Source organism: Toxotes jaculatrix, chromosome 16 (genome assembly GCF_017976425.1).
Source record: "Toxotes jaculatrix isolate fToxJac2 chromosome 16, fToxJac2.pri, whole genome shotgun sequence".
Taxonomy (NCBI): Eukaryota; Metazoa; Chordata; class Actinopteri; family Toxotidae; genus Toxotes; species Toxotes jaculatrix.
In genome coordinates this window covers 949,355-1,010,302 of record NC_054409.1, presented here as the reverse complement: position 1 = coordinate 1,010,302, position 60,948 = coordinate 949,355, and the positions used below count along the sequence as shown (strand labels likewise).

The 60,948-nt window shown below is 41.5% G+C and overlaps 1 protein-coding gene across 1 annotated transcript; it reads right to left on the bottom strand.

The window, feature by feature from the left end:
• Positions 1 to 303: 303 nt before the first annotated feature.
• On the bottom strand, positions 304 to 15,055 carry LOC121195752 (NACHT, LRR and PYD domains-containing protein 3-like; the record flags this gene model as incomplete). The annotated part of the gene is made up of 8 exons (XM_041059411.1): positions 304 to 308; positions 1,004 to 1,543; positions 1,672 to 1,718; positions 2,230 to 2,403; positions 2,561 to 2,734; positions 7,748 to 7,921; positions 12,966 to 13,096; positions 14,009 to 15,055. Coding segments are annotated over 8 exons (2,292 nt in total), but the record flags the coding sequence as incomplete, so codon positions are not given.
• Between the last annotated feature and the right edge of the window lie 45,893 nt (positions 15,056 to 60,948).

The following is a 60,948-nucleotide window of genomic DNA, read 5'->3' as shown; positions in this document are numbered from 1 at the left end:
GATGCACTGTAAAAATGTGACACTAAAAGAATCACTGTAAAATGATAAATAGGAGATGCACTGTAAAAAATTCCAACATGGATTATCAGGAAATACGCTGTAAAAGAATTTAATGGAGGCTGTGCACTGTGTAAAATGGCAACAAAGGTGACACAGGATATATCCAATAAAAATGATGGTCATAGATGAGCTCTGGACTAACTTATAACCAGGGGATGCACTGCAAAATATTACAACAGTGTGATGAACATGTAAGAAATGATGTGAAAAATAAAAAGCAGCAGATGTATTGTAAAGTGGAAGTTAGGCTGCACAACGACAAATGACAACATCAGCAGTAAAAGTACACAAGTATTATCAGCAGCCAGAGGATTCACTGTAAAACATGAAAAACAGGGTGAAAACCAGGTATATACTGTGAAAATGACAGATGAAGCTGAAAAACTCTTCAAACATTTTTCAAATAAACTTCACAGCTTCTTTTTTTAGTCAAATTTCAGCTGCTGGTTTTCACTCTCATCTTTTCTGAGTCTTTTTTTAAAGTTGACTTAGAATTGAGGCTCAAATTCTTTAATCAGGAGCTTTCTAACTCTGTGAACCTCTGACAGTTTTACAAGTTTCTATCTTTGTTTTTTCTCGGATCTTTCAGATAAACTGTGGCAGCATTTTAGTTTGAACTGAATCAGCGCAGTTGTCCGAGAGAAAGACAAAACACTGATGTTCACAATGATGCTTTTAATGTGAAAGGACAAGATCATGGTTAGAATCTTAAAAAAGTAAAAGTCTCTTTCTCCTGTAATAATCGTAGCTTCCATCTTTAAAGGACCGGAGGAGGAAGCAGTTTACAAGGAATCATTTAGAAGAGTTTAACAAATAAACTGCTTTAATACATGAATGTGAAAAGGTGTGTGTGAGTGAAAGAGACAGACATGTACAGACTGAACTATCTGTTCAACAGTGAGAGTGTTTCTCTAACAGGAGGAGACTCTCTGCTACACTCTACACAGAGACACTGAGGAACCAGACCAATAGAACCAGACTCCAAACCCAGGATACAGATGTTCAGTGAATGTGGTGTTGAAGGTGTAGAGGTGGATCAGTGAATCAGAGGAGACTCTGTAGAAGGACAGAGAGCCAGCAGGACAGTCCACATACACTGCTACTCTGTGAGAGACAGAGGAAGATGATGAAGAGGAGGAGGAGACAGGTGTCTCAATGTTATTGTGCAAAACAGAGTAACGACCATCAAAACAGTACAGACTCCAGGACTGATCGTTCCTTCCAAGCACACAGTTTTCTCTGCCTCTTTTCCTTCTGATTCCTCTGTAGCTCACTGATATATCAACCCTACCTGTCCACTCGACCTCCCAGTAACAGCGACCAGTCAGACCATTACTACACAGCAGCTGAGGACACTGGTCAAATTTGTCTGGATGATCAGGATATGACTGATCCTCCACCACATGTGTCACCTTCCTGTTGTTGTCAGACAGTTTGATCTTTCTGTTTACTGTGTTTGTGTCAATGGTGAGTTCACAGAAATCTGATGGAGAGAAGAAGACACAACATAGCTGTAGTTATTGATCTATCACCTGATCATTGATTGATACTTTGAAGATGGTTGAATGTGAGCTGCTTTGTTTTCAGGAATCAAATGAAAAGCACACTTACACTTCCTCAGACCTGGTCTCAACCATCGGACTCCACCAGGCTCCACCCTGAAAGGAGGAGGGGGATCAGACCAGCACGTTCTCTTTCAGCATGCAAACATGGACATTACATGGCTCTCATACACAGATGGTTTGATTATTCTGTTCATTCAGCAAAGAGACAAAGGACTTGGAGTCCTTGTCTTGGAATTATACGGAGCAGGGAGGTGATATGGAGGAAAGATTTCATCATTTGTCTTCTCCATTTGATATCACTTTCGGTGTCAGACACAACAAAAGATCTGTGTGACAAAATCAGGATCTCAGAGAGGTTCAGCTGATTACTGATCATGGATATTTTAGAAGACAGAGACATTATCACAGACCTGATTTCATTTGCTCCTTGGTTTGAGACACTGGCAGATGAATGTCTCTGAGCAGTGTAGATGCTCTTATTATTGTTGGGATGTTATTATTAGTGTGTCAGCACTGAACAGTCATCAGCTGTGACACACTAAATGTTTCCAGCTCTTCCTCCTCTATCACACACTGTCTGTGGCTGCAGCAGGCCTCTCCATACCTGAGGGTGTCCAGTCTCCAGTGTGGATCCTTCAGTCCAGCAGACAGCAGCTTCACTCCTGAGTCTCCTGGATGATTGTAGCTCAGGTCCAGCTCTCTCAGATGGGAGGGGTTGGAGCTCAGAGCTGAGGCCAGAGAAGCACAGCCTTCCTCTGTGATCAGACATCCTGACAGCCTGCAGACACACACAACATCACACAGGAACCCTCTGTCAACACCTGCTGGTCTGTTTTGTTGATCTTTGTGAAAATCATTAGATATGGGTCTCTCTAAAGTCAATATTATTGGTCTCAAAAAATATCTGCTGTCATTTTAAACAAACTGGAACTGACCTGAGAGCCTCCAGGGCACAGTGTGGACTCTTCAGTCCAGCAGACAGAAGTTTCACCCCTGAATCCTGCAGGTCATTGTTACTCAGGTCCAGGTCTCTCAGACTAGAGGACTGGGAGCTGAGAACTGAGGACAGAGCTTCACAGCTTCTCTCTGAGAGGTTACAGCTGCTCAGTCTGAAGAGGAAACAATGAAGAAAAAGTCAAATAACATTTGTGTTAAAAGGATAATCAAAGGAACAAAACTCTCAGTTTGCTCTGCAGCTCACAGCAAACTAATAGACCTGCATTTGAAAACTGGGCCAAACATCAAACACAGATTTGTTCGGTGAAGCAGAAATATCAGCTCTTTATCCACCTGCTAACCAATGAGGAGTTTCTACATTGATGATCATCTTTCACTGGCTCTGATTCAAATCCTTTCTGTTTTATTCTCAACAAGTTGGAGACATGACAGTTAAATATGACACTATGAGTAATAAATAGATATGTTCCGACAAGGCCGTAGTATTTGGGCATTGGACATGTTTTGTTCTTCGGGCTCTCAGCACATTCACTTTCAAACATAATAATGGATACTACAGTCAATGTCTGCAAAGGATATATAAATATTAAATCTGATGAGTTTGTTTCACTTCATGTGTATTTGTCCAGTTACTTTTGAACCACTAAAAGGGCTGAATCTCCCACACAGTTCTTTCTATACTGATGTCAACCTGTTCAAATTAAAGCTGAGACTTGGCTCTTTAATGTAGGATCCATTATTTTAATTCAGATTCAATGTGATGAAGCTCTGAAGAACAATAACTGTCCAAATACTTCAGGTCTTGACTGTAACTGTGTTAATGTTGGTACTTGATTTGATTTAGTTTAAATCCTCTGATAAAACTGTTTATTATTTGTAAGTACAGGGCAGCTGTGTCTCAGCCGGTGGAGAGGTTTGTCCGTTAATCACAGTTCTCCTCCTGTCAACATCAAATGTCCTTAGGCTAAAAACCTCAACTTCAAACCAGCCCTGATGGCCAGACCAGCACCTTGTATGGTAGCTGGCTGCCATCAGTGTATGTGAATGGGTGAATGAGAGGCAGTATATAAAGAGCTGTGGGTAAAAGTTCTATATAAACGCAGCCATTTCCCAGTTTTTAGGTTTTGTGAAATTTGAATCATGATTTTTGACTCAGAGCATTCTTACACTCAGGCTGTCTCCATCATCTTTGAGTGCACTTGCCATAGTTTCAGTTGATCAATTATGTCTCATTTGAAAGCCTTGTTCTTAGGTTTTCTCATCCAACCTGGAAAACATTACAACAGAGGTCTACAACAGTCCGTGATCCTTAGTGGGGGTACTGCAAGGGGGTCGTGAAAATTTTTGGTTGATTTGGCAAGTTTTTATATATGTATTTTTTATTTTTCCTTCATTTTTTTACCCACAAATTTAAATGTCTTTTAAACACATTAACATGAATACTGTCATCTGTCACCCCGATGCCCCTGCTAACGCATCAAAAAGACTCTTAAACATCAGACAGGGTTCCCGGAGCATGGCCGACTACGCCATTGATTTCAGAACACTGGCAGCGGAAGCTGGCTGGAATGAAGCAGCTCTTCGTGCAGGATTCATCAACGGTTTGCGTGAGGAACTTAAGGATGAGCTCGCGGCTAGAGATGAACCGAATTCTTTGAATGAACTAATATCCCTTATGATCCGTCTAGACTCCCGGAGGAGAGAAAGGAGACGCGAGCACGCAGTCCAGCTCTCTCCACCTTCCCGCCGGATCCCCGAACGATGCCTGTCGGACAGGGGGGTTTCGCCTACCTGCGTCGTGACACCTGCTCAGACTCCAGCCACGAGTTCAGAGGAACCCATGCAACTAGGCCGAGCCCGACTCTCGCCAGAGGAGCGCAGCCGCGGACTGAGAGCGGGTGAGTGCCTGTACTGTGGCAAAACCGGTCACTTGATCAATTCCTGTCCCTCACGCCCAAACTCGGCGGCCCACCAGTACAAATAGGGAGTCTGGTGGGCAACAATCCCCCTACATCAAATCTCCCTAGACTTCAGATCCAACCTTCTCTCCAACTCGAAGAACCTCTCTTCCTCTCCGCTCTCATCGACTCGGGGGCTGAGCAGAACTTTCTGGTTTCTGAATTGGTTAAACAAGCGGGAATCAAGGTACGTCCTCTCACTGGGTCAATCCCTGTCTGTGCCCTGATCGGCAAACACCTGGCTAAGGTAACTCACCTGACCGAACCTCTTCACCTCATCCTCTCTGGAAATCACCATGAACACATTTCCTTTTTGATTTTTTCTGCTCCCAAAACACCCCTGGTACTTGGATTCCCCTGGCTTAAGATCCACAACCCCCACATTGATTGGGCCTCTGGTAAAATAATAAACTGGTCGATTCAGTGCCATCAATCCTGCTTACTTTCTGCTCTGCCTCCCTCAGGGAAGAATCCTGAACCGGATTCCATGCTCCAGACTCCAGACTTATCCTCAATCCCCACCGAATACCATGACCTGGGAGAGGTTTTCAGTAAGAGTAAAGCCTTGTCTCTCCCACCACATAGGCCTTATGACTGCGCCATAGACTTGCTACCTGGTTCCCCTCTCCCCACTGGTCGTCTTTATAACATGTCCAAGCCAGAAAGGGAGGCCATGGAAACATACATTAATGACGCTCTGAAATCAGGAATCATCCGTCCTTCCTCCTCTCCTCTTGGGGCAGGTTTTTTTTTCGTGGAAAAGAAAGATAAGACCCTCCGGCCCTGTATAGACTATAAGGAACTAAATAACATCACGGTCAAAAACAAATACCCACTTTCCCTCATCTCCACAGCCCTAGATTCACTCCATGGTTCCACCATTTTCACAAAGTTGGACCTCAGAAATGCCTACCACCTGGTAAGAATCAGAGAGGGGGACAAATGGAAAACTGCGTTCAACACCCCTCTCGTCACTTTGAGTATTTGGTAATGCCATTCGGTCTAACTAACGCCCCTGCTGTTTTCCAGGCCATGGTCAATGATGTGCTCAGAGACCTTTTGAACCGCATTGTATTCGTGTACCTGGATGACATTCTGATCTTTTCCCAGGACCCACATCAGCACCGGCAGCATGTTCGCCTTGTACTCCAGAGGTTATTGGAAAACAGATTGTATGTCAAGGCGGAGAAGTGCGAGTTTCATTCTGACACGGTCTCGTTCCTCGGCTTCATCATCAAGCAGGGCCAGGTACAGGCTGACCTGAGCAAAATTCAATAAGTGGTAAATTGGCCCTCTCCCTCAACCAGGAAACAGCTGCAGAGGTTCTTGGGGTTTGCTAACTTTTACAGACGGTTCGTCCGTAATTTTAGTACCATCGCAGCACCACTCACTCGTTTAACTTTCACCTCTGCACCAGTCCTGACCGAACCGGATCCAGCTCGGCAGTTTGTGGTCGAGGTGGACGCCTCAGACGTGGGCGTGGGGGCCGTCCTTTCACAACGCTCCCAGGCTGATCAAAAACTCCACCCCTGTGCTTACTTCTCCAGACGTCTCTCCCCAGCAGAACGCAACTATGATGTTGGAAACAGAGAACTCCTGGCAGTGAAGTTGGCATTAGAGGAGTGGAGACACTGGTTGGAAGGTGCCGAGCAGCCATTTGTGGTGTGGACCGACCATAAGAATTTGGCGTACCTTCAGTCTGTAAAGAGATTAAATTCTTGTCAGGTTCGCTGGGCGCTCTTTTTTGGTCGGTTCAAGTTTACCGGCCAGGGTCCAAAAACATCAAACCCGACGCTCTCTGATGCTCTTTCGACTCTGAGCCCTCTCCTCCCACCCTCGACACCATCTTGCCAACTTCCTGCGTGATAGGAGCCCTGACCTGGCCTTTCATGACTGAGTTGCGTGCTGCCCTGCTGGAGGAGCCTGACCCTGGTTCCGGTCCCCCGGATAAGCACTATGTTCCTCAGGCAGTTCGCTCCACTGTCCTCCAGTGGGCCCATGGTTCCAAAATCTCCTGTCACCCTGGAATTAAAAGGACTCTCTCCCTTCTCCAAACCTATTTTTGGTGGCCATCCCTGGACTCAGACACCCGCTCCTACATTGCAGCCTGCTTGACCTGCTCCCGTAACAAATCCTCTCATCGGTCCCCGGCTGGAGAGCTTCTTCCCCTGCCCATTCCACACCGTCCCTGGTCCCACATAGCCATAGACTTTGTTACTGGTTTACCCCCCTCCAACGGACACACCACCATACTCACTGTCGTTGACCGATTCTCCAAAACTGCTCATTTCATCCCTTTACCAAAACTACCATTTGCTCGAGAGACAGCCGACGCCCTAGTTTCACAGGTTTTCCGGCTCCATGGCATTCCCTCAGATATTGTTTCCGACAGAGGCCCACAGTTCACGTCACAGGTGTGGAAAGCCTTTTGCAGCTCTCTCGGTGCTACAGTCAGCCTTTCCTCCGGGTTTCATCCCCAGTCCAACGGACAGACAGAACGCACTAACCAAGACCTTGAGGCAACACTCCGCTGTCTCTCCTCCCATAATCCCTCATCCTGGTCATCTCACCTTCCTTGGATTGAATGTGCCCACAATTCACTAGTCTCCTCCGCAACCGGTCTCTCCCCCTTTGAGTGCTCGCTGGGCTATCAGCCGCCCCTCTTCCCCGAGGATGAACAAGATCTAGCTGTTCCCTCAGTCCAGGCCCACATTACCCGCTGCAAATGGGTCTGGACTGAGGCCCGTAGGGCCCTCCTCAAAACCACCTCCACCTACAAAAGACAGGCTGATCGTCACCGAAACCCTGCCCCTGTATACACCCCAGGCCAAAAGGTTTGGCTCTCCACCAAGGCCATTCCCCTCAAGACCGAATCCAAAAAGCTCTCTCCCAAGTTCATAGGCCCCTTCGAGGTAGAGAAAATCGTTAACCCTGTGTCTTTACGCCTGAAGCTTCCCCGCTCCCTTCGTATCCACCCAACTTTCCACGTCTCTCTGCTCAAGCCTGTTTCCTCCAGCCCTGAAATATGAAGCTGAAAAAAAAACCCTCCCAAAATAGGCCGAACCCCCCCCCCCCCCCCCCCAAAAAAAAATTTTATAAAAAGATTTTATAAACTATGAAAATTTCATTTTCACCTCTTTAAAGTCAGCATTGATGGACTCAAGAAATATCTACAGTCATTTCAAACAAACTGGAATTTGATCTGACCTGAGAGTCTCCAGGGTACAGTGTGGACTCTCCAGTCCAGCAGACAGAAGCTTCACCCATGAATCCTGCAGGTCATTGTTACTCAGGTCCAGGTGTCTCACACTAGAAGACTGGGAGCTGAGAACTGAGGACAGAGCTTCACAGCTTCTCTCTGAGAGGTTACGGCTGCTCAGTCTGAAGAGGAAACAATGAAGAAAAAGTCAAATAACATTTGTGTTGAAAGGACAATCAAAGGCACAAAACTCTCAGTTTACTCTGCAGCTCACAGCAAACTAACAGACCTGCATTTGAAAACTGGGCCAAACATCAAACACAGATTTGTTGAGTGAAGCAGAAATATCAGCTCTTTATCCACCTGTTAGTGGATGCTGTGTGCTCAGCAGATTACAGTTATGATATGAAACAGAGCACAGAAACAAGAAGCTGTCATGATTGGTAATTATTTACATTCCAACTGGCACAGAATATTAATCCAAAATGTATCTGTAGCAGAGTGGAACATTAAACATAGTAATGTGTTAGAAATGGGTAATTGTAGATAATAAATAGTGGCAGGTCGGTGGAGCCAGGACCACAGACAGAGAACATGCAGCTCCGGAGCTAGAGATACCTGCAGAAAGGTACAGAGAAAAAGAGACCAGAGAGAAGCAAGCACAGGACTACGGGAGAGAGAGGACACAGAGTTAATGACATGGAATAAAGGTTAATACATGTGAGAGTGGGGCTGAATAGAGAAAGAGAAAAGAGATCTCTCTTGCTAATTCCAGTCAGTATTCTGGCTGCAGCATTTTGGATCAGATCTAGAAGTAACAAATGCACGGACTAATTTTTCAGCATCACACTGCGACAGAATGTTCCTAATCTTACTGATATTACGCAGGTGAAAGAAGGCGGTCCTAGAGACCTGTTTTATATGTGAGTTAAAGGACAAATCCTGATCAAAAATAACTCCAAGGTTCCTCACAGTAGTACTGGAGTCTAAATTAATGCCATCCAGAGTAACTATATGGTTAGATAATGTGTTTCTGAGGTGTTTAGGACCAAACAAAATAACCTCAGTTTTGTCAGAATTTAGAAGAAAATTACAGGTCATCCAGGCCTTGATGTCTTTAAGACATGCCTGAAGTATGGCTAACTGATCTGTTTCGTCAGGCTTCATAGATAAATTTAGCTGGATCTGCATAGCAATGGAAATGTATAAGGTGAACAATATCGGTCCAAGCACAGAACCCTGTGGAACTTCATGACTAACTGAAGTTCCACAGGGTCTAAATGGAGGAATCATCATTGACATGAACAAACTGGTATGTATCTGATAGATATGATTTAAACCAAACTAGTGCTGTTCCTTTAATCCCATTGATGTGTTCCAATATTTCCAATAGGATACTATGATCAATAGTGTCAAATGCAGCGCTAAGATCTGGTAGAAAAACAAGTAAAGAGACGAGTCCATTGTCTGATGCTATGAGAAGGTCGTTGATAACTTTTACCAGTGCTGTTTCTGTGCTATAATGTACTCTAAATTCTGACAGAAGAACTGTCAGAATTTAAATTGTACCGATGTAGATGGTCACACAACTGAGTTGCAACAGCCTTTTAAAAGAATTTTAGAAGTAAAGGGGAGATTGGATATAGGTCTGTAGTTTGCTAAAGTGCCAGGGTCAAGAGAAGGCTTTTTAGGAAGAGGTTTGATAACTGCAACCTTAAAAGCCTGTGGAACATATCCTGTTACCAAAGAGAGATTTATCTGATTTAATATGTTAGTGCCAATCAAAGGCAAAACATCTTTGAGAAGTCTGGTTGGGATAGGATCCAAAAGACATGTTGATGGTTTAGATTTAGTACCTATTGAAGTCACCTCAGCGAGGTCTATGGGAGAGAAACAGTCTAATGACAAATCAGGACTTGCAGACATTTCCAAAGTTGCTGTTCGTGACACACATCATTAATAGTTGTTGGAAGGATGAATGGATTCTACCTCTAATATCTACTATTTTATTGGTAAAGAAACTCATAAAGTCATCACTAGTGAGAGCAAGGGGAATGCATGGTTCAACAGAGCAATGGCTCTTTGTTAGCCTGGCTACAGTGCTGAAAAGAAACCTAGGGTTGTTCTTGTTTTCCTCTATTAATGATGAATAATAGGCAGTTCTTGCCTTACAAATGGCTTTTTATATGTTATGAAGCTGTCTTTCCAGGCTAGGTGTAATTCCTCTAGATTAGTAGAAAGCCACTTCCAGCTTTCGTGATATCTGCTTTAAAGTACGAATTTGTGAATCGTACCATGGAGCTAGCTTCCTCTGATTAATGACCTTCTTTTTCAGAGGGGCAACAGAGTCAAGGGTTGTATGTAATGAAGCAGCAGTACTATCAACAAGATTAGTTTATATCTGCTGGAGTAAAGTTTAGGTCATTTCCCTCTGAAAAACTGGTACATGGCATCGGAGTTAATAAAGATGGAATAACTTCCTTATATTTGGTAACAGCATTATCAGACAAATATCTACAGTAGTTAATTTTTTTCCCAGATGCTGTGCAGTTCATTATCGTAAATTTAAATGTTACTAAAGAATGATCAGATAAAACAGGGTTCTGAGGGAATACTGTCAAATATTCAGCTTCTATGTCATAAGTCAGTACAAGATCAAGGGTGTGATTAAAACAGTGAGCTGGTTTGTTAACATTTTGAAAGAAGCCAAGAAGCCAATTGAATGCAGTCTTAAGGCTGTCATTGTTGGTATCTACATGAATATTAAAGTCACCCACTATAATTGCTTTATCTGTACTAAGGACTAAATCAGATCAAAATTCTGTGAATTCAGACAAAAACTCTGAGTAAGCAGCAGGTGGATGATACACCACAGCAAACAGGACTGGTTTTTCTGTCTTCCAGTTTGGATGTAAGAGGCTGAGGATAAGGCTTTCAAATGTGTTATAACTAGGCTTAGGTCTGGGATTAATTAATAAACTTGAGTGGTAGATTGCTGGCACTCCTCCTCCAAGTGGTGGTTTTTGGCACGGGCGAACCGGGCAGCCACCCAGAGCGGCATCATATGGGAGGAGCGGCACAACCACGTGAAAAAAAAAATCATCTGCACGGCTAAGCGGTTTTCTATTATCTATCAAATTACTGTGTGGGGAATGAGCAAATTGGTGCCCCCTGCAGCTGCAGGCGCCCCTGCTTGCTGAGAAAGTGCCGTGTTCAGAAGCTGTGTGATGAGGGGAAAGGGGGGTGGGGGGCAGTTCACCTCTGGGTCTGTCCCAGATGGAACGGACAAGACGAGGGGGCATCCACTGTATAGAGGAGCTTTTCAAAGCTAAAGTTGATCAAGTCGTATCTGAGGTCAACCATGTCTCAGGAACGGCTCACTGGCCTTGCTGTCATCAGTATCAATGACTCAATAGGGGAGCAGATTTCGTATGATGACATTATAGATGATTGTATAGTGTGTTTTCCCTTGTGTCATGAAGGATTTGTGCTATTCAGAATATTCATTCTATATTTTATTTGTATATAATTTAGGGATGCACCGAAATGGAATTTCTTGACTGAAACGGAAAATGAGGAAACCAAGGCCGAAAACCAAAACACCGAAAGAAATAATTCAGTATTTAAGTTAAGCGTTAAACTTCCTTGCCTTTTCAAAAATGTCCACCACAGACGGAGTGTGCATGCTCGGAGGGATTTTTCTTTTCTGTGCTGCGTTCCTCTCATATTCAGCATAGCGATCGACATGGTTGGATTTCAGGTGATAAATTAAACCCGACGTGGAGAAATTCTTTGCATGTGCACCCCCTCTTGAAATTTCAACAATACATGTTTTGAAAATCGCTAACTATGTGTCAGATTTACTGAAATACGTCCACACCACAGACATGTTGGACCTTCCAGACAAGCTCGTACTGGCTGCGGTTTTCGCTTAAGTCATCAGAATATCCTGTTTTGGCCATGTTGTTTCAGTGATAAAAGTCTTTCGGTGGCCGAATATTCGGTGCATCCCTCATATAATTCTTTTATTATTTTTTTTATTATTCTAAAATAATAAAATTATATTGTTTTTTTATATATATTATTATTCTCTGCTGTTGTTATGTGTGACAGTGTATATTTTTGCCACTTTTATGTATATAGAGTATATTTATTTAATTTCTGATAATTTTAATTTCTAAATTGTTTTGGCAATGTTGGAGTTGGAGATTGTTATAAATATTGTTATAATAAAACATGGCTGTTTGTGGGTTAGGGATTAGGGTTGGGGGGGGGCCTCGGAGGGGGTCTCACCCAGGGAGTAATTCAATGCAGAACCGCCACTGCCTCCTCCTCGACCTGTGCCCCAAGGAATGAATATGACTTGCAGGGGTTGACTCATTTAGACTGACATACTCTTCCTCCTGCAGCCAAGTCTCAGTAAGACAGAATAAATCAATCTGATGATCCGTTATCAAATCATTCACTAACAGAGATTTAGACAAGAGAGATCTAATGTTTAATAGCCCACATCTTATTGTGGTGTTTTTATGTTCAGACAGTTTGACAGTATAAATTGGTGGGTTGTCATGACTTTGGTTGTCTAATAAAATCTGCCATATTTCTAGATATGAGAGCTGCACCATCCAAAGTGGGATGGATGCCGTCTCTCCTAATCAGACCAGGTTTTCCCCAAAACGTTGGTGTAATCAGGTGTCATTACCGCCGATGTGAATAACAATCTTACCAAATCAACGTTTATCATTAGCCAGCAGTTTTATATACGATTCAACATCGCCCGCTCTGGCCCCAGGAATGCATTTAACTATGGTCGCTGGAGTCTCTAACTTCACATTTCGCAAAATGGAGCTGCCAATGAGTTTTTTCCTCAGTGGGTGTGTCGCTGATTGGGGAAAATATGTTTGAAATGTGAGTGAGAAAAGACCACAATTTACACACTTTGTCCTTCTCTTATTGTGGATCATCATAATGTCAGCCTTCACAATGTCATCATCCAACAGACATAACAGACATTATTCATGACAACTGACTGAAATGAAGTGAAAATGAAATAATTCTTAGTCTGAGAGAAGAAAAAGTCACAATATTGAACAGCAACTATTTCAAATCTCATTTATTCATTCATTCATTCAAGATGAATGGATTCAAGTTCTGGATGAAGATAAACAAGGTTCAGTTGTGGATTAAAGATATAAGATCTACAACAGTAACAGACAGTGAACTGACCTCAGAGTCTCCAGTCTACAGTGTGGACTCTCCAGAAAACCACACAGCAGCTTCACTCCTGAATCCTGCAGCTCGTTGTAGCTCAGCTCCAGGTGTCTCAGATGGGAGGAGTTGGACTTCAGAGCTGAGGCCAGAGAAGCACAGCTGATCTCTGACAACCTGCAGTAACTCAATCTGAATAAAGAATAAATCATGTGGATAAAAATCATTTCTAATCCAATCAGATATGTCCTAATCAATGAGCTTTCACTAACATGAGTAGAGGGACTTTGTCATTCTCTTATTGTGGATCATCATAATGTCAGCCTTCTACACACATCATCCAAATGTCACCACAACATTTATACAACTATTCATGTCAACACAGATTCATAACATGCTGCTGAGCTCAGTCAAGTCTGGAATTAGAAGATAAAGATCAAATCAGACATGTTGGACTCAAATCCTCTTCATCATTGAAGTTTTTACATGACCTTCTTCTTCCTGAACTTTGCGTAATAAACAACATCAAAGGACAAATTCACATTTCTTGACTTCAACCAACAGTCAAATGTCACACGTTGATTTAAAGAGTCTTTGGTGGCAGTTGTCCTTCCTGTGGTCCACACTGACTGTGAAGTGGTCTCCTAACACAACTACACTGTAAGAAATGACTTCATGAGTTCAGCTGTAGCTGAATGAAGCAGTCTGACTCATACAAATGTGTAGAAGAATACTGAATTCTCCCATTCTGCTCTGATATATTCAGACCTCTGTTCTTGGCCGAAGGTGTGTCTTTCCTGATTCTACTCTCATCTACAGCAGGAGAGAAAACACCTGCTTCTGACTTATGTCTCGGAGCATAAAAGGTAGAACCTCCAGACTCATCAACAGCTTCCTACCACAAGCTGTTAGAGCACTGAACACCTGAAACAACTGAAAAATCAACATTTGACAAACACAACATTTAAAAAACATACAGCTGACCTAAAGATTATAAAACTATGATGAGAATCTACACTGACTGATAATGTTAAAGATCATATCTGGACTTACACAGCCTTTCTGCAGTTCCACATAGCTGGGATCAGTCTCTGTCGTCCCTCCTCTGATGTGTTGTACTTCTTCAGGTCCAACTCATCCAGAACCTCCTCTGACATCTGCAGAACGTAGGCCAGAGCTGAACAGTGGATCTCAGAGAGTCTCTTCTCTGATCTGTTCTCTGACTTCAGGAACTCTTGGATCTCCTGATGTACTGAGCGGTCCTTCATCTCCATCAGACAGAGGAAGATGTTGATGCTTCTGTCAGGAGAGATATCTTCTGTGTTCATCTTCTTCAGGTTTTCGATGGCTCTCTGGATGATTTCTGGTCTGTTCTCTGTCTGACCCAGAAGGCCTCCTAAGAGTCTTTGGTTGGACTCCAGAGACAGGCCATGAAGGAAGCGAACAAACAAGTCCAGGTGGCCATTTTTATTTTGGAGGGATTTCTTCATGGCATCCCACAGGAGGACATCGAGTGATGGGTAGCTGCTATCATTGTTTCCAAAATACTTATAAGTGTTCCTGATGAAAGGGTTTGAGTCCCAGTGTTTGTAGTCTTTTCCCAGGAAAGTCCTCAGCTCTCTTGTCTTCCTCTCGGTGTAACAGTGGAACATGTAGACTGCAGCCAGAAACTCCTGAATGCTCAGATGAACAAAGCAGTAGACTGTTTTCTGGAAGATCACACTCTCTCTTTTAAAGATCTCTGTACAAACTCCTGAGTAAACCAAGGCCTCTGTGACATCAAGACCACACTGCTCCAGGTCTTCTTGGTAGAACATGATGTTTCCTTTCTCCAGATGTTCAAACGCCAGCCTCCCCAGCTTCAGAAGAACTTCCCTGTCAGCCTTCGTCAGCTCCTGTGGACTTGTCTCATGTTCCTCATCATACTTGTGCTTCTTCCTCTTTGTCTGAACCAGCAGGAAGTGTGAGTACAGGTCAGTCAGGGTCTTGGGCAGCTCTCCTCTCTGCTCTGTGGTCAACATGTGCTCCAGAACTGTAGCAGAGATCCAGCAGAAGACTGGGATCTGACACATGATGTGGAGGCTCCTGGATGTCTTGATGTGTGAGATGATTCTTCTGGACAGCTCTTCATCACTGGATCTCCTCCTGAAGTACTCCTCCTTCTGGGCATCAGTGAAGCCTCGTACTTCTGTTACCCTGTCAACACATGCAGGAGGGATCTGATTGGCTGCCGCAGGTCGGGAAGTTATCCAGACCAGAGCCGAGGGAAGCAGATTCCCCTGGATGAGGTTTGTCAGCAGCACGTTGACAGATGACTTCTGTGAGACATCAGACATGATGTCCCTGTTGCTGAAATCCAGTGAAAGTCTGCTTTCATCCAGGCCGTCAAAGATGAACAACACTTTACAGACAGCAAGCTTCTCTGCTGTGACCTTCTGTAATGTTGGATGGAAAACGTGGAGCAGCATGAGAAGACTGTACTGCTCATCTTTGATCAGGTTCAGCTCCCTGAACGAAAGCAGAACCAGCAGACTGACGTCTTGGTTTTCAGAGCCCTCTGCCCAGTCCAGAGTGAACTTCTGCACTGAGAAGGTTTTTCCAACACCAGCGACGCCGTTCGTCAGAACAACTCTGATGTGTCTCTGTTGGTCAGGTAAGACTTTAAAGATGTCGTGGCACTTGATTGGAGTGTCATGGAGGGTCTTTATCTTGGAAGCTGTCTCCAGCTGCCTCACCTCATGTTGGGTATTAACCTCTTCACTCTGTCCCTCTGTGATGTAGAGCTCAGTGTAGATCCTGTTGAGGAGGGTTTCACTTCCTGTTCCATCAGTTCCTTCAGTCACACGTTCACATCTCCTCCTCAGACTGATCTTATGTTCATCTAAAACCTCCTGCAGACCACTATCTGCTGAAAATCTGCTGACACAGAAGAAACAATGTCAGACTAAAGAAAGAGAATCTGAGAATCTGCTCATTTCTTTCATCAGCTGCATAAAAACTAAAGACAAGTAAGGAAAAGCTTTTTCATTTTGTGGTATTTCTAATCATCTTAAATGCCAAAAGTGTATGATAGAACAAATGACTCTGTATCAAACCACAGCTCCTGTTTTCAGAGATAATGACATGAGCAGACAGATGTACAGTCTTACTTTGTACAGTGCTGCTCTGACTGACTGTCTGCAGTCCAGCTCTTGTTCTGGATCTTTCTCTCAGATTTTATCTCTTATACATTTTCCAACAAACATTTGAACTTACTGAGATTCTCTTGGATGTTCTGGGTGGATTACTGTAAGATTGTTGGGATTCTTTCAGGCTCTGATAATGTATTTTATCTTGATGATGTATTGAGTCCTATCAGCTCGTTGTCATGTTGGCCATTTAACTCATGAAGACCCTGTAGGGTCAAAGCGTTTCCTTTTTCAGTCTGATCAAATTTTTTTGGGAGCTACAATCCAGTGTGAGGACATTCTGCTCCTTTCCAACAGTCATTAAATCCCAGAAACCTGACAACAAATGATTTTAGCAGCATGACCTGTGCTGAGACTAAATGTTTTGTTGATTGTTGTGAACAAATATCCAGATTTGGTTCACAATGTCTAGAAGCTGTTAAAGGCTCAGACGTGTAAATCATTAAAGTGTAACCTCCAACATGGAGACACTGTGTTTCTTCTTTGTCCTTCTTTTCATTGACAGGTCTACAGACTCTGGAAGTGGCTCAGGCTCGTGTTCATACACCAACTCTCACAATGACTGAGACTGATAAAACAGTAACATGAGAAAGCTCTGCTTTATAAATCTCTGAAAAGAGTGTGTGTGCATATTTCTGTCTTTGTGTGGACACAGAGTTTTATGGATGTGGCCCCCAGTGTCTCCCTGTTTCCTTCAAATATGTCTGAGAACTGAATCATCCTCAAGTCAGTTTACACTAGAAACAGTCTCTTACTTTGTGTCTGAGGGTCCAGGTTCATGACTGGAGTCTGGAGGATTAAACTCTTTGTACCTTGCTCTCTTCATTGACGGACAGCTGGATCCTGGAGACTCTGCTCTCAGTCTGTGGTCCTGACCTCTGAAAACACAAACACATTTTTATTCATATCACATCAATCACTGATAAATTGTCTGAGGACAAATTCATTCTGGGAACTCTCAGCTGACGTCCTGCAGCAACGTCACCATGTAGCACTGAATACTTTACTAAAGGATGGAGGCAACACACCAGCATCCATGTGTATGTGTATGTGTAGGTGTAGGTGTCGGTGTGTGTGTGTGTGTGTAGGTGTGTAGGTGTGTGTGTGTGTGTGTTCATGAACATGAAGGATCATGTCATCCAGTGTAACAGTGTGGTTCACTGATGTGTTCTCATATTTTCTGGCTCAGAGGAATCAGATCTATCAGGCTGTGATACACATTCTGTGTGGGTTTGACTCTGCACATGGGATTTATTGGTAATAAGAAAAATATGGAAAATCAGTGAAAGTAAAAATGTTCTTTAGTAAGATCATTTCAAAAGAAACAAGCAGCCTCAGCAGTCAGTATTAATACACTGATGAGCCAGAAGAACCAGGAAGAACTGATTTTCTGTCGACACTACGGCAGCTGTTACAGACAGAGACGACAACTGCAGGACCTGAACACACTAAACACTGTTATAGCCCAAAGTTTGGAGGTTCACAGGTTTGTAGCAGTTCTCTTACTTTGTGTCTGAGGGTCCAGGTTCATTACTGAGGTCTGGAGGATTTCTCTCTTTGGACCTGTCACTATTCATAGACAGACAGATGGATCCTGGAGACTCTGCTCTGTCCTCTTCTTCCTCCACACAAACACTCATCTTCTGGACTTCAGTCAATCTGAAAAGGAAACCAGTAAAACAGACTGTGAGCTCAGACACAAAGAATCAGGACAAACAGGTCTGATCAAGAGTCACATGCAAGACTGAGAGAACAGGAATAACACTCTCAAGCACGCATGCCCACACACGCACACACACGCACACACGCACACACACACACACACACACACAGACTAACAGAGTCCACAGTTAAATAAAAACAGGCAGCTCTCCACCTGCTCAGTTTATTTTAACTCTGAGTCTGAAAACTGACTCAGAGACTTTGACAGTAAAATAATAATAATGTTGTATTAACACTCACCCTGCCTCAGCCTTCAGTTTTCCTCCTCCTGCTCTGTTTAGTTCAAATGTCTGAACTAACTGACTGAACAGTTTCAGTTTTACTTGCTCCTCCCCTCTACATTTACCTGTGTGTGGGTTTGTGTGTGTTTGTCCTTTAATGCCTTTGATGTATCAACATTCTACAGCCTGATGTCACAGGCTGCAGTAAGTGGACACACCTCCAAATACAAGTTCTTCAAGAACAGATATTAATGTGGAACTTTACAGAATAAGGACACTGTTACTGAAAATTCAGAAATGTTGGGAACTGCATTTCAAGACATGTTCGGTTGTGTGAGTGTGTTGTTGCAGCCTTAAAGTTGGGAAACACAAATATCCTCTTTGTCAAGCATTTGTTAGTCTGTGACAGATGAAATGAAATCACATTAGACCTCAGAGCTAACCAGCTGAGCTCTCACTTTACAGGAGACAGAAAACGTCTCAGGAGACAGAGAGATCTCACACTCTGAAGGTTTGACACCACAGGTACATCATGACACAACAGGACCAAATTCACAAGCTGCCTTTATTCTGCTGCTCCTCCATCATGGAGCAGCCTCTTTTTTCATCCTTCATGTCTCCACCTGTCTGATTCTATTAGATCACAACACATCTGCTGAGCTGATCAACACTGTAGCCCAGCAGATGTTGAACTGATGACTGCTCATAATGGAGAAAATGATCATTAAATCACCTGATAATAGAAATGAGATTGACGTTTACCTCTCACTCTGTCCCTGGGGGAGTGTATTTGCTGTTTGGACTCATGTTTTCCTCTGAGTTTTGCAGAATGAGAAAACCTTAACCCTAACCCTAAAAAAATTAACTGAATCAAACGCAGACCAGTATCCTGCAGCTTAGACCACATCCTCACATGATGTGAACTTTGTGACACTGTGAGATCAGTGTTTGTTCTCTTGGTCAGTCAGAGGGACAATGTGTGTCCCCTCAGTGTCCAGACCTTGGTCCTGTCCTCTCATATCTCCCCATGTTCTCCTAAAGATGATCCTGAATTAATTTGTAATCATAAATGTCTCATTTATATTGAGCTAAAACAGAAAACAATTAATGTCAGTAACAGTGATTGTTCATCGTCTCCCTCTTATGTTTCTCTTCTTCTAACACCTGCTCCTTCATTTCTTGCTCCTTTTCTCTAAGTAAAAAGTGACAGACATGTTCTTAGCTGTTAATCAGTGTGTTGTTGCTTTCACATGGATAAAGTGTAGTAATGAGCATCTCAAACATTAGAGCAGGCTGAAGACCACAAGGCTGCTGCTCTCTGCTCCTTCTACCAGATCAGATGTTAGAGAGGTGAAGTGAAACCATCCATGGCTCAGTGTAAAGAAATTAGACGATGTGTTCACTTTCTCACATACATGTTGTTCACTCTTTTGATTTGATTCCATTGTTTTCTTGAAGTGAAGAACTGTTTGGTGTTTTTACAGAATAATGTTCATTAATTTGTGCTGATGTGGCTGTTTGAGTTAAATCACCACCTTCAGGCAGATGTGGACTTAAAGCTCCTGGAGCTGGAGTTGTAATAACAGCAACAGTGTTTTGATTGTTATTATTATTATTATTATTATTTGTAGTAGTAGTAGTAGTAGTAGTAGTAGTAGTAGTTGTTGTTGTTGTAATAGTAGTAGTAGTAGTAGTAGTAATAGTAGTAGTAATATGTCATATTGTGTTATTTATTCACCTGTTTAAACTTCTATTGTCTTTTTATTGGCCTGTGTCCTGTTGTTTCTCTGTGCTGTAAATTCTATTGGCTGCTTTAGTCTCATCATTCATTTTGTAACGTTGGTGCAGATAAAACAAAAGGACACTAAAACAATGCTCAACACTTAGAGACACTTTTAAAGACAAAGTGTTTGATTCACTGTATTTACTGTGGTTTTTATTTCCATCAGCTCTTTAGAATATTACCAACATATCATCCTGCCTCTGGGAAATATAGAAAAGGGTGAAGGAGGCAAACAGAGCTTGTTAATAAGATGAGAGTGTGATCAGGTCTGAGACGTGAAATGATTCTGCTTTGTGTTCACGTCTGAAGTGACTGCAAGGAAGGAGAGGAGCAACAGACTGAGTCAACCTCAGCATTACTGTTTGTCATCTGTCAGTTTACTGCTTTCTAGAAAACCTCAGACACTCAGTGTTTCCTGTCTCATTTATTTCAAACCGAGCATCTGAAGAAAGCTGTTAAACACTGTTAAACAGGTGTGTGACATTATTTCCCATCACTTTTCCTTTACTTTGTACTTTTAGCAAATAGCTTTTATGAGTCTTGAATGTAGAAATGTGAATGTTGCAGCAAGTTGAACACACAACTCTACACACATCAGCCTGCTCAGTTCTAACTCTGTCTTTAGCTGTTTACTCTGCTCTTTTTCTGCTGCACATACATGAACCAAAATATCAGCTGTGTTTGGAGATACAACCACTTTGTTCTTGTGGTTTCACTCGTGTGATTAAAACAGTGTCTTTAGTGAAACCATCAGAGTGGAACCATGTCTGTGCTCTGGTGCTGCACTGTCTCTGTCCAAGGAGCTGATCCACATCCAAAAGACGCCTGTTTACTGTCCACAGACCGATGTAAAGCTGAAGGACAAGTATGTCTCCATCTATCTGCAGCTCACTTCAGTAGATATTTATTTGATTGTTGCTGTCATTGGCACAACTTCACCAGCCTGATGAATGATGAATGAATGAACGTGTGTGGACGTCTCAACACAAAATGAGCCTCTGCTGCCTCAGTTAAGCTTTGGGATAAAAACAGTTCAATATAAACAGACTGACATTGACTGTAGCCGGTTGTTTTAAGATGAGACGCCTGATGGCAGGAGGAGTGGTGTCTCAGGATTGTCCATCCTGAGACAAACTGATGCAGAGTCATTGAGGACAGATGTGTAGGTTACAGATGTGTTTCCTGTTTCTCACCTTCGTTTGCTGATGCTGTTTTGTTGAACTCTTACTTTCTGTAGTTACATTGTTTCTTCATCTTCTCCCTCAATTATTTTGTCTTTGATCCAAGAATAAGCAAAGTGTTGTTTTCAAACCCAGCATCGTCAGAGACAGAGAGAAATGAACTGCCCCAAATGAAATCTGCTTTTATCACAGTGTAAACACTGGATCATCAGAGCTTTACAGACCAACTGTCACAACATGAGCTGAACATTTTCCCACTTACATCCAAAATTTATTTGAAGGCCAGAAATACTCTGGGTCAAAGCCAAATATTTAAAGAAACAAAGATTTACCTGTGACGTCTTAAACACAGTGACAAAGTTATATTTAGTGATTATTCCTGTGGATCCAGAGCCAGCATTTGCCTCTGAGACCTGAACTGAGCTCAGACCAAGTCTCTGCTGTGTGGATCATTCACCCTGCTACTTATTTGACTCTGTGAGTGATCATCACCTGCTGAGTGTCATTGTAATCACACAGGTACAGTAACTCAGCGTTCCACCCACTCTGTCATCCTCTAACAAGGCCAGCTGAGAGGCTTCATGAAAGTCAACCCAGGAGGGGAAATAAAAAGAAAATATCCTCTGTTCAGGCATCAAACATTACGGAGGCTTCAGTATCTCCACATTTACAAGGTAACTGAAAAAAGATAAATGAAGAAATCATCCAATTTCCTGCTTTGTACTTGTGCTGTCTGAGTTTTCTTCTCTGCTTTTAAATCAAACACAGTTCATCTGCAGATGATTCAGTGGAGCTGTAATGAGCTTTGGGAAAAGGACACATCATCAGTCAGGTTTACCTGTTTACCAAAGGTGTTTCCCAAGTGAAAACACACAACATCTGCAGTTTGCATGATCCAGTTGAAAGTTACATACATTATGTTCATTACTGTATATTTATTATACAATCATTACTAAAGTCTGAGAGAGCCAATAAATCCAATGCTCATATTTGTCATATCAACATTTAAGGTGTATTGATTGGTTCACAACGTCAACTCATGCATTGAGTAACATGCAAGAAAACATTCCACCTTAATAGTTGCTGGTAATTGTCAGTAGCCTTTGAGCAGCACAGTGAGTTCAATGATTTTTTTCTACCTAGTTATTGTAACTGGTAACGATGAAAAGGCAGCGTAACATCCCTTCATTCATCATTCACTCTTCTGACTGTTTCTTCATTTGTGATGCATTTGCACAGAAACATTACAAAGCCAGTCTATTAAACTTGTTCAGCTTGTGCTGCATCCACAGCTGCTGGAGATCAAACCTCACTGAGCTCCGTTTTCACTGCCTATCAGATGAACTTGACCTCTGCCTGCACTGAAACGTTTCCTCAGAGTGGATGTTTCCAATCAGTCCTCATTTGCTCGGCACAAGGAAATAATGAAATCATTCAAAACACAAACCACTTGTGTTCATTGGCTCATATTGTTTAACACCAGTCTAATTCCAACCTGCTACATCCATGGTATCATCTAATCCCACTTAGCCAGATGTTTGACTGACTGTAATATTCTCAACATGATGAAACTACTCATAAAGTCAATCTAACATTTGATCATGTGTCAGTTATAGTTGACTAATGTGTGTATGAACAGTGGTTACATACATAACCTTTGAAACTGTGTGTGAACATGAGCATGTGTCATAGTTGTACTCTAGTTCATAAACAGAAGGCACCACACATCTGCTGTTCACTGGATGTTGAACTGAGGAGATTGAAAATCTGTGACTGATTAATGTGAAGCAAATTTTTCAAATTCATGAGCCATTTATTCTGTTATTCTTACTTTATCCTTATGTGTTGATTTGAGTAACTGAACAAATCCACATACAGCTCAAGTGTTAAAGTGGCTCCAGGATCTTTGTTTGTTCCCAGAGTTCACACTTCTCTTTCTCTGTACCTTTCTGCAGGTACCTCTGGCTCCGGAGCTGCATGTCCTATGGTCCTGGCTCCACCCACCTGCTGCTGTTTATTGTTTACAATGATCTATTTCTAACATGTTTTAATGTTCCATTCTGCTACAGATAAATATTTGATTAATATTCTTTGCAAACTGCAATGTAAATAATTACCAGTCATGACAGCTTTTTGCCTCCGTGCTCTGTTTCATAATTCTAATCTGCTGAGCAGACATTATCAAATAACTGTTCACTAACTGTAATGCAAATACTGACCCACATTGTCTGTATTATGCTGCATGTCTTTCTCCCCCTCTCCTCCATTCCTAGCTGTCCTATCTTCCTCCTTTTCCTCCTTTCACCCAGCCCGGCCATCGGCAGGAGGGTCCCCCATCTGAGCCAGGTTCTGCTCAAGGTTTCTTCCTGTTAAAAGGGAGTTTTCCTTGCCACTGTCGCCTTAAGTGCTTGCTCTGGGGTCAGGCTCTGGGTCTCTGTAAAGCGCTTTGAGACAATTTTGATTGTGGAAGGCGCTATATAAATAAAATTGAATTGAATTGAATTGAATTGAACTTCTGGGCTTCTGTTATCATTTCCATTCACCTTGTAATGTAGTCAGACAGCTGCTGTGTCTGAAGTCACTGTGAACTCTTTCTGTATTAAACCAGACTATGATCTTTGCTAAACCTCTGTTTAGCTGCAGAACTGCATCTTATTTCCACTTTTCTAAAACACCTTCAGTTCTACTGAGCCAACGAGCAGACTTTACACATTAAGATGTAAATTCCAGGTTTGGTCATTAGGTTTGTACAACACCAAATATGTTCAGGATGCAATGATGTTTATCAAAGAAACACCTGTCAGCTCATCAACACAACTGGCACATCTGGAGAAGAACACAGCTATGAGAAATGAGTCATGGACATGAACCAGATTCAGACATGTTGGACCACTTCAGTCCATCTGAACGTGTCTTAGAATATATTGGTTTAATACATGTATCTGTTTCTGTATGGACAGTTTGTTCTCTTCACTTAGAGATGCTCCATGCTCTGATGCAGGATCTCCAGTGTGAGTGAAGTGTAACTAATGAGCTGCTCAGGTTTTGTTTTCATGCTTCACTTTTTACCTTTGGGACATCTTGTCTTTATGGCTTTGATGGTGATTGTTAGGAGTAAGAGCATAGCAGAGGTTCTCAAATCTTGGAGATCCATGATTTCTGAAATACTGTACATCCTTCATGTACTTCATCTTTCTGTGAGGACATATTTCATCATTACAGACTGATGGATTATGAGACACTCAGCTCTGCTGTTTTCTGTGGGAATGTTTCTTTCTCTTTCTTGATTTTCCTTGAGTTCCTCCTCAAAGTTGCTCCCTTCCTGGTAAATCTTTGCAGTTTGTATTGAGCTGAAAATGAAATGATCACCTGGTGCTTCAAGTCTCACAGAAAGAGAAAGGAAATGCTGTTTTCTGTCTTTCATTTTCTGCCTGTTTCAGGAGAAATTGCTGATCTGCTGCAGGGAAATGGTTTCCTCCATCTACAGGTGTTATTGGTCTGTGACCAGCAACAGGCTCTGTCCTAATCATTTCATTTACTTCCACATTTAAGGAGAAATGGAGAGAGAATCAAAGAGCATGCACAGTGAAAGAGAGAGAAAGACACAGAGAAAAACTGAAAGAGAGAAAAGAGTCAACCTAAACTTTTGTCTGCCTGAAGGTAAAAGCACAAACCTTCCTTCCTTCTTCTCTGATGTATGTTTCTAAAGTGTTACAGGGGATTTCATTCTGTCTCAGCCACAAATCATTTCTATTTAAATAAGTCTACAGTGTTGTGACGACAAACATTATCTCCAGTCTCAGACAATTTAAGTCTGACATCATATCCACCTCAAAGAGCTGATAGTACCATATCATCCTAACAGATTGCTTCGTTCCCAGAATGCAGGTTTGCTTATGGTTCCCAAAATCTCTAAAAGTAGAATGGGAGGCCGAGCCTTTAGCTATCAGGCCCCTCTCCTATGGAACCAACTGCCAGTTTGGGTTCGGGAAGCAGACACCCTCTCTAATTTTAAAACGAAGCTTAAAACCTTCTTGTTTGATAAAGCTTATAATTAGTTGTAGTTACAGTCCTAGTTATTTATTAAACTTATAGTTAGTCACAATTATCTCTATAGACACTGTTACAGTTAAGGATATAGCCCTTAGTAGGGCTGGCTCAGGCAACTGAATCATCCCCTAGTTATGCTGCTATAGGCCTAGGCTGCTGGGGGACATCCCTTGATGTACTGCACACTTCTTCTTCTTTCTCTTTCTCTCCTCAGTCCCACTCTCACATTTATTAGCCTTTATTACATGTCATTAACTCTGTGTCCTCTCTGTCCCGTAGTCCTGTGTTTGTTTCTCTCTGGTCTCTCTTTCTCTGTACCTTTCTGCAGGTGTCTCTGGCTCCGGAGCTGCATGTCCTATGGTCCTGGCTCCACCCACCTGCTGCTGTTTATTGTTTACAATGATCTATTTCTAACATGTTTAATGTTCCATTCTGCTACAGATAAATATTTGATTAATATTCTTTGCAAACTGTTGCTCTTGCCTCCGTGCTCTGTTTCATAATTCTAATCTGCTGAGCACACATTATCCAATAACTGTTCACTAACTGTAATGTAAATACTGACCCACATTGTCTGTATTATGCTGCATGTCTTTCTCCCCCTCTCCTCCATTCCTAGCTGTCCTATCTTCCTCCTTTTCCTCCTTTCACCCAGCCCGGCCATCAGCAGGAGGGTCCCCCATCTGAGCCAGGTTCTGCTCAAGGTTTCTTCCTGTTAAAAGGGAGTTTTCCTTGCCACTGTCGCCTTAAGTGCTTGCCCTGGGGTCAGGCTCTGGGTCTCTGTAAAGCGCTTTGAGACAATTTTGATTGTGGAAGGCGCTATATAAATAAAATTGAATTGAATTGAAATTGAATTTATCAATCAATAAAAGTATTAAAGGAAAAGTGAGTGAAAGAATGAAAATGGAAAAGTTGCTTTGTGGATCCCTGAGTTGCTTCATGTCCACTTATCAAGTGATCTGCCTCATTCAGTCTCAGTTGACCTACAGTCATTGCTTTCATGAACAGTACAATGTCCACTGGATTAACTGTGTTATTATTCTTGATGTGGTTGGTAACTTTCCATGTCAGTGTAAAAGCTGGAGGAGTTTTCTGGGTCCCTGCAGCAAACACTGAGGATTACATCTACATAGTATTATTTCCATATCATCATATGCTAATACACATTCTTCACACACACACACACACATGCACACACGCACACGCACTCACACACACACACACACACACACACACACACACACACACACACACACACACACACACACACACACACACACACACACACACACACACAGTTTCACAGCTATGATTATAGAGGAATACACTGTGGAGAGTGTGTGGAGGAAAAACAAAGCAGTAGCTCCCTCAGAGAGGATCAGTGAGGTTTGTTTTATTCACTTCTTGTGCCTGCAGCTTTTACAAGATTCTTAGTTTCTCTCTCAGCCTGATATAAGAAATAATTGTGAAAGCAGATGTGATAACTGCGGCTGAAACAATTAGAAGTGTTATAACAGTCTGAACAAAGAAAAACCAATGGTGATCTCTGAAGAGAAAGCCAGCTGATTGTTTGTATAATAACCATCTGTGGTTATACACCTAAAAGCAGAATGATAAATGAATAACATCTACTTTGCATCTATGTTGCTGGGACAAAATGATCAAATTCATATTTCAGCTCCACAGTGTTTTTATTGAAGATTGATGAAGAATTATTTTCTTTCTGGTGAAGAACAGATTGAATATGGAGGCTCCATTGGACATAATAGCTGTTTATCAAAGGGCTGCTGGTGTCAATATTATGTGTTGATTGTTGAACATTGGTTTAATAAGAATCTCTCTGCAAAGTGAAACCAATTTTGTGGGAAGGCTGAGTTACCTTGAAGCATTTCACCACCTGACAGCAGCAAAGCTGGAGCCTTTTTTCATCTGTCTGATGATTTAACAAACTATCACAGTCTGAACATGTCATGTGATGCATCTAATGCAGGTAATACTACTATTACTGTTACTACTATTATTGTTACTACTATTACTGTTACTACTACTAATGATAACAGTCTCAACATAGACATATATAATGATACTCTTAGAGTAAACATAATGTGCCCTCTCTCTCTCTCTGAGTGGGTGAGTGAGTGGACGGAGCCTGCAAAGTGTTAGTGTGACTTGTTGTTTCGTGTTGTGTTTTTCTTTTTTCTTTCCTTCTGTGGTGGGGAATCCTCCCCTACCCTAGGTGGAGCTGCTGAGTGCAGCGTTGAGCTAGTCCCTCCTAACTCCTCTTAATCAGGAACAAGTTATCTAAGACACCTGTGATGTTTTGTCTCTCTCTCTTTGCCTCCTGCTCTGTCCTTGCTGTGGCTGTCCAGGTGCTGCGTTGCTTGTTAGGGGTTTTGATACTAGTTTTTAACATCCTGTGGTGAGTTGGCCTGTGACTGTTCAGTGTGAACTCTGTTAATGGTGTTTCTCCCCCTTCTTTTTAGGCTCACCGGCACTATTGTTGATTTTGCCCTTAGTTCACCTGTCTTGCCCTTGGTGAACTTTGTTGGACCTTAGTTTAACCTTTGTGTACTTGTTTAGATTTATCTTTTACATGTAGTTTTGGCTGGTAGATTTAGTTTGACCTTTTGTTTTTGACTTTTGCCTTGAGTTTAGGTTACCGCATTTCTTTTCACCATGTTTTCATTTAATAGTTTAGTTCTTGTTGTGATTCTAAGGATTCACACTGTGCCTAATGAGTGACCAGGATTTATTTATCATTTATTTCTCTGTATGCACATGTAAATATAAAACAAGGAAGATTTTTACATGAGAGGAGAAATGTTGAAGATATGAAATAAAATTAGAATTGTTTTGAATGTAAACATTTGGGATTTTACTGTGAGAGTCTTTCCTGGTGTTAATAATCTATATCTTTTTTTAATTGTCTTTAAATGAAATTTACCGGCTAAATTTACGGTTTTTAATTTGCTTTTTTTTTTTTTAAAATGATAGCATATTTTCAGTTGGAAACTTTATTTAATTGTTTGCATGTGTCCGGTTTAGTCCCCGCCTCCGCAACCCTCTAATTGGTTGGGCGGGTCTTTGTCCAAACATGCCCTATAAATACTCTTCACTTTCGATTGCTGGCGTGGTTGTCTCTGACAAACACTGATCGAGGCTTTTTGCTGAGATTTTTACTGAAGGATTCCTTTGGATTTTTTTTTTTTTTTACACACATACACTCACATATCACATTACACTCCACACACACACCATTTTACACACATTTTTTCATGGTTTCTTGCAGACGTGAACTTCGCTCATGGTGAGTACTAAGCTCTGTGATCAGAGCTCGCTTGTGTTATGGTCATTTTTATTAATGTTAAGTAGTGTTTGTGAAACGTAACGTGGATATGTCTATGTGTAGGAATTATTGTTTGTTCTGACCAAATTCATTCTAACACATGTTCCTGTTTGTTAGAACATGTTAGTAGTGTGTGTTACCTCCAATGTTTTCATAGTAGCTCGAGTGAATGCGGTGTGTGTGTGTGTGTGTGTGTGTGTGTGTGTGTGTGTGTGTGTGTGTGAGAGAGAGAGGAACACACACAAAGTCATTTAGCAGTATATAAAAAAAAAGTGGTATATTTCAGTTGATAACGCTTTTGGAAGGCAACTGAATGTGTAAAGCAATGTACGTACCACCCATTAAACTGGAATACAAACAAATAAATATACACGGCTTTGCTTTTAGGAGTTTTCCATGTAGCATTTGTTTATTGTGTGATGTCACACTGAGTGTATCCTACCTCCATTGTTGTTTGGCTTTGTCTTGCTAGTTGAGTTAGCCTGTAGCCTTTATGTATTATGAGAGTTAACAAGCTAGTGTGTTTTCTACACCTGAAAGAAACATACATCGTGTAATACAGAGTACAGAAGTCATTGTTTTATTATACATGCATTGTCAGTAAAGAGATTCTTCCTACCCATGTAATGTTTTTAATGTTTGTGTTTACACACATCTGGATGCCACGTGGTAAGGGTTACCGTCGCTCCCAGGCAGGGAAGAGGAGGATGGAGCAACAACAGACTTGTTGTTGTTACACCTCAGTACAGTCAGGATGTTTTTTTATTTTTTTTTTTTATTTTTTTTTTTTTAGAGCTAGAATTTTGTGAAACAAAAAACAGGTCATGGCAGTGGCTGGCGCCACAAACCGGAGCAATGGCTTTTGGGCATTTGGGTTAGGGTTTTTTGTTCTCAGTCTAACAGAAATGTTGTTTCTCTCTTTGTTGCAGTTTGTTCTTCTTGTAGGGGACTCCCATTTGCGATCCATTGCAGATGGTATTGTGAACATGCCAGGGGGTTGCCTGTCCTTTGGCATCATGTCCACACCAGGAGCATGTGCTGATATGCTCAGGACCAAAGTTGTGCTTTCTGTGAGTCTTCTGATTCCTGATGCTGTCTGTCATAGCTCCTGGGAACAACCTGACAGCCAGTAGGACAGTTAATGAGGCAGGAGCAGCTTTTGCACAGTACCTGACAACTGTTTGAAGTAAATGGCCAAAGGTAGCTATTCATTTATTTATTTATTTCAATATAAGCAACATCTGTAGGTGTAATATACTTTTGTAATGATGGCCGATTGTTTTCTGCAGGTATTTGTGGTTGATTTTGTGCCGCGCTTGACAATCCAAGCTGACTATCAGGAGTTGCTCCGACAGGAATTCCAATGTGTGGCAGCACGTCTTGGTATGAATTATTATACCACTGTGTGCAATTGTTTTATATTTATATAACGTATATGTCTTAATGAGAGAATGTGTTTATTTGAAATGTATTTTATTATTGTAATAACTATTGAAGTGGTCTAACTTTCTGTGATTTGTTTTTGTTCAGGAGTCGAGTATTACCACCAAGCAAACCACTTCCCTCTGGACTGTCCTGAGCTGTGGTGGGCTGATGGTGTAAGTACAATATGTTTATATTTATATTTATATGGGAAGTGCTTAATTATAGGTAACAATGAAGGTAATAATCAGTTATTTTCTCATTGTTTTTGCAGGTCCACCTCAGTGATGATATGAGGATGCCAGTTCTTGTGCAGTTGATGTGGACTGCAGCCTACCTTCAACTAGAGACACCACCACCTGCAGCACAGATGCAGCGTCCGGGGTCTCCTAAGCCAAGGGTTGTTCCCTGCATAGTTGTGAAGGGAAAGGTTCCTGCTCCACAACCACCCCCTCCTGAATGGACAGTTGTGCAATGATGCTGCATCTTCTGCTGTTGGTCCTTTAGGGACTCCTTGTAAGACAGAGAAGATTGTGGGTGATGGGAACAGTTTTTTTTTTTTTCAGGGCTGTTAGTAAGGCCATTAGCATTGCCCAAAGGGGGGCAAAATGGAGTACATGGACCAGTGACCTGTGTTCCTGCCAATGTTGTAAACACAACCAATCTGCTGCCTCGTTCTAACATGGAAGGGTCTCTGTTGCGTGTTAAATTAAAGTAACACGAGTAAATCTTTTGCAGGATGAAGAAGCTCTGAAGAAATTGTTAGCGTTTGATGATGTTTATCGTTTCCTTAAACCTATTAGAGGTACTCCTGCTTTTTGGCAGGGAGCACAGTGTGACCTACTGGCCTGTGTGCATCAGCTTGGTGTTCCCACTTGGTTTTGCTCGTTTTCTTCTGCTGATTTGCGCTGGCAGAATTTTTTGATGAGTATTTTAAAGCAGGAGGGTAGAACAGGGACAGTGGATGGTTTGGAGTGGGCTGATAGGTGTGAATTGTTACATCAGAATCCTGTCACTGCAGCTAGAATGTTTGATTTCTGGTGGTTTTTTTGAAGGAAGTCTTGATGTCTCCATTGCATCCTATTGGTAATATTAGATTATTTTGATAGGATAGAGTTTCAGCAGCATGGTTCCCCACATGTTCACTGTTTGTTTTGAGTTGAGAGTGCGTCTGTGATAGATAGGGATAGTGATGAAGAGGTAGTTCAGTTTATTGATAAATATGTAACGTGTGGACTAGTGTGGACAGATGATGATGTATTATTGGACACTGTCACATCTGTTCAGCAGCACCCGAAACAACACTCAAAAACATGTAAGAAAAATAAGACAGTGTGTCATTTCAGCTTCCCTAGGCCAGTGTCAGGGCGTACTGTTATCAGTCACAAACCTGACATGGTTGAAGTTGAGTGTACTTGTCCACCACACATAACTCTTTGTGCATGTGCTGTTAAGCAAAACATCATGAACAAAGAACGAGCATTTGAGATTTTATCTGCCATTAAGACTGCACTCTCAGATGAGAATTGCTCATTTGATATTGTAGCACAGTTGTTTTATAGTGTAGGTGTGAGTCAGGAGTTATATGAGACTCCGCACCAACGGGTGTGTAGGAATACGCTGTTACAATGTTGTGTTGAAGCGGCAGGTTAATGTTACTGAAGCTTAGATTAATCAGTATAGTAGGCCTTTGTTAAAGTGTTGGAACGCAAATTTAGATATCCAGTCTGTTGTGGACACTTATGCGTGTGTTGTTTATATCATTTCTTACATCTCTAAGCCAGAGAAAGAGATGGGTTTGTTGTTAGGAAAGTTGTTGTTGTGCCCAGAAAGAGGCACAAAAAGACGCCAATGTAAGAAGCTTTAAAAAGCCTTGGCAGTGTGTATTTACACAACAGGGATGTCAGTGCTCAGGAGGCAGTTTATAGGTTGAGTAACATGCACCTGAAGGAGACTCTAGGAAGGTTGTGTTTGTGCCCACAGGGGGACAATAAGTAGTTAAGATGAGTTTGCCTTTGAGTGTGTTGAGGAAGAAGGTGCTGTTACTACAGATGAGATGTGGATGACAGGTTTTGTTGATAGAAATAAGAACAGGCCAAGTGACAGCACTTTTGATGATATGTCTCTGGCGTCTTTTGCCTCTGAATATTGTGTCCTGTCTAAGAGTGAGAAATGTGTCATGGATAGAATTAAGTAATGGTTGTGGATTTATAGCTAAAAGAACAAGAATACAGCCTGCAGTTGTCAGTTAGGCTCGCTTTACACTCACAAAGAGAAGTTTTACCTGAGAAGTTTTACCAGAGTATTCTGCAGTTGTTTCTGCCACACACAGCTGATATACGGTTAATCCATTTCAACTGTGACTCTCAGGGGATTTAGAAAACATTCAGAGTCGCATAGATTGTGATGGTGTTGTAGAAGATTTATGGTGTGAGCTCTGTCCACAGCAGGAATTAGATCGTTTAGAGAGCATAGATGAGTTAAAGGAAAGAACACAGTCTGTTTAGCTCTTGTTAGGTCTCTTAATGAGACACAGTTTCTGTTTTCTACCAAATTAGACAGCGGTGTTTAGAGAAGGTTAATGGTAAAAATCCTGCGCCGTGGCATGTTTTTATTACTGGTGGTGCAGGTACTGGTAAAAGTCATTTGATAAAGGCGATTCAGTATGAGTCAGTGAGATTGTTGTCAGGACATGTACTCATCCTGACTCTGTTTGTGTCTTACTGACTGCTCCTACAGGGATTCCTGCTTATAATTTGAAACAACCATTCACACCACCTTTAGTATATGGAGGAATGTTAAGCTGCCGTTTGCTCCTTTGGGTGAAGAGAAGTTAAATTCTCTTCGTGCCAAATATCGTGATCTACAGCTTGTGATTATAGATGAAATTTCTATGATAGATCACAGTTTGTTAGCATATATTCACGGGAGGTTGCGGCGAATTAAACAAAGTGGTGACCTGTCACCCTTTGGAAATGTTAGTGTGGTTGCTGATTTTTTCTAACCGCCTCCTGTTAAAGGGAAGCCACTGTATGTAGATGATGTTAGAAAGACATTATGGACAAATGTATTTAAGGTGGTAGAATTAAAGGAAATAATGCAGCAAAAAGATTGTGTTTTTGCACAGCTGTTAAATAGGGTTAGAACGCGTTCAAAGGGAACAGTGATGCTGGTCAGTGACGTGCAGTTGTTAAAGAGTTGTGAAACTGGTGAGGTCAGCTCTGCCTCACATATTTTTGCTACAAATCAAGAATTAAATGAGCATAATAATCAACAGTTGTTGAAGTCCTGCCCACAATATGTTGTTGTAGAGGCGAGAGACTATGTTAATGACAAAAGAACTGAAGCTATTAGAAGGGCATCATGCCAAAGCTTCCAATACTTTGCAATATGTTTTTCTCTACTTTAAATAAATGTAATTGATTATCCACCATTCTGTTTGTGTGATCTCTCTTCTTTTTGCTGTGAACTCTGAGCCGGTTCATGATATTGATGAAGTGTCAGTTAAACCTTGTTGAAGATCATTGATACATGAGCTCATACATGAGTTTGACTCTGAGAAAACTTGATTTCACTTCAGCCCTGGTGGAACAACACTCTGCATTTTTAGCACATGAGGTAACTAATTTGCTGTGAGTGTGAGTCTCAGAGTGAGCAGTGTCTGTCTATGTATCTATCTATCTATGTATGTATATATCTATCTGCAGGTGTGTGTGTGTGTGTTTGTCCTTTGATGCCTTTGATGTATCAACATTCTACAGCCTGATGTCACAGGCTGCAGTAAGTGGACACACAGCCAGAGACAAGTTCAGAAGTCAAACAGGAGCAGAAACAGTTGGACTGGACAGGACTTGCTCATGATTTAGGAAGAAAGAAGCACTCAGATATTTCTGCACAATTATTGACAAGGAAGGGAGGAGCTACTGCTGTTACAAGGACAAGAGGAAACTACAGGAAAGTCCAGATCAGCTCCAAGGTTTTCAGTAAGTCAGTACATGTTAGTAGTTCATGTCAGTGTTTAGTTCATTTTGTGGGATGTTTTGTTCAGATGATGTTTGTTAACTTGATGTGATATTTAAGCGCACAAGATCAAGATTTTCAGACACACACACACACACATCTCTCCTCTCTACTTTTACTACTCTGGGTTTCAGTTACATGGAAAGTGGAGTCCAGAATATGAGGCTGATTTAACAGGAATCCACTATGGCTGCTGAATGAATTTGCCATGGTCACTTGTTGTTTTAATGACATGCTCGACTGATAACTGAGGAAATATATGACACACGAGTCTCTCTGATGGATGTTGACATCAGTAAGTGATAAGAAATATTTTCAGCAGTCAGTGTGTGTCTGTTTAAGTATTTGTGTCTAACACATGACTGTGAAAGAGAGAGAGAGAGAGACTGCAGGTGAGGCAGAGGTGGAGGGTGAGACGTAATGAGAAATTACAAAAGGTTCATTTGAAAATGTATTTTAAAAAAAACTGATCTACTTTCTGAAGTCACTGTATGTGAACAAACCTTATTTGATAACGATGAGCTGAGGTTATTATTCCACATGTAAAGACTTTAATGTTATGAACTTTCTTGTCTCACAGAAAATTTGAAATGAGCCAAACTAAATGCTTCATTTGGTTCTGAGCTGCTTTTACTCTTTTGGATTAATGTTCAGATTAGAAGAAGCCCCTCCTCCAGGCATCACCACCTCCTAATAATCTGACCAAATGCTAAAGTATCTCAGTGAATATTGGTTTGAATCATGAGTTTGTTTATTTATTTATTTTAATTTTCATAATGGTTTTTAAATCTCATATTCAGTACAAGTCTTTTTAAACAAGGCTTTTTAAAGTTATTGACAAAATAAATCTCAAGAAATTGATAATATTTCAAACATTTATAGTTGTGTGAAGTATTTTGTAAATCTTTTCAGTCTCCATGTTGGATGTTTGTCTGTATCAGGAATGATGATCTTTTTGAATCTGAAGAGCTTTGTTGGAATCAGCTTATGCTGAAAGTATATGTGGCAGATCTATATTGATTTTTTTCCTTTCATATTTTTGGATGGTTAGGATTTTATTTTAAGAAAAAAAGTAATAAAGTTAGAACAGAAAGGAGATAATGACAGTGGTCAGCATCCTGAGGACAAAGGCTTGAAGGCTTGGTTAACTCCATTTGACAGAGATTTATCTCTGTGCTTCAGAGGATCAGATTCAGAACTGATTTTCTTGACTCCATGTTTCCAAAGGAACAACTCTCTGAAATACTAAATCATTTCCTGAAGTACATGACACCATAGATGATCTGATACACAGAGAAGACTGTGAGATCCTCTGGTTAATCCACCTGTGCACATTTTTATCTCCCTTATCAATAAAATCTCTGCCTGAGATCATCTCTCCTCCATATGTCAGACCTGCTGCTGTCATTCAGGAGAGATTCTGATATTTGTTTGTGCCAAACCTCATTCAACCTCCGATGCTTTCTCTTTTTCTTTGGAGATGACATCTCAAAAACAATTTATTCTTTTAATAACTATCACTACATTTTAAAACACATCATGTGCTTTAACCTCCAAATGATATTGAACTGCTTTATTCTGGAATGCAACCCTTTTAGTTTATCAGGCTCAGCACTGAACCACATTATCTTCATTTTCTTTCTGGTTTCTATGAAAAAGTGAAGAGTCATCAGATGTGACAGGTTCAATGTGACTCCTGCTGCAGGAGGTTGTTAAAAGGACGAGACAGAGAGAGAAAAACCAAAGCTAATATCAGAGTGTGAAAGTACAAACATGGTGTGAAACTGTTTGGAGCTGCTCGTGTTTTCTTCTCTGACATGTCAGTTTTTTTTAGAACAGCCTGCTCCAGACAGACATACATCATTCACCATGTCACACTCCTTCCATTTCATAGTGATTGGTTTAACTGTTCTTCAAAGGAAGTTCAGTGACTTGGAAATTCTCTTGTATCCAGCCACTGATTTCTGCTTTTCAATCCCATTTTCTCAGAGACACTCAGTGTTGTTCTGTCTTCATGGTGGAGAGTTTCTCTGCTCACTCACCAAAAGCTGGATCCTCCAGATGCAGGTGTATTTATACTACAATCACCTGAAAGCCCTTGGCTGCACACAGGTGATCTCCATTTATCTAATTATGTGACTTTTCAAACCAGCTGGCTTCACCACTGATGATTTAGATGTGTCCTGAGTGTTTGTGTTTTACATTAATAATGAATTCAGATCACATTATTGAGATCTGTTTAACTTTGTCATTAAATGGACTTTTTTCTGTTTGCGAGTGTCAAAAGAAATTAAATTCCCATTGATTCAATGTTATGTTGTTGTACAAAACTGAATAAAAGGGAATTTAATTTCCAAGCAGGTGAAACACCTGCACTTTAAATCAACAGCTACACAATGACATAAACATTTAACAGGAAAAAAGAAGAAGAAAAGTATTAATCCCTCTCTGATCCCTGTGACAGGTTCTTCCTTGTCAGACTATTTGCTGCAGCCTCCCCAGATTTATATGTTCCAGAGAGCAAACATTTTTGTGTTTGTGGTTGGCTCGCCTCTTGATGGTTTTGACCACTGTCACATCATCTATGCATTTATTAATGTCAGTGACAGACAGTATATTCCTGGAGGTCAGAAACATTGTCATATGTTGCTGCCTCTTTGAAAATGTCCCACTGACTGGTCTCAAAGCAGTGGTCTCACTCTAACCTGTCTGACCTCTGGCTTGACCTGTTTCACTCTGGGTTTGTAAGCTGGTGTGAGCGTCACAGCTGAATGGTCAGAGTTACCAACATAGGGGAGGGCAGCAGCTCTGGAAGAGTCCTTGTTGTTTGTAGACATTAGGTCCAGTGTGTCCTTTCCCCTGGTTGCAATGTCCACATAATTGTTTCCTTGTATTGAGTGAGACAGGTATTGATTTAACTGCATTAACTAACTGTCATTGATAGTGGTGCTGAATTATGTTGAATTTAAAGAACTTTCCAGCATGTTGTCAGAATAATTATTGGATTTATTATCAGTTAGGAAACAGCCTTTAAACCATTCAATTCAATACATACAGGAAACAATACAGAAATTCAGAGGTTCATTAAAACTCAGGGACACACTGCTGCATTTAAATAACACATCACAGAGAGTTCAGAGCTGTTAGATAGATGAGTTATATGGTTTAAAAAAATCCAGATAAACAGAAAATGGAAGTTAAAAAAAACATTGTCTAAAGGTCTATAATGCAGTTTAATGTGGACATTGTCTGAAACATTTACAGATCGTTCATTGGGACTAAAGAAGAAGTATGGTGAATAATAATATATGTCTTGTGTACTTTGTACAGCAGACACATAATGATGCCTCAACTTACTGCATAACCCTGAACCTCCAAGATCTGCAAGATCAAAAAAATTATGTGGAAATTAGCTGCAATTCTCCATCACACCACATGATGGAGCTGATTAATCTGATTTATCACTTTGGGTTCAGCTTCTGTGAATAAATAAAGAAATAAAAAAAGACAGAGTCCAGGTGGAGGGTGGAGGAGGTGGAGGAGTCTCAGTGTGTCTGCAGAGACTGTGTAGAAGGACAGAGCAGCAGCAGAGCAGTCCAGATACACTGATGATTCTCTTTCAGATCCAGAGGAACACACAGGGATGATGGTGGACTTGACAGTGGAGCTGTTCTCAGAGCAGTTCAGACTGCAGCACTGAGAGTCTTCTCCACTTCTTCTGGTTCCTCTGTCAGTCACTGCTGGATGAAGCTCTCCTCTCCACTCTACCTCCCAGTAACATGGACCAATCAGAGCCTCTCTACACACAAGCTGCTGCTGCTTCAACCTCTCTGGATCATCAGGACACAGCTCGTCCTCTCTCAACACACACACCGTCCTCTTCACTCTCTCCTTTAGAAAGATCACTACCTCCATCTGTTGAGAGAAGAAGACAGACAACAGAGGTGATAAATCAGTGTTTACAGAGACTCACTTCATCAGCTGTCAGTCACTGATGCAGCACATCCAGTATAAAGAGCAGCAGGGACTTCAGTCCTGTTCAGAGCAGAAGTGGAGCAGCTGTGTAGTGTAGCAGCTTCCTCTCAGCTCTCATGTTAACGTATTGGAGTGAAGACACTGAGCTGGAAGCTCACACACCTGCAGAGACGTTTAGCATCAAGTCTGTTTACTCTGAACATTTCACTCAAGTCCACAGTGGAAATAAACTGCTGAGTCATGAAGCTTCATTACTGCACAAACAGTTTAGTGATGGATTCACTGCTGTTACATGTCAACTCATGTTCCATTTAAAGAAAGAGTCTCTGTGTGTTGATGAACATCTGATCTGCTTCTGAAATATCAGCTGACAAATAAACATGGAGGCTGTCACTGAAAGTATCTGACAGATGGACAGATATACAGATGTGATCACTGGACTTCAGCAGAGGTTCTGCTCTGTATCAGACCACATGCTGACAAAATGTCATGATGCTTCTCTGAAATCAGAGCCAGTGATTTGCAGGCTGCAGTCAGACTGATCTCAGAGCTGTGACAAAGATCAAACTCATCAATTCTTTAGTGTTGAAATGAGACAACAAACAGTCTCAGATTAGATGTGATGGTAGGACAGTTGGACCAATGAGGACAACTCTCTCTACACATCCTGTTGACATGAACACAACAACAACAACAACAACAGATCACAATTAGCTTGTGGCTGCTGTGATTGGCTGACTGTCCTCTGCGTCTGTTTTTCTGTCCCATCCTGAGGCCTGTCCCCGTTCTCCTCTCACAGCTTCAATGAGTAAAGCAGCCACTGAGAAGGTTGGAGGTTCACAGGAGACACTGGATCTTTGCTTTGATACGAACTGTGTTTAGGACAATACAACTGAAAGCAGCATGGACTGACTCCAACCCTCTACTGACCTCAGAGTCTCCAGTCCACAGTCTGGACTCTCCACAAGATCAGACAGATCCTTCACTCCTGAATCCTGCAGGTTGTTTCCACTCAGGTCCAGGTGTCTCAGATGGGAGGGGTTGGACTTCAGAGCTGAGGCCAGAGAAGCACAGCTGATCTCTGACAACCAGCAGCAACTCAAACTGAATAAAGAATAAAAGATGTGAGTTTAGGAGACAAAGTTCCTGCTTGAAAGCGTTGAGTGTTTCATCATCTGTTCAGAGCTGAAGAAGGTTGAGAATGTACAAGTTTGGAAAATGGAAACTCCAAACACCTGAACCAACAGGATGCAGCTTAAAAACAGTCAGATACTAAAAGTCAAACACAGCTCTCATTAACTTCAGTCACTATAAACATCACAGATCATAAAGCAAAGAGTGAAGAAACATTTCTTTCTGTCTTAATGTGAAATATTTGCTTTGTATGTGAAGAAATATAAAAGTCAACTGAAGGTGAAGATGAAATTGTTCCAAAGTAAAGAGTCAATTAGCAAGTGTTGGATTTTGAATCTTCATTCAATGAGTTTGAAATATGAAGCTGAACAAGATGCTCAGTGTGGATCAGCATCAAATCTCTGAGCTCAAATCTCCTTCAAAAAGTCCCACATTCACACTCAGGTTTAACAGTTTGGAAGAAAGTTTTCAAAGTGTTCACTAAGGTTTCAAATGAAATCTTTCATATTGTGTGAAATAATAGTTTGAGCCTTTGATGTTTTGAGTGTGACTGAAGTTTGTGTTGAGAGTTTGAGAAGCTGCAGACATTCAGCACATGTGCAGTGTGTTGAATGAGACATTTCATCACATTCCAGTCATGTGTCTTTGGTCCAAAGCAAGTTCAGCTTCATCCAACACTCTCTGCTCACACATCTGAATCTGCTGTTCCAGCAATGCATTCTGGGATTCCTGGCCCCACCTTCCTGGTGGCTGTCAGCTTAGGGGGGGTCTGTGTCCCACAGTTTGTGTCCCTGTGACAAAGACACAGTGGGACGTTGACACCCAGTGGGCTCAGTGATTGGTCGGCTGTGTGGAGCTGAGAAAGGAGCCAGGGTTTGAACTTCTCTCTCTGCTCTGTTTTCATTGGTTCCACAAATATTTGTGTCCCTGTTCAGCTCAGCAGCTGAGTGTAGCTCTATGAATGTCTTCAGGAGACACTGTGTGAAAATGTCCTCTCCATATTTAAACCATGGTGACGTGTCCTCTCTGTGACAGCAGGCTTTTCACTGTGCCTGTGAGTGAGGCCATTGGGAGCAGCTATGAACACTTGTACCTTCAGACCTGCTCACACGTGTTGTACAGATCAGTTCTTGTCAAACATCCTGATCTCAATGAGACTTTGTGAATAACACAAGCTCAACTCAGTCAAACTGCTGACACTGTCAATGTGGACTGTAAGAGTCAGAATCCAAATCATTTTCAAAGCTTTAAAAATCACTTTGAAAATCAGAGTCAACACTTTCACAACTTCCTTTCAACCATTTCACACTTTGAATGTTAGAAATTCTGAAGGAGATTTGACCTAATAAATACTGAATAAAGCAAAACTTTCACATCATATTCATCTCAGCACACAAGTAAACAATGGAGTCTGACCTCAGAGTCTCCAGTCCACAGTCTGGACTCTGCAGAAAACCACACAGATGCTTCACTCCTGAATCCTGCAGGTTGTTTCCACTCAGGTCCAGGTGTCTCAGATGGGAGGGGTTGGACTTCAGAGCTGAGGCCAGAGAAGCACAGCTGATCTCTGACAAACTGCAGGAACTCAACCTGAATAAAGGATAACAGATGTGAGTTTAGGAGACAAAGTTCCTGCTTGAAAGCGTTGAGTGTTTCATCATCTGTTCAGAGCTGAAGAAGGTTGAGAATGTACAAGTTTGGAAAATGGAAACTCCAAACACCTGAACCAACAGGATGCAGCTTAAAAACAGTCAGATACTAAAAGTCAAACACAGCTCTCATTAATATTAATGACAACATGCTGCTGCTTCAATAAAGACGTAGTGACTTCAGCTCTTAAACTCTTCCAGCTCCACCAGTGGCTCCATCTATACAAAGTCATGTTGTTGACATTTGTTTCAGATTCTACTAAAGATCCTAAAGTTTTGACAGAGAACAAACATGTCAGGCTGAAGTTTGGAGGAAAGTCAACAAATGATTGAGACAAAATGGAAAAGATTTTCACTTCATGTAACGGTGACGACATTTAACAAACATGCTGAGTTTGCTCTGAATACAGCTCTGGAAAAAATTAAGAGACCACTGCAAAATGATCAGTTTCTCCGTTGTTACTATTTATAGGTATGTGTTTGAGTAAAAAGAACATTTTTGTTTTATTCTATAAACTACTGACAACATTTCTCCCAAATTCCAAATAAAAATATTATCATTTAGAGCATTTATTTGCAGAAAATGACAAATGGTCAAAATAACAAAAAAGATGCAGTGTTCTCAAACCTCACATAATGCAAAGAAAACAAGTTCATATTCATTTTTAAACAACAAAATACTAATGTTTTAAGTTAGGAAGAGTTCAGAAATCAATATTCGGTGGAATAATCCCGATTTTCAATCACATCTTTCAAGCATCTTGCCATGCTCTCCACCAGTCTTTCACGTTGCTGTTGTGTGACTTTATGCCACTCCTGATGCAAAAATTCAAGCAGCTCAGGTATATTTGATGGCTTGTGATCATCCATCCTCCTCTTTATCACATTCCAGAGGTTTTCAATTGGGTTCAGGTCTGGAGATTGGGCTGGTCCTTCATCCACACCTTGATTGACCAAGCTGTGTGGCATGGAGCATTGTCCAGCTGAAAAAAACTATCCTCAGAGTTGGGGAACATTGTCAGAGCAGAAGGAAGCAAATTTTCTTCCAAGATAACCTTGTACGTAGCTTGATTCATGCGTCCTTCGCAAAGACAATTCTGTCCGATTACAGCCTTGCTGAAGCACATCACCCATCCTCCACCAAATTTCACAGTGGGTGCGAGACACTGTGGCTTGTAGGCCTCTCCAGGTCTCCGTCTAACCATTAGATGACCAGGTATTGGGCAAAGCTGAAAATTGGACTCATCAGAGAAGATGACCTTACTCCAGTCCTCTATGGTCCAATCCTTATGGTCTTTTGCAAACCTCAGCCTGGCTCTTCTTTGCTTCTCATTGATGAAGAGCTTATTTCTAGCTTTACACGACTTGAGCTCTGCCCCTAGAAGCTTGTTTCGAGCCGTTCTCACTGTGCACTTCACCCCAGCTGCCATTTGCCATTCTTTTTGTAGGTTACTTGATGTCGTCCTACGGTTGCTGAGTGACATTGGAATGAGTTGACGGTCATCCTGGTCAGTGGAGAGTCGTTTCGCCCTCTGCCAGCCTGTAGCTTTGTTGTCCCCAGTGTCTGCTGCTTGACCTTGTTCTTATGAACAGCCATCTTAGAAATTTAAAGGATGGAAACAACCTGACGCTCACTGTATCCCTCTGCCAGTAAAGCCAGAATTTTCCTCTTTTTTTCTCTTTTCCTCAAACAAATCTTTTCTTTTCAACTGTTTTGGCATGGTCAATAGTTATTTTTTTGATTGCTATTACTTTTGAGGTACTACCAGCACTGTTTGTTCCATCCATCCAGTCCTATTGCAAGAGCATAGTGATGACCTCAGCAGTGGTTTTTATACTTTTCCTCATTAAATAGGATTTGGTTCAGGTGATCACCTAATCAGTACCTCATTAAGTAGACTGAGGTGTGCTTGTGTTGGAATTCAACATACACAGGAATGGAATGGCTGTCATACCTGTAGAGATATTGATTTCAGAAGAATTTGCAGTGGTCTCTCAATTTTTTCCAGAGCTGTATCTGAGTCACTTTGACTTTAGTCTCATCACTTTCTAGTCGTGTTGGAAGAAGAAAATACTGAATATATATTTGTTGATGTGAGTGTGGAAAAAACTTGGATGTGATTTAAAGAGTGAAGCTTTTTTCTTGTTAAATGAAGCTTTGAAATCTGTAGCTCAACGTTGCTCTGCCACAGTCAGTGGACCAAACCACAGAAGAAGAAAACAGACTTTACCATGAAGATCCTCAGTGTGGATCAGTATAATATCAGTGTGATGTCTGCACTTTACTGTCAGCACAACTTTCACATCATATTCATCTCAGCACACAAGTAAACAATGGAGTCTGACCTCAGAGTCTCCAGTCCACAGTCTGGACTCTGCAGAAAACCACACAGATGCTTCACTCCTGAATCCTGCAGGTTGTTTTCACTCAGGTCCAGGTGTCTCAGATGGGAGGGGTTGGACTTCAGAGCTGAGGCCAGAGAAGCACAGCTGATCTCTGACAAACTGCAGGAACTCAACCTGAATAAAGAATAAAAGATGTGAGTTTAGGAGACAAAGTTCCTGCTTGAAAGCGTTGAGTGTTTCATCATCTGTTCAGAGCTGAAGAAGGTTGAGAATGTACAAGTTTGGAAAATGGAAACTCCAAACACCTGAACCAACAGGATGCAGCTTAAAAACAGTCAGATACTAAAAGTCAAACACAGCTCTCATTAACTTCAGTCACTATAAACATCACAGATCATAAAGCAAAGAGTGAAGACACATTTCTTTCTGTCTTAATGTGGAATATTTGCTTTGTATGTGAAGAAATATAAAAGTCAACTGAAGGTGAAGATGAAATTGTTCCAAAGTAAAGAGTCAATTAGCAAGTGTTGGATTTTGAATCTTCATTCAATGAGTTTGAAATATGAAGCTGAACAAGATGCTCAGTGTGGATCAGCATCAAATCTCTGAGCTCAAATCTCCTTCAAAAAGTCCCACATTCACACTCAGGTTTAACAGTTTGGAAGAAAGTTTTCAAAGTGTTCACTAAGGTTTCAAATGAAATCTTTCATATTGTGTGAAATAATAGTTTGAGCCTTTGATGTTTTGAGTGTGACTGAAGTTTGTGTTGAGAGTTTGAGAAGCTGCAGACATTCAGCACATGTGCAGTGTGTTGAATGAGACATTTCATCACATTCCAGTCATGTGTCTTTGGTCCAAAGCAAGTTCAGCTTCATCCAACACTCTCTGCTCACACATTTGAATCTGCTGTTCCAGCATTGCATTCTGGGATTCCTGGCCCCACCTTCCTGGTGGCTATCAGCTTAGGGGGGGTCTGTGTCCCACAGTTTGTGTCCCTGTGACAAAGACACAGTGGGACGTTGACACCCAGTGGGCTCAGTGATTGGTCGGCTGTGTGGAGCTGAGAAAGGAGCCAGGGTTTGAACTTCTCTCTCTGCTCTGTTTTCATTGGTTCCACAAATATTTGTGTCCCTGTTCAGCTCAGCAGCTGAGTGTAGCTCTATGAATGTCTTCAGGAGACACTGTGTGAAAATGTCCTCTCCATATTTAAACCATGGTGACGTGTCCTCTCTGTGACAGCAGGCTTTTCACTGTGCCTGTGAGTGAGGCCATTGGGAGCAGCTATGAACACTTGTGCCTTAAGACCTGCTCACACGTGTTGTACAGATCAGTTCTTGTCAAACATCCTGATCTCAATGAGACTTTGTGAATAACACAAGCTCAACTCAGTCAAACTGCTGACACTGTCAATGTGGACTGTAAGAGTCAGAATCCAAATCATTTTCAAAGCTTTAAAAATCACTTTGAAAATCAGAGTCAGCACTTTCACAACTTCCTTTCAACCATTTCACACTTTGAATGTTAGAAATTCTGAAGGAGATTTGACCTAATAAATACTGAATAAAGCACAACTTTCACATCATATTCATCTCAGCACACAAGGAAACAATGGAGTCTGACCTCAAAGTCTCCAGTCCACAGTCTGGACTCTGCAGAAAACCACACAGATCCTTCAGGTCTGAATCCCGCAGGTTGTTTTCACTCAGGTCCAGGTGTCTCAGATGGGAGGGGTTGGACTTCAGAGCTGAGGCCAGAGAAGCACAGCTGATCTCTGACAACCTGCAGCTGTTCAACCTGAATAAAGAATAAAAGATGTGAGTTTAGGAGACAAAGTTCCTGCTTGAAAGCGTTGAGTGTTTCATCATCTGTTCAGAGCTGAAGAAGGTTGAGAAAAGTCAAACACAGCTCTCATTAATATTAATGAAAACATGCTGCTGCTTCAATAAAGACATAGTGACTTCAGCTCTTAAACTCTTCCAGCTCCACCAGTGGCTCCATCTATACAAACTCATGTTGTTGACATTTGTTTCAGATTCTACTAAAGATCCTAAAGTTTTGACAGAGAACAAACATGTCAGGCTGAAGTTTGGAGGAAAGTCAACAAATGATTGAGACAAAATGGAAAAGATTTTCACTTCATGTAACGGTGACGACATTTAACAAACATGCTGAGTTTGCTCTGAATATCTGAGTCACTTTGACTTTAGTCTCATCACTTTCTAGTCGTGTTGGAAGAAGAAAATACTGAATATATATTTGTTGATGTGAGTGTGGAAAAAACTTGGATGTGATTTAAAGAGTGAAGCTTTTTTCTTGTTAAATGAAGCTTTGAAATCTGTAGCTCAACATTGCTCTGCCACAGTCAGTGGACTAAACCACAGAAGAAGAAAACAGACTTTACCATGAAGATCCTCAGTGTGGATCAGTATAATATCAGTGTGATGTCTGCACTTTACTGTCAGCACAACTTTCACATCATATTCATCTCAGCACACAAGGAAACAATGGAGTCTGACCTCAGAGTCTCCAGTCCACAGTCTGGACTCTGCAGAAAACCACACAGATGCTTCAGTCCTGAATCCTGCAGGTTGTTTCCTCTCAGGTCCAGGTGTCTCAGATGGGAGGGGTTGGACTTCAGAGCTGAGGCCAGAGAAGCACAGCTGATCTCCGACAACCTGCAGCCCCTCAACCTGAATAAAGGATAACAGATGAAGATGAAAATCATTGATAATCCAATCAGATATGTCCTAATCAATGAGCTTCTCTCTAACATGAGCAGAGTGACTGTGTCCTTCTGTTGCTGTGGATTATCATCATGTCAGCCTTCTACACACATCATCCACATGTCACCACAACATTCACACACCTGTTCATGTCAACACAGATTCATATCAGTCAGGTCTGTCATTAGAGGATCAATATATTTAGTAGCTCAGTAGGTTTGTGCAGTTAAAATGAGAAGTCCACATGTTCACAGCTGGATCTGAAAACAACAGTCAGATGTCAGATGCAGATTAAAGGAGTTGTTGGTGTCATCCTTCAACTCTCAGCTTCACAGCTCTGTTTGGAAACAGCTTCCAGCCTTTTTCCAAACATCAGATCTGATGGTGTCATTCATCATCATCACCTCTATGACTTTAACCAGGTGTAAAACCTGTTTGTTGAAGAGCTCTGCACCTGTTGACAGGTAGAAATGAGCAGCTGTAGCAGAAGATCTGAGCTTTTGCTGCAGTTTGATCTTCATGGAGTGTGGTAAACATTTACTGACATGTATCTGTACACTGATGAATCACTGTTACACTGTCTTCTGTAATAAGTCCTGAGGGTGGTTCTGACCTTTGACCCCAGACGCTCCAGTCATGGAGACTGTAGTTTGTCAGTGTGTGAGATCTGCTCATTGGAAACTGCTCTTACTGGAATTAGTTGCTCAGAGAACAGACTCCCGCTGTGCTTGTCCTCACTGCAGTTTGGTATCATAGGCTGGTGGAGGAAGGAGCAGTTCAACACATTCTATCATGTCTCTCATGTGTAGAGTCTATTTCCTGGATCCACAAGGAAAACATTCATTCAACTCAACAGAGACTGAGCACAAAGTGGTTTTCATTCATAACAGAGCTTTGAAAACTTTCCTAAACTCTGTCATCCAAAGATCTCTTCATTCACTCCATGTTTCATTTCTCAGAGATTGAACAGTCAGATGATTGTTAAATAAAGTGGGATTTGTTAGGAAACAGCAGCTTTTTCACATCTATATCCAGTGTGTACCTGCTCTAAATCCCAAACACTGTGACTGGTCTCAGCTGCCTTCTTTTTGTAGTCATTACAACAGAGAGTCCTTTCTCCTCTCCAGAAGCTCCAGAATAATTAATGTCCCTCACACACTCTACAGCCTCACCTTCACTGACTGATGGACCACAACATCAACCTCTGGAAGCTGAAAAACTGTCCTGTCCAACATGTCCCCATCATGACTCTGCTCCTGTCGCCCTTTAAATAAACCATTTGGAATAACTGAGAACTCTGATCTGACTCCACTAAGTTATCATGAGGCCGTCTCCATTAGAAAAACATTTTTACTGTCCAGGATTTTTCTCTGACTCCAGGATATTTTCCTCCAGTTGAGCTCAGTGAACAGTGACAGCTGCTAAAGATGATCTCTGTCTGTGAGCTACCTGCTGCTGTTAGCTTCACGTCCATTAGCTGCAACATGGGCTGACTTTTACCAAAAGGTACAAATGAAACTAATGGACTGACAATATCAGAGCTGCACATATTTAAATATAAAGGATGAAATATTTAGACGAGCGTGGCAGACGACTGAATAATGATTTGTTGTCAACACAAAACTGATCGAGCACAAACACAATTAACAAACCAATAAGGTTGAATTCTTTTCAACATGATGTGATCAGAGAGATGTGATCTGTCTTTAGGAGAAATTAGGGGTGGGTGATATGGCAAAAATATCACATCACGGTTTGTTAATGGTAAAATCACGATCACAATTTTATCAGTTCATTTTTACAGTGAAGTTAATTTAGAACCAAACTATTCTCTATGTAAAAACTTAGCCCTAAAGATAAAAGAGTCACCTCTTTCCACCGTTTGCTACTTCTCTCACACAGCGTGCTTTTATCAAAGGTTTGTGTTATAGTTGGTTGTTTCTGTGTAATGTCTTTAGCCGTTACCAGTGGCTGATGTGTGGTTGGCCTCGCTGCTTGGCTCTCAGCTAATTGTTTCGGATGCTGCCTCTTCAGGTGGTTAAACAGGTTCGTTGTGTTTCCATCCCAAGCTCGAACCTTCTCTGTGCTTTGTCGTTTGGAGAAAACCCAAACCAGTTCCATACGCAGTGTTGGGGAGTAACGGAATACATGTAACGGCGTTACGTATTCAGAATACACATTCTGAGTAACTGTATTCCATTACAGTTACAGTTTAAATAGACAGTATTCAGAATACAGTTACATTGTTGAAATCAATGGATTACGTGACGATACTTCTCTGTTTCACGAGTTTATATTTATTCTCTAAATGAACGAAGGCAACCCGATGCGTTTCCCAGAAGCCCCAGCTCCACGAAAACAAACGTAAATAAACGAGCTATTCGCCTGATCAGTCGGTCAGAATGGAGTCGGACGAGGAGCAGCAGGAGTGAGAACTTGAGCCGCAGCCGGCAAAACAGAGCCGGGACAGGAATGTGTTGGCGAAGACAGAAACGGCGTTACATGAACTCCGTTACTCCCCAACACTGTCCATACGACTGAAGTGGACTTCTTTTTGGGGACCAATTCCAAGCTTTCACTTTCGTTGTCGGCCATGGCTACCCGCTACACCCTGACTGAAACAGCGAGGCTAGTTTAAAAAAATCAGCACTGCTCGTACTTCGCCATGATTGGTTGGTCATGTTCACGTGAAGCGGGCTGTCAGTTGCCCAAGGAAAAAAAAACCTTCTCGTGCGTCTGTGCGCAAGCATAGAGCTGCAATTAATAGAATGTGTCCTATAGACGATAATACGATCTCTCTCCTCTGGCAGATCGTCAACACTTTCTAATCCTTCACGATCTAATATTGTCATATCGCACACCCCTAGTATATGTATATTATGTGTACATAACTATACACTGCTGCACGACTGTACATACCACCATTAGAGAACCATGGCTCTATTTTTCTATTATAAATGTACACACTGCACACCTGACAGGTTATATTTTTACATTGTATATATTATTGCACATATTATTCTCCTCCCTGTTATTTTTTTAAATCTTATTATTAATATTATTGTTATTTTTCTTGTCATATATATATATATATATATATATATATATATACACATTCACTCTTTATGTGTTTATACTTTGTCACACTTTAAATTGTAGAGTTGCTAAGTGCTGCCAGTTAGCTGTCAACTTGTCCTTTCCTTTCTTTTTGTGACTGTTTTACTTGCTGCTGTAACATAACAATTTCCCCCTGAGGGATGAATAAAGTCTATCTATCTATCTATCTATCTATAAACCAACAGTGTGGTACTTTAAGTCTTTGCTCCTTAACACATTTAACAAGTCAATTCAACTCAATGAGAAAAGACCACAATTTACCACACTTGTGTTAAATATCAAAACGCGTGCACACACACACACACACACACTGAATCACTGAATGAACTTCAAGTGTTTTTCAATTGATTGGCACAAATATTAGTTCTGTATATTGTTGTGATAAAAATGGACTTTGAACAACTCACACTGGACATTTTCTACACTTCATTTAGAAAACATTAGTCTGCTGACTGTGACAAATACGAGTGTGTGAGTTCTGAAGGTTTCATTGAAGTCAACAGACATTATTCATGACAACTGACTGAAATGAAGTGAAACTGAAGGAATAATTCTTAGTCTGAGAGAAGAAAAAGTCACAATATGGAACAACAACTATTTCAAATCTCATTCATTCAAGATGAATGGATTCAAGTTCTGGATGAAGATAAACCAGGTTCAGTTGTGGATTAAAGATCTAAGATCTACAACAGTAACAGACAGTGAACTGACCTCAGAGTCTCCAGTCTACAGTGTGGACTCTCCAGAGAACCACACAGCAGCTTCACTCCTGAATCCTGCAGCTTGTTGTTACTCAGGTCCAGGTGTCTCAGACTAGAGGACTGGGAGCTGAGAACTGAGGACAGAGCTTCACAGCTTCTCTCTGAGAGGTTACAGCTGCTCAGTCTGAAGAGGAAACAATGAAGAAAAAGTCAAATAACATTTGTGTTGAAAGGACAATCAAAGGAACAAAACTCTCAGTTTGCTCTGCAGCTCACAGCAAACTAACAGACCTGCATTTGAAAACTGGGCCAAACATCAAACACAGATTTGTTGAGTGAAGCAGAAATATCAGCTCTTTATCCACCTGCTAACCAATGAGGAGTTTCTACATTGATGATCATCTTTCATTGGCTCTGATTCAAATCCTTTCTGTTTTATTCTCAACAAGTTGGAGACATGACAGTTAAATATGATACAATCAGTAATAAACAGACATGTACAGTCAAGGCCGTAAGTATTTGGACAGTTAGACATGCTTTGTTCTTCAGGCTCTCAGCACATTCACTTTAAAATATAATAATGGATACTACAGTCAATGACTGCAAAGGATTTTACTCTAAATATTAAATCTGATGAGTTTGTTTCATGTGTATTTGTCCAGTTACTTTTGAACCACTAAAAGGGCTGAATCTCCCACACAGTTCTTTCTATACTGATGTCAACCTGCTCAAATTAAAGCTGAGACTTGGCTCTTTAATGTAGGATCCATTATTTTAATTCAGATTCAATGTGATGAAGCTCAGAGCTCAGAGATGATGATAAGAAATTAAAGAACAGAGGAATTTATTTTCCCTCCTGCTGAATAAAATAGCAGAGTCTTTATATAATGATGAATAAATCCAACTATCTATACACTTACAGAGCTTTGTTAGAGGCTTTGACAACTGGCAGCAGCTTCAGAAGAGCCTCCTCTGAAGCAGAGTATTTCTTCAGGTCAAACACGTCCAGATCTTTTTCTGATGACAGTAAGATGAAGACCAGAGCTGACCATTGAGCAGGAGACAGTTCATCTGTGGAGAGACGTCCTGAACTCAGGGACTGTTGGATCTGCTCCACTAGAGAACGATCATTCAGTTCATTCAGACAGTGGAACAGGTTGATGCTTTGCTCTGCAGAGGGAGTCTCTTCAATCTTCTTCTTGATGTACTGGACTGTTTGCTGATTGGTCTGTGAGCCACTTTCTGTCTGTGTCAGCAGACCTCGTAGGAGAGTCTGATTGGTCTGCAGTGAAAGACCCAGGAGGAAGCGGAGGAACAAGTCCAGGTGTCCATTTGGACTCTGTAAGGCCTTGTCCAAAGCCCTCTGGTAGAGCCGTGTTGGATCAGGTTTGTATCTGAACAGTTTAGACCTGTTGGAGGTTGATTGTTCTTCTGACAGCAGATTGACTCCAGACTTGATGAAGGTCAGATGGACATGAAGAGCAGCCAGAAACTCCTGAAGACTCAGATGGACGAAGCAGAATACCTTGTCCTGGTACAGTCCTCTCTCCTCTTTAAAGACCTGTGTGAACACTCCTGAGTACACTGAGGCTGCTCTGATATCGATGCCACACTCTGTCAGGTCTGATTCATAGAAGATCAGGTTTCCTTTCTGCAGCTGCTCAAAAGCCAGTTTTCCCAGAGACTTAATCATCTTCCTGGTCTCTGGACTCCAGTGTGGATCTGTCTCAGCTCCTCCATCATACTTAACATTCTTCAGTTTGGACTGAACCACCAGGAAGTGGATGTACATCTCAGTCAGGGTCTTGGGCAGCCCTCCTCCCTCTCTGGTTTCCAACACATCCTCCAGAACTGTAGCAGTGATCCAGCAGAAGACCGGGATGTGGCACATGATGTGGAGGCTTCGTGAAGTCTTGATGTGGGAGATGATCCTTCTGACCTGCTCCTCCTCTCTGAACCTCTTCCTGAAGTACTCCTCCTTCTGTGGGTCAGTGAACCCTCTGACCTCTGTCACCATGTCAACACACTCAGGAGGGATCTGATTGGCTGCTGCAGGTCGTGTGGTTATCCAGAGGCGAGCAGAGGGAAGCAGTTTCCCCCTGATGAGGTTTGTCAGCAGCACATCCACTGAGGTGGACTCTGTAACATCAGTCAGGATCTCAGTGTTGTGGAAGTCCAGAGGAAGTCGACACTCATCCAGACCGTCAAAGATGAACAGAACCTGGACCTCTTCAAACCTGCAGAGTCCTGCTTCTTTGGTTTCAGTAAAGAACTGATGAACAAGTTCCACCAAGCTGAACTTTTTCTCTTTCAGCACATTCAGCTCTCTGAACGTGAATGGAAATGTGAAGTGTATGTCCTGGTTGGTTTTGTCTTCAGCCCAGTCCAGAGTCAACTTCTGTGTTAAGACTGTTTTCCCAATGCCAGCCACTCCCTTTGTCATCACTGTTCTGATTGGTCCATCTCTTCCAGGTGAGGCTTTAAAGATGTCTTCTAGTCTGATGCTTGTTTCTGGTCTGGCTGGTTTCCTGGATGCTGTTTCAATCTGTCTGACCTCATGTTCATCATTGACCTCTCCAGTCCCTCCCTCTGTGATGTAGAGCTCTGTGTAGATCTGATTCAGAAGGGTTGGGTTTCCTGCTTTAGAGATCCCCTCAAACACACACTGGAACTTCTTCTTCAGAGTAGATTTAAGTTTACGTTGACAAACTGGAGCAACATGTCCTGAATGAACAAACAAGAAACAACATCAATGACTGATTCATAAAGAAAACATGACATGTTCATCCCCCTAAAGAACACACATGAACATATTTCATGTCCTGAGATGTTAGTAAATGTGCCATTTGTCCATCATGTAGAATCTTTAGAGAAATCCTCTTACTGCTGTGCAGACAGTCAGCCAGCTCCTCCTGCTTCATTCTCCTCAGGAAGTTCACTGTGATCTTCACAAAAGCCTCTCTGCTGCTCCTCCTCTGCTCTTCATCCTCACCGTCCAACACCTCCTCATCCTTCCTCTGACTCTCTGAGCATTCTGGGTAATCTGGACTCACAACCTTCTGGATCTTCTTCAGCTCCTTCTTCACAAAAGTCACAATGTTCTCCTCCAGCAGCTGGAACAGAAAACTATATGAATGACGCAATCAAAGTAAAACCATGGAGCCAAACATCAGATCCATGTTGGACACACTGACAATCCACTGCTCTAAAAAGTGCAGCATGGAGATTATTGCCAACACAACAGATGTCAAAGTAGTTGTTGTCCATGTACAGACCATAAATATGGAGTCCAGGTGTGTTTGATGCTGCTGGGCAGACTGAGCACTGGGAACCTCTGAGCTCTCCTGGTCCACTCTGTGGAGGAATCATGAAGAATTAGCTCACATTATGTTTGCAGCATCTGTGAGCGTTTTATGCTTTGTACACAAACAACAGCTGCTTTTATGTTCTGTGGTGACTGTCCTGATTAAAGCAAACACTACTGTGCTGTGACATTCTCAATGAGAGGAAACAAGCAATCAGTTCTGTACCTCATGACCTAGAGTCATCACAACAAGTCCACCTTTTAAATGATGAGTTTCAAGGACTCACACTGGGTTTGACAGAAGTCTCACCTCTGCTACAGGACACTAACACAAACACTGGAACTGGATAGGTGCTGAGTTACAGGGAGTTTTAGTTCTGATCTGAATGACACATATAAGAACATAAGAAGTGCTTTTCTTGAAAAGAGAAACATCAACTTTGCCACTAAAGCCTGTGTTTCAGCCTGATCATGTTCATATACTGTGTCATTCATGAAGTCTGGAGACAAAACACAATCACTTCATCTTTCATAGAAGACCAGTTATACAGGACAGCTGTCTGATACATTTTAAACTCAGCTGCAGCTCACTTCTTTGCAGCAGAGGGAGGCTGTCCTTTGAATTTAATGGGCTCATCCTTTGACCAGTCACTCTTCATGGACACACAGCTGGACTCAGGTCCATGTTCAGGTCCAGGTCCAGCAGAGTCTGGTGTGTGCTGCTGCTCTGGCCTTCAACACAACACACACAGAGCTTTGAGTGTGAATAATGATGGTGCAGTGATGTGAGTGCTGAGCTCTGACATGGAGAAGAGTCATGGACAGTTAGAGATCCTCATCTCACCTCTGAGCTTTGGTCTGGATCTCATGGTCCCCACACAGACTGCTTTTAGGGGGAGGGGCTCCCTCCTCTCTGTCCTCACACTGATTCATGATGCTGAATTCACATCCACATCAGCTCACACACACTTTCTACCTTCATCTGGAGAGAAAACACAAATCATTCATCTGCACATCAACTGAAATCATCCTCAGGTTCATGTTACTTTATTTGTATCTGTAGGTAGATTTGTTCCTCTGTTTTAAAGTTGTCTGACTGAACCATGACACTAAAGAAAATGATAAAATGGATTCTATAAAAGAGATAAACATGCTCATTATGGTTCAGTCAATGTGAAAATCTGCAAGTTTCCTTAAACAGTGTAAACGTTTCTGAGCCTTTTTACAAACCACTTCACAATTTTTTTCAAAAAGTCAATTTGCTGTCAATGATAGTCCCAAGATATTTGTAAGACTGCACATACTCAGTGGTCTGACCTTTAATTAAAGTGACTTGGTGCCTGTGGGGTTTCCTCCTAAAATCAATGAGCATATCTTTGGTTGTTGTAGCATTTAGCTGCAGGTAGGATTCCTCACACCACTGAACTAAATCATCAATGACTGGTCCATGGCTGCTCTCACCGTCCTGGAGGAGACTAACAATAACTGCGTCATCAGCACTTTATGATGCTTCTGCTGTCATGTCTGCTCTGACACATGTTTGTGTATAAAATGAACAATAGTGGTGACAACACACACCCTTGAGGAGAAACAGTGGAAGAACACCTTTGGTCAGACAATGTACTGTTGACCCTCACTCTCTGTGTCCTGTTGGTTAAAACATCCAGAATCCAACCCACCAGATTATTATTTAAATCAAACTGTTGTAGGAGCCCTTCAATTCAAATGTGAGGTTGGATTGTATTAAAAGCAGAAGACAAGTCCTCAAATAAAAGCCTGGCGTGTGTCCCATTAAAATCCAGATGTTTAAAAAGCATGTTGAGCAGAGTCACTGTAGCATCCTCCACTCCTCTGTGAGGTCTGTATGCAAACTGCAGAGGATCCAGTGCATGTTCAGTTTGCTTCAGGACCTCAGATCTGACCAGTTTCTCAATGGTTTTCATTCAAATTGAAGTCAGAGCGACTGCTCTAACATCATTCAGTGTTTTGGGACAGCAACCACAGGATCTTTCCAGAGCTTAGGGACATGTTGTGTCTGTAAAGACTTATTAAAAATATATTGAAAAACAGGACTCAGCTCATGTGCACAGGACTTCACTAAACATCCACATATATTATCGGGGCCGTGACCTTTGTTCACTTTTACTGCACAGAATCACACAGCTCAATGTTAAAGTGCATAGTGTCTTTAAGTTTATGTTTCAGTTCCTGAGTTTCTGTGCTAAAACCAAAGGAATCAAAATGACAATAAAAACAATTCAGAGCATTATCCAGCTCTGAGTCCGAGTTCCAACCATCTAAAAAGACACGAGTACTGAGCTCTGTGGTCTGAAGGCCTGCAGTAGTTTTCATGCTTGCCCAGGCTGAACCAAGTTTGTTTGCTGCCATCTTGTTTTCCAGTTTTGATTTGTAATCCTGCTTTGACTGATTTGGTAAATCATGGTTTGTTGTATCCACCAATGAGTCCAAATCATCCCCACAGGACTGTGTGAAAACATCCCAGTCTGTGCAGTTAAAACATCCCTGGAGACAGAGCACCGACTCATCTGTCCAGACCTTTATGGCCCTGCTCTTTTCTCCATTATTTGTCCTGTAGAAATATCAGCTGCTCCTCCACTGATTGGCTCTTCTTTCCTCTTTCATATCTTTCACACACGATTCAGAGACGACCATTTCCATTCACTGACACACAGATGGACTGAGATCCACTGATTTTATCTGACAATCTGTTTGTCTGCAGTGTTTCTGTAGAAAATGACTTGATGAAACAAGCTGCAGGTGATTATTCCACACAAAACAACTGAGACTCAGTTCATTTCTCCTCAATATTATTCCAGGGGCCTGTTTAGTTGGGGCCCCTGGCACTTTCCTGCCTTTTCTAATAGTAAAGTCTGAACTATATGAAGCAGCAACAACAAACCAAAACCAAACCAAACAGCAGAGACACAGATAGACATCAATAAAAACAGCAAATATGTCCTGACAGACAGTTTTTCTGTTTGTACTGTGACCAGCCACAGAGATATAATCACCTATCAGAGCTGCTGAGATGCTTTATTGTGAGAGTATTTATGGATTTGGGTCTTTATCATCTAATTCATCAGGTAGAGTTTGTCCTGATAGGACCAGGAGGCCTCTGACTCTGTGGATGGAGTGTTAACTGTCTCTCTGAAAATCACATAGAGTCTGAAAAACCCTGTCAGTCCCTCTGAGCTCAGTCCCGTAGAGTTCATCTAATGACAGAGAAAGTCAGAGCTGTTCTCCAGCCGCTGTCCGGCCGAGCTCAGACCGCATTTAGCGGCTCAGACTGCGGGAGAGCAGCGGCTCAGGTCCGCCTCCTCCACAGGTTGATTCAGGCAGGAAAAGCTGCCTTCAGTCAGCAGTAAGTGGAGCCACAGACTAACAAAGGCTCCGTGTTCAGCTACTGACCATCAGCTCACTCTGCTTCTACTCTGACTCCACCGCTTCTACTGCAGATATCCACACAACATGGCGGATAATGACGGACCTCTTCCTGCCTCACCTCGACTTTAGATTGACAACTCAGAGTCTATACAACTAAACACCACAACGCAGTATAAAAAAACACTACAACATCCAAATCCGTACATCAGATAATCCAGGTAACTACAGGAAGTGTTGACGAGAAAAACATTAGAAGTGCTGACATTTACCTTCAGACAGAGAAAATCATCTGCACCACAAACTTCGGTGAAAGTAAAAGTGAAAGTAAACTTTCAGCAACCGTCGTGTCATGACGCGCTCCTGTCTATGCGTCATTGGAGCAACTCATTGATGTGTCGACGTCCACTGACCAGGAGCGACTCCAAAACACCCACTCCCTCTTGTGGTGAAACTACAACATTACAATGCCTGTACTATTTATATTGGGCCACACTACTTAGTTATAAATAAATGAACAGCTGAGCAAACTAAACAATTAATAAGCAGAAAATATGAAGACAGGGGTTCCACTCTGCTACAGATACATTTTGGATTAATATTCTATACAGACTGTAATGTAAATAATTACCAATCATGACAGCTTTTTGCCTCTGTGCTCTGTTTCCTATCATAACTGTAATCTGCTGAGCACACAGTATCCACTAACTGTTCTGTAATCTGAATGCTGGCCCTCTAACATTGTTCACTGCCAACCCTGTTTGTATCATGTTTTATATGCTGCATGTCCTTCTCCTCCTCTCCTCCATTCCTAGCTGTCCTATCTTCCTCCTTTTCCTCCTTTCACCCAGCCCGGCCATCAGCAGGAGGGTCCCTCATCTGATCCAGGTTCTGCTCAAGGTTTCTTCCTGTTAAAAGGGAGTTTTTTCTTGCCACTGTCGCCTTAAGTGCTTGCTCTGGGGTCAGACTCTGGGTCTCTGTAAAGCGCTTTGAGATAATTTTGATTGTGGAAGGAGCTATTAGAATAAAATTGAATTGAATTGATGTAATATTTTACAGTGCATCCTCTGGTTGTAAGTTAGTCCAGAGCTCATCTATGACCATCATTGTTTTTTGGATATATCCTGTGTCACCTTTGTTGCCATTTTACACAGTGCACAGTCTCCATTAAATTCTTTTACAGTGTATTTCCTGATAATCAATGCTAGAATTTTTTACAGTTCATCTCCTATTTATCATTTTACAGTGATCCTTTTAGTTGTCACATTTTTTTACAGTGTATCTGCATGTACTGAAAACATGGATGGAATAATACATGGAACATTATTCAAACTATGACCAGTCCTCATCTTCCTGCTGATGTCATCAATACTGATTGGTACATATTGATCCTAATAATCAGTGTGAGTCCTGTTGGACACTTGTCAGTGTGACCACTGGAGGGCAGTAACCTCTCTGATTATTTGTCCATCAGTCAGACATCAGTATTTAAGCAGTGTAATATGTGTGTTCACATACAGAGAGTCATTATCAGACTGATGAACATTAGAGCTAAAATAAGTCAGTAAATGTGGAATAATGTCAGTGTGAACATCAGTATCAGTCAGTGCTGTGTGCAGAGTTGTAGTTACTGACAGTGACCACTGGAGGGCAGAAGACTCCTGTTCAGTGAAGAGGTTATAAAGTCACTTTTTCTTCCTTCTTCAGCAGGTCCCATAGACACACTCCAGTATCATATGATCAGATGGGTGAATACCTCTCATACTCCTGATGGGACAGAGTCATCTGTAGGTTCATGAAGTGTTTGGATCATATCAGTCCAGTTTTTGAACCCGATTCTACCTAATGGAACAAGCTTCATAACAAACTGTAGTGCTGAATATTGTTTCTGAGAAATAAACTATTCATCAAGGTCATCATTGTACATGTGTGAGGAAGCTGGAACATTTTCTATGGTTTGTGTTATGAATGGTTGTTTTTGGATTTAGTTGGTTGTTGATGATTTTGTCATGGAAACAAAGATTAAGGTGTAGCACACTAACACGTCTTCACAGAAATGTGTTTCACTTGTCTGTGGAGACTCAAAAAACTCCTTCAAACACATCAGACACATGTCTGATGCAGGTCTACTCAGCACGTTTGACCTACGTTGGACCTGTTCATACTAAACAGCTGCCAGCTGCTGCTCACTGCTGGAACAGTGGATTTCATACACTTCACTGCACATTCATGAGAACTACACTCAGTGCTCACTTTATTAGGTACACCTGGACAATCCAACGCAGTTCATGTCAAGTTGGAAGCAGCAAATGTTTTTGTATTTTGTGAAAACATGTTCTCTTGAGAAATAACCTGTAAATTGAAATAACTGATTAATTGTTGTTGATTAATTGTGTCCAACTATGAGCCAGCAGTGTGCAGTCTGACGAGCTCTCCTGAGATCTTTCCCTGTGCCTGAGTTCAGCTAGAACCAATCCTCTGTTGGCTCTCCCCTGGACTAATCCATGGACGGATTAATTGTTTCAGCTATAATTATCAGTGTAAACACTTTACTAATGAGATACTTTAGCATTTGGTCAGATTATTAGGAGGTGGTGATGCCTGGAGGAGGGGCTTCTTCTAATCTCCCTGCCACACTTCATTTGCCTTCTAATGAACATCAATCCAAAAGAGTAAAAGCAGCTCAGAACCAAATGAAGCATTTAGTTTGTCTCATTAAAAATTTTCTGTGAGACAAGAAAGTTCATGACATTAAAGTCTTTACATGTGGAATAATAATCTCAGCTCATCGTTCTCAAATATGGTTTGTTCACATACAGTGACTTCAGAAAGTAGACCGTTTTTTTTTTTAACACATTTTCAAATGAGCTGCCTGGTTGGCTCAGTTGGTAGAGCATGAGATTCAACCTCTCAGGGTCGTGGGTTTGAATCCCACTCCGGGTGGCACCACCTTCCATGGGCTCACCACCTGTGGAGGTGCCATAGGTCTTCGGTGCATTGTGAATTGGGCGGGCTGCCCCCGTGACCTGGGCCTGGACCCAGATAAGCGGCAGATGATGACATGATGACATGACATTTTCAAATAAACCTTTGTAATTTCTCATTATGTCTCACCCTCCACCTCTGCCGCACCTGCAGTCTCTCTCTCTCTCTCTTTCACAGTCATGTGTTAGATACAAATACTCTAACAGACACACACTGACTGCTGAAAATATTTCTTACCAATGTGTGTCATATATTTCCTCAGTTATCAGTCGAACATTTCATTAAAACAAGTGACCATGGCAAATTCATTTAGCAGCCATAGTAGATTCCTGTTAAATCAGAGCATCATCCTCATATTCTGGACTCCACTTTCCATGTAACTGAAACCCAGAGTAGTAAAAGTAGAGAGGAGAGATGTGTGTGTCTGAACATCTTGATCTTGTGTGCTTAAATATCACATCAAGTTAACAAACATATCATCTGAACAAAACATTCCACAATATGAACTAAACTAGACACTGACATGAACTACTAACATGTACTGACTTACTGAAAACCTTGGAGCTGATCTGGACTTTCCTGTAGTTTCCTCTTGTCCTTGTAACAGCAGTAGCTCCTCCCTTCCTTGTCAATAATTGTGCAGAAATATCTGAGTGCTTCTTTCTTCCTAAATCATGAGCAAGTCCTGTCCAGTCCAACTGTTTCTGCTCCTGTTTGACTTCTGAACTTGTCTCTGGCTGTGTGTCCACTTACTGCAGCCTGTGACATCAGGCTGTAGAATGTTGATACATCAAAGGCATCAAAGGACAAACACACACACACACACACACACACCTGCAGATAGATGGATGGATAGATAGATAGATAGATAGATAGACATAGATAGATAGACATAGATAGATACATAGATATTGCAACACTGCTCACTCTGAGTCTCACACTCACAGCAAATTAGTTACCTCATATGCTAAAAATGCAGAGTGTTGTTCCACCAGGGCTGAAGTGAAATCAAGTTTCCTCAGAGTCAAACTCATGTATCAGCTCAGGTTTGACTGACACTTCATCAATGTCATGAACCGGCTCAGAGTTCACAGCAAAAAGAAGAGAGATCACACAAACAGAATGGTGGATAATCAATTGAAAACTTAATATAGGAATATGTATTTCAGTGGTGTAGGGAATGTCTGCATGTGTGAAAATGTTGGATGTAAAAATACACTAACCGAAAATAAAATAACCAAACCTTACCAACCAAAATCTACATGAGAGAGAGATCGAGAGAGAGAGAGAGCGCCAGCCTCTCCCTGGTGGAACAACTTCCTTAAATTCTCTTTAAACAATGGCAGAGGACATGATGGTGGACGATAAATAATCACTAACACTATGTTGTACATAAAGATTCTACACACTGTGCACACTAAATTGACCTGTGACCTACAGTGGTTGAAACTGTAACCAGCATCTGGATCATATCTAGCAAGGATTCTGCAGTAAGCCATGTTTCTGTTACAGTAACACAGTTAGGCTGCAAATGCTGTGTACACATCACCACATCTGCAACATGCTGAGTTAAACTTTGCACATTCATACAAAACACTCTAAAAATATGTGGACTTGATGTGCTCCTTGGAACATCCTCTGTAAGAAACTGGCACATGTTATTAATGACAGCCAAAATGCTCTTTACAATAAATCTTCTTCTGTTCCAAGTTCTCAATAATTAACTCTGACA